The 72,089-nt window shown below is 45.1% G+C and overlaps 1 protein-coding gene, 1 long non-coding RNA gene and 1 pseudogene across 2 annotated transcripts; all 3 read right to left on the bottom strand.

Moving 5' to 3' along the window:
- Nucleotides 1-16,611: 16,611 nt before the first annotated feature.
- LOC135508620 (guanylyl cyclase-activating protein 1-like) lies at nucleotides 16,612-44,594 on the bottom strand. Its single transcript, XM_064928862.1, has 4 exons — nucleotides 44,400-44,594; nucleotides 19,077-19,226; nucleotides 16,933-17,020; nucleotides 16,612-16,754 (listed from the first exon to the last, which is right to left on the bottom strand). The coding sequence occupies exons 1-4, from the start codon at nucleotides 44,592-44,594 to the stop codon at nucleotides 16,612-16,614; spliced, it is 576 nt and encodes a 191-aa protein (XP_064784934.1).
- An 18,381-nt stretch (nucleotides 44,595-62,975) lies between these two features.
- Nucleotides 62,976-67,356, bottom strand: LOC135508873 (uncharacterized). The gene is made up of 3 exons (XR_010450859.1): nucleotides 67,237-67,356; nucleotides 66,122-66,189; nucleotides 62,976-64,261 (listed from the first exon to the last, which is right to left on the bottom strand). It is a non-coding gene; the product is annotated as an uncharacterized LOC135508873 (long non-coding RNA).
- Nucleotides 67,357-67,439: 83 nt separating this feature from the next.
- The window catches only part of LOC135509755 (uncharacterized), a 20,369-nt pseudogene continuing 15,719 nt past the window's right edge, over nucleotides 67,440-72,089 (bottom strand).

The raw sequence follows: 72,089 nt of genomic DNA on the forward strand, positions 1-72,089 counted from the left end.
GGCAGTTAACCCACTGTTCTAAGGCCGTCAGTGAAAATAAGAATTTGTTCTTAACTGGCTTGCCTAGTAAAATAAAAAAATAGTAATTGACTGAGCCGGTCTCAGATCTCCCTAACAGTACTATTTCTAGGGTCAATTTTAGATCAATGCTCTGCATTTACAGCCATTCCTGAACCTGGGCCAGAAACAGGCTCCCTGAGGGCAATACCATAATAAATGGTCTATTGTTTTTTTTTTCTCACTTTTATTTAACCAGGTAGGCTAGTTGAGAACAAGTTCTCATTTACAATTGCGACCTGGCTAAGATAAAGCAAAGCAGTTTGACACATACAACAACACAGAGGTACACATGAATGAACAAATATACAGTGAATAATACAGTAGAAACAAGTCTATATACGATGTGAGCAAATGAGGGGAGATAAGGAGGTAAAGATTAAAAAAAAGGCCATGGTGGCAAAGTAAATACAATATAGCAAGTAAAACACTGGAATGGTAGATTTGCAATGGAAGAATGTGCAAAGTAGAAATAAAAATAATGGGGGTGCAAAGGAGCTAAATAAATAAATAAATTAAATACAGTAGGGGAAAGAGGTAGTTGTTTGGGCTAAATTATAGGTGAGCTATGTACAGGTGCAGTAATCTGTGAGCTGCTCTGACAGTTGGTGCTTAAAGCTAGTGAGGGAGATAAGTGTTTCCAGTTTCAGAGATTTGTGTGGTTTGTTCCAGTCATTGGCAGCAGAGAACTGGAAGGGGGAGGTGGCCAAGGGAAGAATTGGTTTTGGGGGTGACCAGAGAGTTATACCTGCTGGAGCGCGTGCTACAGGTGGGTGATGCTAGATTTTTAATATGAGTCTGGATGGAGAGTTTACAGTCTAACCAGACACCTAGGTATTGTAGTTGTCCACATATTCTAGGTTGGAACCGTCAGAGTAGAGTAGTGATGCTAGTCGGGCGGGCGGGTGCGGATCGACAGCGAGAAACGGTTGAAGAGCATTTGGTTTTACTAGCGTTTAAGGAGTTCAGGAAGGAGGAAGGAGTTCAGACATAATATTTGTTATATCTTTCCAGGGGATGAAATTGAAATTGTAGCCAGCTCTGCAATGCTTGTTTGAAGAAGAGATACTTTGAAAAAAAAAATATTATTTTCAATTAATCGAAAATGAGACATGGCAATCTGCACAAAGGCAACAAAAAAAAGGTCACTTTTAAACAATGGATGAGCTTTTCTTATTAATCTACTTGAGAACCATTCAGGGTCCAAATAAAACTTTTGAATGGTGCGCTTTTTTAGAGAAGTTTTAGTGTTTTTATATTGATTCATCTTAACCCACCCAATTCACATTTATTATATAGACAGGCACGTTTTTATTTTGTCTGGTTTAGCGTCCCAGATAAATCACAGTATTTTTCCCTCCGATGATCGGAAAAGCAAATCATCAGGAGTAGGCAGCGCTATGCATTTCACTAGTATTTTTGCATCACAACATTGAAGTGTAAGGGACCTCCAGTTATTTAGATAGACTGGGTTTTTATATTCGCCATCTGGGTCTTGTTTTAATAGAGAAATCAGACCTTCTTGCTGAGTACCTGACAGACTACCATTTCTATAGGAGTAGTTAAAACAAGCTAACAATGGAGCTTTAAGTGTATGTAAAAAATGCTTGATATACCTCTACCGGTATCCCATCAAGCCCTGGGGTTTTTCAGACTGAAAGGATTTAATAGCCTCAAACGTTCTTCCTCTGTAACTTGGCCTTCGCACTGATCTTTCTGTACATTGGTTAATTTTCCATTTTTTATATTAATTGTAAAGAATTCCTTACCGTGATCTTCATTCAGTGGGAGAGGATGAGACGGAAAAGAGAACATCTTTTAAAATATAATTCGGAGAATCATAGATGACTCAGTAATGAGTTTCTACAAATTCCTTTTGTTAGTGTTCCTGTATCGGAGATTCAGTAAGACTCTTGTGCATTTTCTCCATGTTCCATCCAGTTGGCTTTATTTCGTTTTGTAATATATTACATTAGATCGTTCTTGAATAAGTTCCTCAACTTCTTTTTGTTTTTCCTCCAACTTCTTTTGTATCTCTGTAGTTTTTATGTTTTTATTGCTCTCTACCTGTACTATTAGTTCGGTTTCCCTTGTTAGCCTCGTCTCTTTAGCCAGAAACTGCTTTTTTTTATTGATGAATATTGAATTGAATTTGATTTTATTTGACCTTTATGACCCCTGAAGGTACATTTTAAAAAGTATCCCAAACAATAAGAGTTTGCTGATCCTATGTTATACTGGAAAAATGGCGTTGTAAATTATTTTGTCTTAGTTAAAAACAGTTGTCCTCCAGTAAACTTTGATTAAATTTCCAATATCCCCGTACAGTGGAAAATCTATAAGAGTTATGTGAAGGCCAATTAGATGATGATCCAATCGCATTCTGTCTCCTATTAAAACTTTTAAATCTTTAATGCAAGAGAGAAAGAGTCAAGAATGTAGTCAAGATGACTAGCTTGATTAAGTCTCCTCCAAGTATATCTCACTAGGTCAGGGTTTTGTAGTCTCCAAATATCACTATTTCTAATGTGTCCATAATATTTGTGATTTCCTGAAGGGCACGGTGATGATAGTTTGTAGAGCGATTACCTTTACGGTCCATTGAGGTACTTAACACTGTGTTACGGTCTCCATAATGATTTGATCATTTGTCGCCTGTAAGTTCAATAAATTGGTATATATATTTGAAGAAGTGTGGATCATCTAATGGGGACCATGTAGATTAATAAATCTCTTTTTCGTCCACTTTCATCTTCAAAAGGATCCACCTTCCTTGCGAATCATTTCTGACTATTTGCATTCAGATCGAAATTTTTTGTTAATCAATATCATCACACTTCATCACTACTTGTTCTTGTAAGAAGTGTTGACGAGCTGAATGCACCGAGCTGTCTGTCTAAACTACTGGCACACAGCTCAGACACCCATACGTACCTCACAAGACATGCCACCAGAGGTCACAATCCCACAAGTCCAGAACAGACTATGGGAGACTCACAGTACTACATAGAGCCATGACTACATGGAACTCTATTCCACAGTACTACATAGAGCCATGACTACATGGAACTCTATTCCACAGTACTACATATAGCCATGACTACATGGAACTCTATTCCACAGTACTACATAGAGCCATGACTACATGGAACTCTATTCTACAGTACTACATAGAGACATGACTACATGGAACTCTATTCCACAGTACTACATAGAGCCATGACTACATGGAACTCTATTCCACAGAACTACATAGAGCCATGACTACATGGAACTCTATTCCACAGTACTACATAGAGCCATGACTACATGGAACTCTATTCCACAGTACTACATAGAGCCATGACTACATGGAACTCTATTCCACAGTACCACATAGAGCCATGACTACATGGAACTCTATTCCACAGTACTACATAGAGCCATGACTACATGGAACTCTAATCCACAGTACTACATAGCCATGACTACATGGAACTCTATTCCACAGTACTACATAGAGCCATGACTACATGGAACTCTATTCCACAGTACTACATAGAGCCATGACTACATGGAACTCTATTCCACAGTAATACATAGAGCCATGACTACATGGAACTCTATTCCACAGTACTACATAGAGCCATGACTACATGGAACTCTATTCCACAGTACCACATAGAGCCATGACTACATGGAACTCTATTCCACAGTACCTCATAGAGCCATGACTACATGGAACTCTATTCCACAGTACTTCATAGAGCCATGACTACATGGAACTCTATTCCACCCAGTACTACATAGAGCCATGACTACATGGAACTCTATTCCACAGTACTACATAGAGACATGACTACATGGAACTCTATTCCACAGTACTACATAGAGCCATGACTACATGGAACTCTATTCCACATCAGGTAACTGATGCAGCAGTAGAATCAGATTTAAAAACAGGTAAAAATACACCTTATGGAACAACGAGGACTGTGAAGAGACACACACATAGACAGAGACAGAGACAGAGACACACACGCACGCACACGCGCACGCGCACGCGCGCAGCACACACACACACACACACACACACACACACACACACACACACACACACACACACACACTAGCACTCACACTCTACACACGCATACATCGTAATATTATTGTATGGTGGTATTATACATGTTGTATATTAGATATGTAGTGGTGTACTAATGTTATATGATGTACTGTTTTATCTTGTGTTTTATATGTCATGTAATTGCCTTAATGTGTTTGGACCCCAGGAAGAGTAGCTGCTGAGGATCCCTAATGAATTCTGCCGTGTGCACATCGCTGCACTGATAATGTGAAGAAATAGCCTAATAGTTTATCAACATTTTTCAGCTAAACATTCTGCTGATCAGCCACATTGTGTAGTTATTTATATATATTTTTATTTTTAATAGTTGTGTTAATTTGGGATCTATCTCATCCACAGGAGGTTGGTGGCACCTTAATTGGGAGGACGGGCTGGTAGTAATGGCAGGAGTGGAATAGGTGGAATGGTATCCAGTACACATGGTTTCTATGTTTGATGCCATTCCATTTGCTCCGTTCCAGCCGTTATGAGCCGTTCTCCAATCAGCAGCCTTCACTGATCGCATCCACATTTGTCCCAGACTATGTTTGGAATATCTTATTTATAGCACAGAATAGGTCAACTTTTGTACTATGGGGGATAGTAGATTTACATAGACTAGTGCTTTTGGTGTTCGCTAGGCCTACTCATCTTGTTGGCTGACGAAAAGTAAAATGTGGACAGTCCTTCCATTTATCTTCAATATGCACCTCTGAATTGGATAAGGACGTACGCAGTAGAGTCCCCGATGTGTCTGTCTACACTTGTAGCCTGTGAGAAAGACCAGATCATGTGAACCATGTGAGTGAGAGGTGCTTCGGAGCAGGCAGCACTCAGCGAGAAGGGCCCAACGCAGCGCTCAGGGAGAAGGGCCCAACGCAGGCGCTCAGGGAGAAGGGCCCAACGCAGCGCTCAGGGAGAAGGGCCCAACGCAGCGCTCGGTGAGAAGGGCCCAACGCAGCGCTCGGGGAGAAGGGCCCAACGCAGCGCTCGGGAAGAAGGGCCCCAGCGCTCGGGGAGAAGGGCCCAACGCAGCGCTCGGGGAGGGGCCCAACGCAGCGCTCGGTGAGAAGGGCCCAACGCAGCGCTCGGGGAGAAGAGCCCAACGCAGCGCTCGGGGAGAAAGGGCCCAACGCAGCGCTCGGGGAGAAGGGCCCAACGCAGCGCTCGGGGAGAAGGGCCCAACGCAGCGCTCGGGGAGAAGGGCCCAACGCAGCGCTCGGGAGAAGGGCCCCGCAGCGCTCGGGGAGAAGGGCCCAGCATGGCGCTCGGGAAGAAGGGCCCAACGCAGCGCTCCGGGAGGGGCCCAGCGCAGCGCTCGGCGAGAAGGGCCCAACGCAGCGCTCGGGGAGAAGGGCCCAACGCAGCGCCCGGGGATGGGCCCAATGCAGCGCTCGGGAGAAGGGCCCCATGGCGCTCGGGGAGAAGGGCCCAGCGCAGCGCTCGGGGAGAAGGGCCCAAGCGCGCTCGGGGAGAAGGGCCCAACGCAGCGCTCGGGGAGAAGGGCCCAACGCAGCGCCCGGGGATAAGGGCCCAACGCAGCGCTCGGGGAGAAGGGACGCAGCGCTCGGGGAGAAGGGCCCAGCGCAGCGCTCGAGGAGAAGGGCCCAGCGCAGCGCTCGAGGAGAAGGGCCCAACGCAGCGCTCGAGGAGAAGGGCCCAATGCAGGCGCTCGGAAGAAGGGCCCAACGCAGCGCTCAGGGAGAAGGGGCCCAACGCAGCGCTCCGGGAGAAGGGCCCAACGCAGTGCTCGGCGAAAGGGCCCAACGCAGCGCTCGGGGAGAAGGGCCCAACGCAGCGCCCGGGAGAAGGGCCCAACGCAGCGCTCGGGGAGAAGGGCCCAACGCAGCGCCCGGGGAGAAGGGCCCAACGCAGCGCTCGGGGAGAAGGGCCCAACGCAGCGCCCGGCGAGAAGGGCCCAACCCAGGCCTCGGGCATTACGGCTGCAGAAAGGTGATGCAGCTGAGAAATTGGAGGCATTAGCAAGTGCTTGTCAAATTGTGAATGAGAGACTGATGAAGTGTGTACAGCCTGCGCAAAAAAACAAAAAAACAAAGCAGAGTTCACACCTTTTCAAGCAACTTTTTTAAATCGTCCTAAGAGTCACGTCATGCAGCCTTACAATGTATTAAATCAACACATATATATATATATATATATATATATATGTAGTCCAACGTTTGTAGAACTACATTCACATTAATAACTACATTAAATATATAGGAATACCTGTTTCTTTGTTGTCCGCTCAACACAGAATATCCACACTCTGTCAAATCGTTTGGAGAAAAATATACCCTTTCTATTTTATTCAGCTTTGTTCAAATGTATTCTTCATGCTGTAATAATATAGAACAATGCCACGGAATTCTAAGCAAATCTTGCCTGCTGAATGAACTAGTGTAGCCCACAGCCATGTGGCATAGCCAGATCAGGACCTAACATAAGGACAACTCAGAGTATGCTGTTCTGTTCTTCTGAAATAGAATACATTTCCTTTTTATTGTGTTTCTTTAGACCTGTCTAAAACAATAATGGATTTATTGTGAAGGTGTAGACCAGGGGTGTCAAACTCAAATACCCAGTGGGCCAAAATGTAAAACCTGAGCAAAGTCACGGGCCAACATTGAACAAATTAACCTTTTAATATGGACCCAAACAAGTTTTGCTTTAACATTGAATATGGAACAAGCATCGCTTATTACCATACAATATATAATTTAATAGTGGAGACATGCAAAATCGAATTTCAAATGAAAAAACACATCAATGGCATTCATTTATTAAATAAATAAAATTTAAATAAAAATTGTATGCCTCTTTTCTATTTGCAGCCTTCTGATTTAAATACCAAAATAAACTTTTTCCACTGGCTAATAATTTTACAAATAAAATGATAATAAATCAATCAACCATTCAAGCCCATGCCTTGTAGCAAGAAAAAGTGCATAAAGAAAACGTTAATAATTGCACACTGGTCTAATCTGATGTGCCCAAGCCAGATACCTGGCATCTCTTCTTGGATGCTAGTTCATCAATGTCTGGGCTCAAGCTCTGAGCTGAAGAAATCCTCAGTATCGAGCGAAGATGTTCATCAGTCAGACGTCTCCTGTGAGTTGTTTTGGTCATCTTCATCGAGGAGAAAAGTTGCTCGCATAGATAAGTGCTGCCGAACATGGAGAGCATCTGAGCAGCTTGGGTGCGGAGCTGAGGCATTGTGTCAGGGATGAACCGTGGAAACTGTGCGGAGCCCACAGCATCATACTTTGACTTCAGAGTGTCGTTGCACTGGAGTTCAATCAGCTCCATTTGGATGTTGGTTGGTGCATTTTCCACATCAACTGCGAAGGGATTACTAAGCAGTTCAAACTTGCATTTCTGGGCATCGAAGTCGGCAAATCGCCGGCAAAACTCAGCGGCGAGAACACTGAGTTTTTCAGCAAACTATGTGCATGGGAACACGGCGGTAGAGATCTGCGCTTTTATGGATTGGCAGCAGGGAAAATGGCAAGGGTTTCCTTGCAGCATCTGATTCTCCCACAGGCACAGTTTAGTTTTGAAGGCCCTCACTGCAGCGTACATGTCTGTGATGATGCGCCCCCGCCCCCTGAAGCTGCAGGTTCAGCGCATCGAGATGGCTCGAGATGTCACAGAGAAAGGCCAGCTCACACAGGAACTTTTGCTCCCGGAGCTCTGCTGTATCCTTCCCTTTGGTTTCCAGGAATTGGCATATTTCCTCACGCAGCTCGAAACATCTGTTCAGTACTTTTCCTCTGCTTAGCCATCTCACCTCTGTGTGATACGGTACGTCTGCGTATTCCGAACCACACTCCTCCAGAAAAGATTTAAACTGGCGGTGATTTAGACCTTTGGCTCTTATAAAGTTAACTACCTGTGTTACTGTGGTCATAACATGTTCCATCTTTAGGGCTTTGGCACACAGTGCTTCCTGATGTATGATGCAGTGGTAAACAGTTAGCTCACCTGCACAGTTCTCTTCCCGCATCTTCTCCCGAACCATGCCCACCAGTCCACTCTTTTACCGCACATCGCTGGCGCACCATCTGTCGTTAATCCAACCAGTTTATCCCACGGCAGCTTTATTTCAGTTACACATTTGGAAACCTCCTCAAAGATTTCCTTTCCTGTGGTTGTGCCATGCATTGATTTGAATCCTAATAGCTCCTCCGTAACACACAGATTTGAGTCCACTCCACGGATGAAGACTGACAGCTGAGCAGTATCAGATGCGTCGCAGCTCTCATCCACAGCGAGGAGAACGCAACAAAATCTTTTCCCTTTCCATCAGCTGGTCATACAGATTGGTGGCAAGATCACATGTGCGATCAGCTACTGTGTTCCTGCTCAGGCTCACGTTTGAAAATGCTTGTTTTTTCTCTGGGCATACGAGGTCACAAACCTTCATCATGCACTTTTTCATGAACTCTCCCTCATTAAAGGGCCGAGCTGATTTTGCGATCTCTGCTGCCACTATATAACTAGCCTTTACAGCAGCCTCGCTTTGTGATGTGGCTTTTTTAAACATATTCTGTTGTGAAACCAAGCTTCTTTTCATCTCCTCTACTTTCTGGCTCCTTTGAGTCATGTCCAGGTCCTTGTATTTGTCATGGTGTTTCGTTTCATAGTGTCGTCTAATGTTGTACTCCTTACTTACAGCCACGTTGACTCCACAAACAAGACAAACAGGTTTGTCTTTACATATGTAAACAGATATTCTGCCTCCCACTTGTCCAGAAAGCTCCTGTTTTCTGCCTTTCTTTTCGCCATTTTTGGAAAGGTTAGCTCGCTGACAGTTGTAGCGTCTATGTTGCTATGACTACTGTCACAGAGGAGAGAGCGTTTCTGGGTCCTGTCCTGCGTTCATCCACCTCTGGCCTGCTCGCCTCCCTACCACTGAGGAAGTACAGTTCCCGCTCAGCCCAGTCAAAACTGTTCGCTGCTCTGGCCCCCCAATGGTGGAACAAACTCCCTCACGACGCCAGGACAGCGGAGTCAATCACCACCTTCCGGAGACACCTGAAACCCCACCTCTTCAAGGAATACCTAGGATAGGATAAGTAATCCTTCTCACCCCCCTTAAATGATTTAGATGCACTATTGTAAAGTGGCTGTTCCACTGGATGTCAGAAGGTGAATTCACCAATTTGTAAGTCGCTCTGGATAAGAGCGTCTGCTAAATGACTTAAATGTAAATGTAATGTAATGATTGCGCGAAAACAGCAGAGCATTATGGGATTCGTAGTATTAGTAGTGAATGCGCTGTATAATACCGGCGGGCCAGCTCTAGTAGTAATTTGGTATTGTCTCGCGGGCCAAATATAATTACCCGCAAGGCCAAATTTGGCCCACGGGCCAGAGTTTGACACCCATGGTGTAGACTATATTACATGGATTTATTGTGAAGGTGTAGACTATATTACATGGATTTATTGTGAAGGTGTAGACTATATTACATGGATTTATTGTGAAGGTGTAGACTATATTACATGGATTTATTGTGAAGGTGTAGACTATATTACATGGATTTATTGTGAAGGTGTAGGATATATTACATGGATTTATTGGACTTTTTAAAAATGTAGATGTTCCAAAGGTCTGCATCAGTGGCTTGTGTGGAAGCCAGGAGATGCTAAATGTGTTTATGTTAATTAACGGTCAATTACCGTGAGACTGACAGTTATTTGCTTGACAATCACCAGCTGGCAAATGTTCGTGACCGCCCAAGCCCTACCCCTTCCCTAACTCTAGTGTTGGGACAAACATATATATATTTTTACAATCTGTAGATGAATGCCAGTTAGTTGTTCGTCTGCAGTGTTACTTCTCTAACCTGAAAAGCTCAAACCCCGAAGCAACACCCTACATACAATCCAACAGTACCACAGTTGTGTGTCATTTTGTAGGAGTGCAAAAGTTCTTCACAGCAGCAAATGTAAAACTGTTGAATAAATGGTATTTCTGTTGGAAGTTGGCACCAATATGGTTCCGTAGGTCCTCCACTGTTGAATAAATGGTATTTCTGTTGGAAGTTGGCACCAATATGGTTCCGTAGGTCCTCCACTGTTGAATAAATGGTATTTCTGTTGGAAGTTGGCACCATGGTTCCGTAGGTCCTCTACTGTTGAATAAATGGTATTTCTGTTGGAAGTTGGCACCATGGTTCGTAGGTCCTCCACTGTTGAATAAATGGTATTTCTGTTGGAAGTTGGCACCAATATGGTTCCGTAGGTCCTCTACTGTTGAATAAATGGTATTTCTGTTGGAAGTTGGCACCAATATGGTTCCGTAGCTCCTCTACTGTTGAATAAATGGTATTTCTGTTGGAAGTTGGCACCATGGTTCCGTAGGTCCTCTACTGTTGAATAAATGGTATTTCTGTTGGAAGTTGGCACCATGGTTCCGTAGGTCCTCTACTGTTGAATAAATGGTATTTCTGTTGGAAGTTGGCACCAATATGGCTCCGTAGGTCCTCTACTGTTGAATAAATGGTATTTCTGTTGGAAGTTGGCACCAATATGGTTCCGTAGGTCCTCTATGAGGCCTTATTTAGTCGTGCTGATAAATGAAATACCTGGATTTAAGCTTGTTATAAATTGAGTACTGTAGGATTAAATATATGTCAACCAAGTACTCAGTAGGTAAGGATTGTAGCAAGTGCAGGGGATATCTTTCAGTATAAGCAAGCATCCAAATGTATGATTCTGGAAGTTTGTTAGCAATAGAAATCATTAAAGTCAGGGGCGTTTTAAGACGATATCAAAACGATATATGGCTAGACGTTTGGATGCCTGCAGTATCATGTTGAAGAAATTAGTTAAAACTGTTGAACCACTTCCTTTATTTATTCAACAGGAAATCGGTATGTATATTCAGAATGACTGTATTGATCAAATTGTTAAGGCAACCCCAAAAAAACTAAATTCAACAAAAACAAAATTTCAAAATGTATTCGGGATCAGTGTCCCCTTCCACGGGACAGTTGAGCTAACGTAGGCTAATGCGAGGTTGTAAGTCTCAAAAAATCCCAGGACATAGACATATCTGATATTGTCAGAAAGCTTAAATTCTTGTTAATCTAACTGCACTGTCCAATTTACAGTAGCTATTACAGTGAAAGGAGAGGAGAGTGCATCATTTTGAACATAAAAAGTTATTAACAAACAAATTAGGCATATTTGGGCAGTCTCGATACAACATTTTGAACAGAAATATAATGGCTCATTGAATCAGTTTAAAACTTTGCACATACATTGCTGTCATCTAGTGGCCAAAATGCATATTGCACCTGTGCTGAAATATACATTATAGAATTTCTCTTGCATTACAATGATGATGGTACAAAAACAACACAAAGGAAGGGTTGGGTTTTCAAAACCCCAAAAGTAATCTAATGTTGAGATCAGTCCCAACCCAAGGGACACGTGTGCATTTCGAATGTAGGGTCACTTTCAACATCCAGTCTAAAACACACTATGAAACATCTTCAGTGACTCAGAAACCTGGACGTTTTTACTTTGTGAAAATATATTTTTGCTCAAACATTTGCTTATGATTATAAATATCTATAACGCTCCATAATTGTTTTGAAAAACAACAAATCCATTCCATTTATTTAGAATAAGAGGATATACAATACATCTATTCAGTTTCTTTAAATATTTTAGCCTGAAAACAAATAGGAATGCATAGAATCCTAGTCACCAGCCAGAGAACGCCCCTAAAGTTCAATACCCGTCTGTTTATGGTATAAGGGCTTGCTTCTGACAACAGCACGTATACATCCTCTCTTAAAAGACCTCTAAGAACTATATATCAGTTGGTGACAAAGTGTGTTTTAAGACCGTTACATAGGAGGATTAGAGAGAGCTGTGGTGACTGTGAGAGCAAGACGAAGACTAGCGAGAGGTGTGGTGACTGTGAGCAGGAGGTAGACTAGAGAGAGCTGTGGTGACTGTTGGAGGAGGATTAGAGAGAGCTGTGTTGACTGAGAGAGCAGGAGGAGGAGGACTAGAGAGCTGTGGTGACTGTGAGAGCAGGAGGAAGACTAGAGAGAGCTGTGGTGACTGTGAGAGCAGGAGGAAGACTAGAGAGAGCTGTGGTGACTGTGAGAGCAGGAGGAAGACTAGAGAGCTGTGGTGACTGTGAGAGCAGGAGGAAGACTAGAGAGAGCTGTGGTGACTGTGAGAGCAGGAGGTAGACTAGAGAGAGCTGTGGTGACTGTTGGAGGAGGATTAGAGAGCTGTGTTGACTGAGATAAGGAGGACTGGAGAGAGCTGTTGTGACAGAGCAGGAGGAGGACTAGAGAGAGCTGTGGTGACTGTGAGAGCAGGAGGAGGACTAGAGAGAGCTGTGGTGACTGTGAGAGCAGGAGGAAGACTAGAGAGAGCTGTGGTGACTGTGAGAGCAGGAGGTAGACTAGAGAGAGCTGTGGTGACTGTTGGAGGAGGATTAGAGAGAGCTGTGTTGACTGAGATAAGGAGGACTGGAGAGAGCTGTTGTGACAGAGCAGGAGGAGGACTAGAGAGAGCTGTGGTGACTGTGGGAGCAGGAGGAGGACTAGAGAGCTGTGGTGACTGTGAGAGCAGGAGGAGGACTAGAGAGCTGTGGTGACTGCGAGAGCAGGAGGAGGACTAGAGAGAGCTGTGGTGACAGAGCAGGAGGAGGACTAGAGAGAGCTGTGGTGACTGTGAGAGCAGGAGGAGGACTAGAGAGAGCTGTGGTGACTGTGAGAGCAGGAGGAGGGGACTAGAGAGAGCTGTGGTGACAGAGCAGGAGGAGGACTAGAGAGAGCTGTGGTAACTGTGAGAGGAGGAGTACTAGAGAGCTGTGGTGACTGTGAGAGGAGGAGGACTAGAGAGAGCTGTGGTGACTGAGATGAGGAGGACTAGAGAGCTGTGGTGACAGTGCAGGAGAAGGACTAGAGAGAGCTGTGGTGACTATGAGAGCAGGAGGAGGACTAGAGAGAGCTGTGGTGACTGAGATGAGGAGGACTAGAGAGAGCTGTGGTGACTGTGAGAGCAGGAGGAGGACTAGAGAGAGAGAGCTGTGGTGACTGAGAGATGAGGAGGACTAGAGAGAGCTGTGGTGACTGTGCAGGAGGAGGACTAGAGAGAGCTGTGGTGACTATGAGAGCAGGAGGAGGACTAGAGAGCTGTGGTGACTGAGATGAGGAGGACTAGAGAGAGCTGTGGTGACTGTGAGAGCAGGAGGAGGACTAGAGAGAGCTGTGGTGACTGTGAGAGCAGCAGGAGGACTAGAGAGAGCTGTGGTGACTGTGAGAGCAGGAGGAGGACTAGAGAGAGCTGTTGTGACTGTGAGAGCAGGGGAGGACTAGAGAGCTGTGGTGACAGAGCAGGAGGAGGACTAGAGAGAGCTGTGGTGACTGTGAGAGCAGGAGGAGGACTAGAGAGAGCTGTGGTGACTGTGAGAGCAGGAGGAGGACTAGAGAGCTGTGGTGACTGCGAGAGCAGGAGGAGGACTAGAGAGAGCTGTGGTGACAGAGCAGGAGGAGGACTAGAGAGAGCTGTGGTGACTGTGAGAGCAGGAGGAGGACTAGAGAGAGCTGTGGTGACAGAGCAGGAGGAGGACTAGAGAGCTGTGGTGACGTGAGAGGAGGAGTACTAGAGAGAGCTGTGGTGACTGTGAGAGGAGGAGGACTAGAGAGAGCTGTGGTGACTGAGATGAGGAGGACTAGAGAGAGCTGTGGTGACAGTGCAGGAGGAGGACTAGAGAGAGCTGTGGTGACTATGAGAGCAGGAGGAGGACTAGAGAGAGCTGTGGTGACTGAGATGAGGAGGACTAGAGAGCTGTGGTGACTGTGAGAGCAGGAGGAGGACTAGAGAGAGAGCTGTGGTGACTGAGAGATGAGGAGGACTAGAGAGAGCTGTGGTAACTGTGAGAGCAGGAGGAGGACTAGAGAGAGCTGTGGTGACTGAGATGAGGAGGACTAGAGAGAGCTGTGGTGACTGTGCAGGAGGAGGACTAGAGAGCTGTGGTGACTATGAGAGCAGGAGGAGGACTAGAGAGAGCTGTGGTGACTGAGATGAGGAGGACTAGAGAGAGCTGTGGTGACTGAGATGAGGAGGACTAGAGAGAGCTGTGGTGACTGTGCAGGAGGAGGACTAGAGAGAGCTGTGGTGACTATGAGAGCAGGAGGAGGACTAGAGAGAGCTGTGGTGACTGAGATGAGGAGGACTAGAGAGAGCTGTGGTGCCTGAGATGAGGAGGACTAGAGAGAGCTGTGGTGACTGTGAGAGCAGGAGGAGGACTAGAGAGAGCTGTGGTGACAGTGCAGGAGGAGGACTAGAGAGAGCTGTGGTGACTATGAGAGCAGGAGGAGGACTAGAGAGCTGTGGTGACTGAGATGAGGAGGACTAGAGAGAGCTGTGGTGACAGTGCAGGAGGAGGACTAGAGAGAGCTGTGGTGACTGTGAGAGCAGGAGGAGGACTAGAGAGCTGTGGTGACTGTGAGAGCAGGAGGACTAGAGAGCCGTGGTGACTGAGATGAGGAGGACTAGAGAGAGCTGTTGTGACTGAGATGAGGAGGAGGACTAGAGAGCTGTGGTGACAGTGCAGGAGGAGGACTAGAGAGAGCTGTGGTGACTGTGAGAGCAGGAGGAGGACTAGAGAGAGCTGTGGTGACTATGAGAGCAGGAGGAGTAATAGATAGAGTTGTTGTGACTGAGATGAGGAGGAGGACTAGAGAGAGCTGTGGTGACTGTGAGAGCAGGAGGAGGACTAGAGAGCTGTGGTGACTGTGAGAGCAGGAGGAGGGACTAGAGAGAGCCGTGGTGACTGAGATGAGGAGGACTAGAGAGAGCTGTGGTGACTGTGAGAGCAGGAGGAGGACTAGAGAGAGCAGTGGTGACAGTGCAGGAGGAGGACTAGAGAGAGCTGTGGTGACTATGAGAGCAGGAGGAGGACTAGAGAGAGCTGTGGTGACTGAGATGAGGAGGACTAGAGAGCTGTGGTGACTGTGAGAGCAGGAGGAGGACTAGAGAGAGCTGTGGTGACAGTGCAGGAGGAGGACTAGAGAGAGCTGTGGTGACTATGAGAGCAGGAGGAGGACTAGAGAGAGCTGTGGAGACTGAGATGAGGAGGACTAGAGAGAGCTGTGGTGACTGTGAGAGCAGGAGGAGGACTAGAGAGAGCTGTGGTGACAGTGCAGGAGGAGGACTAGAGAGCTGTGGTGACTGTGAAAGCAGGAGGAGGACTAGAGAGAGCTGTGGTGACTGTGAGAGCAGGAGGAGGACTAGAGAGAGCTGTGGTGACTATGAGAGCAGGAGGAGGACTAGAGAGAGCTGTGGTGACTGAGATGAGGAGGACTAGAGAGAGCTGTGGTGACAGTGCAGGAGGAGGACTAGAGAGAGCTGTGGTGACTATGAGAGCAGGAGGAGGACTAGAGAGCTGTGGTGACTGTGAGAGCAAAAGGAGGACTAGAGAGAGCAGTGGTGACTGAGATGAGGAGGACTAGAGAGCTGTGGTGACAGTGCAGGAGGAGGACTAGAGAGAGCTGTGGTGACAGTGCAGGAGGAGGACTAGAGAGAGCTGTGGTGACTGTGAGGAGGAGGACTAGGGAGAGAGCTGTGGTGACTGTGAGGCAGGAGGAGGACTAGAGAGAGCTGTGGCGACTGAGATGAGGAGGACTAGAGAGAGCTGTGGTGACAGTGCAGGAGGAGGACTAGAGAGAGCTGTGGTGACTGTGGGAGCAGGAGGAGGACTAGAGAGAGCTGTGGTGACTGTGAGAGCAGGAGGAGGACTAGAGAGCTGTGGTGACTGTGAGAGCAGGAGGAGGACTAGAGAGAGCTGTGGTGACTGTGAGAGGAGGAGGACTAGAGAGAGCTGTGGTGACTGTGAGAGGAGGAGGGGAGGAGAAGGAGGACTAGAGAGAGCTGTGGTGAATGTGAGAGGAGGTGGAGGATACTCAAGTGATACACACAGAGAGAACATATAGTCTGCATCCCAATTCTCTACACTTGCACTTCCACACTTCCTGTCATTGATCTCAAAGTATTTAATTGGTGGAATCATTGCCTAGAGGGTTTCCACCGTGGTTAAATCTATGATGGAACTTCGGAAAAAGGGTGAAAAGACAATCGGGATGTAGAAATAGAGAACATAGAGTAGGCAAGATGGGTCACATGACCTCCTGGCATGGTTCCATTGTCCTTACATCAACTCAGTCTTCTTGGTCGATGGAGATTTGGGACATGGCTCCCTCCCATTCATGTATATTCACCTTCTCATCAAGATGCTCAAGTTGTCGTTTGTTCTTTTATACATTTCCTCCATATATTATATATTAAACATTCCACTACAATTGCTTTCCGTCCCAAACAATCCTATTCTTTCTCAACAACCTCTCTGCGTTGCATTCTGTAAATTCTGAGTCCATCAAACAGGAAGTGCAACAGGAAGTGACGTCATCCTCATTCGGGTGATTTGACCTGCTTTTTCTGTCCGTTGACAATGATCTTTAGAACGTTGGTGAGGTCCATCATCTTTCCCAACATCTCCATGATGTCTTGGTGGTCCCTGGCTCCTTCGATAAACTCCTCCAGAGTCAACTCACCTGGAGGTGTGAACAATTCAAAAATAAACAGAACAAGATACACATTGGCTTCCTAGAGGATGGCAATTAAAAGCATTAAAAGCTAACTTAAACTCCACCCCTAGAATACCTATCTGTACTATGGGCAAGCTCACCCCGTTTCAATAAATGTACATCTCTAAATGTTGATCGTTCTTACCTTCGTTATTTATGTCAACCTTCTCATAGATGAGGGTCACAATCTCCTCCGTAGGAGAGTCATAACATCTGGTGATGTCCTGGATAGCCTGAAGTAATCAAAACAGAACAAAGAGCTGAAGTCACAGAGAATATCATTAGAAATAAGCGTTTTTATACCTTCATGTCTTCCTCTGGGGCTCTGTCTTCCTCTGGGGTTCTGTCATCCTCTGGGGTTCTGTCATCCTCTGGGATTCTGTCATTCTCTGGGATTCTGTCATCCACTGGGGTTCTGTCATCCTCTGGGATTCTGTCATCCTCTGGGATTCTGTCATTCTCTGGGGTTCTGTAATCCTCTGGGTATCTGTCATTCTGTCATCCTCTGGGGTGCTGTCATCCCCTGGAATTTTGTCATCCTCTGGGATCCGTCATCCTCTGGAGTTCTGTTATCCTCTGGGGTTCTGTCATCCTCTGGCTATTCTGTCATCCTCTGGCTATTCTGTCATCCTCTGGCTATTCTGTCATCCTCTGGGATTCTGTCATCCTGTCATCCTCTGGGGGTTCTGTCATCCTCTGGGGTTCTGTCATCCTGTCATCCTCTGGGGTTCAGTCATCCTCTGGGGTTCTTTCATCCTCTGGGGTTCTGTCATCCTGTCATCCTCTGGGGTTCTGTCATCCTCTGGGGTTCTGTCATCCTGTCATCCTCTGGGGTTCTGTCATCCTCTGGGATTCAGTCATCCTCTGGGAGCCTGTCATCCTCTGGGAGCCTGTCATCCCCTGGGGTTCTGTCATCCTCTGGGGTTCAGTCATCCTCTGGGAGCCTGTCATCCTCTGGGAGCCTGTCATCCCCTGGGGTTCTGTCATCCTCTGGGGTTCTGTAATCCTCTGGGTTCTGTCATCCTGTCATCCTGTCATCCCCTGGGGTTCTGTCATCCTCTGGGTATTCTGTCATCCTCTTGGTATTCTGTCATCCTCTGGGGTTCTGTCGTCCCTGGGGTTCTGTCATCCTCTAGGATTGTGTCATCCTCTGGGGTTCTGTCATTCTGTCATCCTCTGGGGTTCTGTCATCCTGTCATCCTCTGGGGTTCAGTCATCCTCTGAGATTCTTTCATACTGTCATCCTCTGGGGTTCTGTCATCCTCTGGGAGCCTGTCATCCTCTGGGGTTCTGTCATCCTCTGGGGTTCTGTCATCCCCATGGGTTCTCTCATCCTCTGGGGTTCTGTAATCCTCTGGGTTCTGTCATCCCCTGGGGTTCTGTCATCCTGTCATCCTCTGGGGTTCTGTCATCCCCTGGGGTTCTGTCATCCCCTGGGGTTCTGTCATGCTCTGGGTATTCCGTCATCCTCTGGGTATTCCGTCATCCTCTGGGGTTCTGTCATCCCCTGGGGTTCTGTCATCCTCTGGGAGCCTGTCATCCTCTGTGATTCTGTCATCCTCTGGGGTTCTGTCATCCTCTGGGGTTCTGTCATCCTCTGGGGTTCTGTCATCCTGTCATCCTCTGGGGTTCTGTCATCCTCTGGGACTCTGTCATCCTCTGGGGTTCTGTCATCCTCTGGGATTCTGTCATCCTCTGGGGTTCTACTCTAGGCCCCAGAATATATCCTCAGATAGAGTCCGTTAACCGTTTGGACTGTTTGAAGCCAATCCACAACAGTCAGTTACAGTTACGTTTTTTTTATAGCACTCTACTTTCTTAGTTCACCGATAAGCCTTAAAAAAATATATACTCTTATTGGAAATGTTTCCTCTAAACAGGATAAGACATTTTTTTGAATGACTGCGTCTTTATGGTGACTTCAATAGGACCTCTAACAGGATAAATGTAAAAAATTAATCCAACTCAGAATTCTACAGTATCTTTTTCTGCTACATAATTTCCAATGTAGCTAGCTAGCAAAGCAGCAGATTGATCGACAACATACAGTAGTGAGGGATATATTTAGGTTAGGATTAGATTAGCAACCTTTTGTTGATGTGTACCGTCTAGTTGTCGGCTAATTAAACCTTTCTGATCCCCTTCACAGTTAATCTCTCTGAAGTCTATATTTCAGTGGCGATATAGAGAGTTTGTAATGTTCCTCAAGGCTCTGAGCCTGATAAAGATGGCTGTATAAAAATCACAGCAACTAAATGACATAAATAATAAATAAATATAGCAGCCCACCTTGAATATTGTCCCCATTTCATCTTGGTCAATCTTGCCGTTTCCGTCCTGATCGAAAAGTTTGAAGTACCATTTCAGTTTCTGGTTGATTTCTCCTTTCAGCATCAGACTGACTGCTGCTATGTACTCTACAAAGTCTATATATCCATCCTGGAAGGAGAAATATGAATGTTAGACAACAACAAAAAAAGAGAATAGATACTTACTATAACTTTCTGGTTAACACCAACACCTAATGTAATTATAATTTCCCAGTACAGTTGCCTCTCAAGGTTGCCTCTCACGGATGCCTCTCAAAGTTGCCTCTCACGGATGCCTCTCAAAGTTGCCTCTCACGGATGCCTCTCAAAGTTGCCTCTCACGGATGCCTCTCAAAGTTGCCTCTCACGGATGCCTCTCAAAGTTGCCTCTCACGGATGCCTCTCAAAGTTGCCTCTCAAGATGCCTCTCAAGTTGCCTCTCACGGATGCCTCTCAAGGATGCCTCTCACGATGGTCTATGTCAGGTATACCCAGAGTGCTGAGGGTACGCCAAATTTCCAACGGGGCAATACATATGAGTGAGTTTTTTTCTCACTGCCAAAAAATAAAATTAAACCATCTAGTGTTCAGCGAAATAACAACACAATGTCAAATACAGGAAGCCTAGTCAAATAATTAACATCCAATCACATTAACCGAGAGGCTCTTGGGTACACGGCAGCATCCACCGAGAGGCTCTTGCTGCCAAGGGAATGCCTGACAGCTTGAAAGATGTTTTAGGCACTCCAGTATAGTGAAAATGGTTAACTTTGTTAACCTCTTACACTTATGGTGGTGCTATTTCATTTTGGAAGAAAAACGTTCCGTTTTAAACAAGATATTTTGTCACAAAAAGATGCTCGACTATGCATATAATTGCTACTGTTCGAAAGAAAACACTCTGACGTGTCCAGAAATACAAATATCTTCTCTGTGCGTGCCCTTTAACGTGAGCTTCAGGCAAAACCAAGATGACTTGGCATCCAGGAAATGACAAGGATTTTTGAGGCTCTGTCTTTCATGATCTCCTTATATGGCTGTGAACGCAAGAGGAATGAGTCTGCCCTTTCTGTCGTTTCCCCAAGGTGTCTGCAGCATTGTGACGTATTTGTTGGCAGATCGTTGGAAGATTGACCATAAGAGACCACATTTACCACGTGTCCGCCCGGTGTCCTGCGCGAAATTGGTGCGCAAAAGTCACCTGCCAGTATTTTTCCATGGGGCACAGAGAGAAGCAAGCTTCCAAGAACTGCATGTCAATGAAGAGATATGTGAAAAAACACCTTGAGGATTGATTCCAAACAACGTTTGCCATGTTTCGGTCGATATTATGTAGTTAATCCGGAAAAGTTTCACGTTGTAGGTGACTGCATTTTCGGTTCGTTTCGGTAGCCAGGCGCAATGTAGAAAACGGAACGATTTCTCCTACACACAGACGCTTTCAGGAAACACTGCGCATTTGGTATGTGGCTGGGAGTCTCCTCATTGAAAACATCAGAAGCTCTTCAAAGGTAAATGATTTTATTTATTTGGTTATCTGGCTTTTGTGAAAATGTTGCGTGCTACATGCTACACAAAAATGCTATGCTAGCTTTGCATACTCTTACACAAATTAGTCAATTTCTATGGTTCAAAAGCATATTTTGAAAATCTGAGATGACAGTGTTGTTAAGAAAAGGCTAAGCTTGAGAGCAAACGCATTATTTTAATTTTATTTGCGATTTTCAGAAATCGTTAACGTTGCGTTATGCTAATGAGCCTGAGGCTTAGTCACAATCCCGGATCGGGATGGGGAGTTTCAAGAGGTTAAAGCAAGGCCCCTGAACTATCGTGTATTTTCTGCACTATGCAATGATATGGGCAGCAACCATGTAACGCTTTTACAACATACAGAAGTGCGCTGGTTATCAAGGGGCAAAGTATTGACATGTTTTTTCAAACTGAGAGAAGAGCTTAAAGTTTTCTTTACTGACCATAATTGTCACTTACATGATGAGTTTCTCACACAACTGACCTATCTGGGTGATGTTTTTCTCACCTGAATGATCTGAATCTAGGATTACAGGGACTCTCCGCAACTATATTCAACGTGCAGGACAAAATCGAGGCTATGATTAAGAAGTTGGAGCTCTTCTCTGTCTGCATTAACAAGGACGTCACACAGGTCTTTCCATCATTGTATGATTTTTGTGTGCAGATTACGGACAATGTCAAATATGATAAAGCGAATCACCTGAGTGAGTTGGGTTCGCAATTACGCAGGTACTTTCCCAAACGGACGACACAAACAACTGGATTCGTTATCCCTTTCATGCCCTGCCTCCAGTCCACTTACTGATATCTGAACAAGAGAGCCTCATTGAAATTGCAACAAGTGTTTCTGTGAAAATCAATTGAATCAGAAGCCAGATGTCTGGATTGGGTTGCGATCAGAGTATCCTGCCTTGGCAAAGCTCTCTGTTAAGACACAGATGCCCTTTGCAACCACAGTTGGAGTCAGATGTTTACATCCACTGTCACGCCTTGGTCTTAGTATTGTGTGTTTTAGTTTATTAGTTAGTCAGACCAGGGTGTGACATGGGGTTATTATGTATTGTAGTTTCATATTGGGGTTTGTAGTAGTTGGGATTGTAGTTGATTAGGGGGTGTGTGTGTGTGTTAATTAGGTTGGCTGCCTGAGGCGGTTCTCAATCGGAGTCAGGTGCTTCTCGTTGTCGCTGATTGGGAACCGTATTTAGGTAGCCTGATTTCGCTTTGCATTTCGTGGGTGATTGTTCCTGTCTCTGTGTAGGTAGCACCAGTCAGGCTGTATTAGGTTTCGTTCTGTTTGTTGTTTTTTTGTATTTATTCAAGTTATTCGTGTTAGTCCGTTCGTTTTGTCTTCTCTAATAAACATGAGTAACATACACGCTGCATTTCGGTCCGACTCTCCTTCAACAACAAAAGAAAGCCGTTACAGAATCACCCACCACTCTCGGACCGAGCAGCGTGTCAACAGGCAGGAGCAGCGTAAACAGGAGCAGCGTTTTAACAGGCAACGACAGCTGGAGAAGCAAAGGGAGGAGGAATTAGAAACGGCTGAAGCGGAGAGGCGCTGGTATGAGGAGGCAGCAAGGCGACGTGGATGGCAACAAGTGGAGGCACTAAGGAGAGAAGAGGCAGCCAGAGATTGGAGCCGACGATACGAGGAACACGGTTGGCAAGGAAGCCCGAAAAGCAGCCCCAAATTTTTTTTTTTTGGGGGGCTATCAGGGAGTATGGCTGCGTCAGGTAGGAGACCTGCGCAATCTCCCTGTGCTTACCGGGGGCTAGAGAGACCGGGCAGGCACCGTGTTATGCAGTGGTGCGCACGGTGTCCCCAGTGCGGGTGCATAGCCCGGTGCGGTATATTTCAGCTCCGCGTATCGGCCGGGCTAGATTGAGCGTCGAGCCAAATGCTATGAAGCCGGCTCTACGCATCCGTTCTCCAGTGCGTCTCCTTGGGCCGGTTTTCATGGCACCAGCCTTGCGCTCTGTTTCTCCGGTTAGCCTACATAGCCCAGTGCGGGCTATTTCTCCTCACAGCACTTGCAGGGCAACCGAGAGTATTCAACCAGGTAAGGTTGGGCAGGCTCGGTGCTCAAGAGCTCCAGTGCGCCTGCACGGTCCGGTCTATCCAGAACCACCTCCACACCCCAGCCCTCCAGTAGCAGCTCCCGCACTAGGCTTCCTGTGCGTGTCCTCGGCCAAATACCACCAGTGCCAGCACCACGCATCAGGCCTACAGTGCGCCTCGCCTGTTCAGCGCAGCCAGCGCTTTCTCCCTCTCCTGCGCTGTCGGAGTCTCCCGTCTGTTCAGCGGTTCTAGAGCCTTCCTCCTCTACAGCGCTGCCGGAGCCTCCTGTCTGTATACAGCAGCCTGAGCTGCTAGTCTGCATGGAGTTGCCAGTCTGCATGGAGCTGCCAATCTGCAAGAAGCCGCCAGAGCTGTCAATCTGCATGGAGCAGCCAGAGCCGTCAGTCAGCATGAAGCAGCCAGATCTGCCAGTCAGCCAGACTCTTCCAGATCTGCCAGTCAACCAGACTCTTCCAGATCTGCCTGTCAGCCAGACCCTTCAAGTCAACCAGACTCTTCCAGATCTGCCAGTCAGCCAGACTCTTCCAGATCTGCCAGTCAGCCAGACTCTTCCAGATCTGCCAGTCAACCAGACTCTTCCAGATCTGCCAGTCAGCCAGACTCTTCCAGATCTGCCAGTCAGCCAGACTCTTCCAGATCTGCCAGTCAACCAGACTCTTCCAGATCTGCCAGTCATCCAGACTCTTCCAGATCTGCCAGTCAGCCAGACTCTTCCAGATCTGCCAGTCAGCCAGACTCTTCCAGATCTGCCAGTCAGCCAGACTCTTCCAGATCTGCCAGTCAACCAGACTCTTCCAGATCTGCCAGTCAATCAGACTCTTCCAGATCTGCCAGTCAGCCAGACTCTTCCAGATCTGCCAGTCAACCAGACTCTTTCAGATCCGCCAGTCAACCAGACCCTTCCAGATCCGCCAGTCAGCCAGGATCTGCCAGATCTGCTAGTCAGCCAGGATCCTCCAGTCAGCCAGGATCTGCCAGATCTGCCTGTCAGCCAGGATCCGCCAGTCAGCCAGGATCTGCCAGATCTGCTAGTCAGCCAGGATCCGCCAGTCAGCCAGGATCCGCCAGTCAGCCAGGATCCGCCGGATTCTACTTCCTGGCTGGGCTTTTTCTCAGTACTGGGCTTTTTCTCAGTGCTGGGCTGCCTCTCAGTGCTGAGCTGCCCCTCTGTCCCGAGCTGCCCCTTTGTCCCGAGCTGTCACTCAGTCCCGAGCTGTCACTCAGTCCCGAGCTGTCCCTCAGTCCCGAGCTGTCCCTCAGTCCCGAGCTGTCCCTCAGTCCCGAGCTGCCTCAGTCCCGAGCTGTCCCTCAGTCACGAGCTGCTTTTCTATTATGTAGGGTTCTGGGTGAGGACTATTCGGCCATGGTCGGCGGTTAGGGTGGATTATCTATGGACGCGAAGGGGAGGAACATTGACATTTTGAAGTGGGGTCACGTCCGGAGCCGGAACCGCCACCATGGACAGACACCCACCCGGACCCTCCCTATGGTTTTGAGGTGCGTTCGGGAGTCCGCACCTTAGGGGGTTCTGTCACGCCTTGGTCTTAGTATTGTGTTTTAGTTTATTGGTTAGTCAGACCAGGGTGTGACATGGGGTTATTATGTATTGTAGTTTCATATTGGGGTTTGTAGTAGTTGGGATTGTAGTTGATTAGGGGTGTGTGTGTGTGTGTTAATTAGGTTGGCTGCCTGAGGCGGTTCTCAATCGGAGTCAGGGGCTTCTCGTTGTCGCTGATTGGGAACCGTATTTAGGTAGCCTGATTTCGCTTTGCATTTCGTGGGTGATTGTTCCTGTCTCTGTGTAGGTAGCACCAGTCAGGCTGTATTAGGTTTCGTTCCGTTTGTTGTTTTTTTGTATTATTCAAGTTATTCGTGTTAGTCCGTTCGTTTTGTCTTCTCTAATAAACATGAATAACATACACGCTGCATTTCGGTCCGACTCTCCTTCAACAACAAAAGAACGCCGTTACATCCACCTTAGCCAAATACATTTAAACTCAGTTTTTCACAATTCCTGACATTTAATCAGAGTAAAAATTCCCTGTCTTGTGTCAGTTCGGATCACCACTTTATTTTAAGAATGTGAAATGTCAGAATAATTTTTATTTTACCTTTATTTAACCAGGCAAGTCAGTTTTAAGAACAAATTGTTATTTTCAATGACGGCCTAGGAACAGTGGGTTAACTGCCTGTTCAGGGGCAGAGCGACAGATTTGTACCTTGTCAGCTCGGGGGTTTGAACTTGCAACCTTCCGGTCACTAGTCCAACGCTCTAACCACTAGGCTACCCTGCCGCCCCATTTATTTTCAGCTTTTATTTCATTTATTTATTTCATCACATTCCCAGTGGGTCAGAAGTTTACATACATACATACATACATTCAATTAGTATTTGGTAGCATTGCATTGAAATTGTTCAACTTGGGCCAATCGTTTCGGGTAGCCTTCCACAAGCTTCCCACAACAAGTTGGGTGAGTTTTGGCCCATACCTCCTGACCGAGCTGGTGTAACTAAGTCAGGTTTGTAGGCCTCCTTGCTCGCACACGCTTTTTCAGTTCTGCCCACAAATTGTCTATAGGATTGAGGTCAGAGCTTTTTGATGGCCACTCCATTACCTTGACTTTGTTGTCATTTTGCCACAAATTTGGAAGTATGCTTGGGGTTATTGTTAATTTTGAAGACCCATTTGTGACCAAGCTTTAACTTCCTGACTGATGTCTTGAGATGTTGCCTCAATATATCCACATAATTTCCCCCCTCATGATGCCATCTATTTTGTGAAGTGCACCAATCCCTCCTGCAGCAAAGCACCCCCACAACATGATGCTGTCACCCCGTGCTTCACGGTTGGGATGGTGTTCTTTGGCTTGCAAGCCTCCCCTTTTTCCTCCAAACATAACAATTGTCATTATGGCCAAACAGTTATATTTTTGTTTCATCAGCCATTTCTCCAAAAGTACAATCTTTGTCTCCATGTGCAGTTGCAAACTGTAGTCTGGCTTTTTTATGGAGGTTTTGGAGCAGTGGCTTCTTCTCGCTGAGCGGACTTTCAGGTTATGTCGATATAGCACTCATTTTACTGTGTATATACAGTGGGGATAACAAGTATTTTATACACTGAAGAGTTTGCAGGTTTTCCTACTTACAAAGCATGTAGAGGTCTGATTTTTTTTACATAGGTACACTTCAACTGTGAGAGACGGAATCTAAAACAAAAATCACATTGTATGATTTTTAACCCCAAACACCAATCAATTCAGGTATTGAAGCACGTTGGCTAGGAAAAACACCCTAGAAAGGCCAACACCTAGGAAGAAACCTAGAGAGGAACCAGGCTATGAGGGTGGCCAGTCCTCTTCTGGATCTGCCGGGTGGAGATTATAACAGAACATGGCCAAGATGTTCAAATGTTCATAAATGACCAGCATGGTCAAAAAATAGGTCTGGGACAAGTAGCACGTCCAGTGAACAGGTCAGGATTCCATAGCCGTAGGCAGAACAGTTGAAACTGGAGCAGCAGCATGGCCAGGTGGACTGGGGACAGCAAGGAGTCATCATGCCAGGTAGTCCTGAGGCATGGTCCTACGGTTCAGGTCCTCCGAGAGACAGAAAGAAAGACCTGCACAAGGCTGGGATGGGCTACAGGACAATAGGCAAGCAGCTTGGTGAGAAGGCAACAATTGTTGGCGCAATTATTAGAAAATGGAAGAAGTTCAAGATGACGGTCAATCACCCTCGGTCTGGGGCTCCATGCAAGATCTCACCTCGTGGAGCATCAATGATCATGAGGAAGGTGAGGGATCAGCCCAGAACTACACGGCAGGACCTGGTCAATGACCTGAAGAGAGCTGGGACCACAGTCTCAAAGAAAACCATTAGTAACACACTACGCCGTCATGGATTAAAATCCTGCATCGCACGCAAGGTCCCCCTGGTCTAAACTCCACTCGCCGTGTTTGGAGGAAGAAGGATGAGTACAACCCCAAGAACACCATCACAACCGTGAAGCATGGAGATGGAAAAATCATTCTTTGGGGATGCTTTTCTGCAAAGGGGACAGGACAACTGCACCGTATTGAGGGGGAGGATGGATGGGGCCATGTATCGCGAGATCTTGGCAAACAACCTCCTTCCCTCAGTAAGAGCATTGAAAATGGGTCGTGGCTGGGTCTTCCAGCATGACAACGACCCGAAACACACAGCCAGGGCAACTTAGGAGTGGCTCCGTAAGAAGCATCTCAAGGTCCTGGAGTGGCCTAGCCAGTCTCAGACCTGAACCAAATAGAAAATCTTTGGAGGGAGCTGAAAGTCCGTATTGCCCAGCAACAGCCCCGAAACCTGAAGGATCTGGAGAAGGTCTGTATGGAGGAGTGTGCCAAAATCCCTGCTGCAGTGTGTGCAAACCTGGTCAAGAACTACAGGAAGCGTGATCTCTGTAATTGCAAACAAAGGTTTCTGTACCAAATATTAAGTTATGCTTTTCTGATGTATCAAATACTTATGTCATGCAATAAAATGCAAATTAATTACTTAAAAATAATACAATGTGATTTTCTGTATTTTTGTTTTAGATTCCATCTCTCACAGTTGAAGTGTACCTATGATAAAGATTACAGACCTCTACATGCTTTGTAAGTAGGAAAACCTGCAAAATCGGCAGTGTATCAAATACTTGTTCTCCCACTATAGATACTTTTGTACCTGTTTCCTCCAGCATCTTCACAAGGTCCTTTGCTGTTGTTCTGGAATTGATTTGCACTTTTTGCACCAAAGTACGTTCATCTCTAGGAGACAGAACGCATTTTCTTTCCTGAGCGGTATGATGGCTGCATGGTCCCATGGTGTTTATACTTGTGTACTATTGTTTATACAGATGAACATGGTACCTTCAGGCGTTTGGAAATTTCTCCCAGGGATGAACCAGAGTTGTAGAGGTCTACATATTTTTCTTCTGAGGTTTGGGCTGATTTCTTTTGATTTTCCCATAATGTCAAGTAAAGAGGCACTGAGTTTGAAGGGAGGCCTTGAACTACAGGGGGCAAAAGTATTTAGTCAGCCACCAATTGTGCAAGTTCTCCCACTTAAAGATGAGAGAGACCTGTAATTTTCATCATAGGTACACTTCAACTATGACAGACAAAATTAGAAAATAAATCCAGAAAATCACATTGTAGGATTGTTAATGAATTTATTTGCAAATGATGGTGGAAAATAAGTATTTGGTGAATAACAAATGTTTATCTCAATACATTGTTATATACCCTTTGTTGGCAATGACAGAGGGTCAAACGTTTTCTGTAAGTCTTCACAAGGTTTTCACACACTTTTTGCTGGTATTTTGGCCCATTCCTCCATGCAGATCTCCTCATTTGGATCATCCAAATGCTCTCTAGCAAAACTTCAGATGGGCCTGGACATGTACTGGCTTAAGCAGGGGGACACGTCTGGCACTGCAGGATTTGAGTTCCCTGGCAGCGTAGTGTGTGTTACTGATGGTAGGCTTTGTTACTTTGGTCCCAACTCTCTCAACTCTCTGTCATTTCACTAGGTTCCCCCCGTGTGGTTCTGGGATTTTTGCTCACCGTTCTTGTGATTATTTTGACCCCACGGGGTGAGATCTTGCGTGGAGCCCCAGATCGAGGAGATTATCAGTGGTCTTGTATGTCTTCCATTTCCTAATAATTGCTCCCACAGTTGATTTCTTCAAACCAAGCTGCTTACCTATTGCAGATTCAGTCTTCCCAGCCTGGTGCAGGTCTACAATTTTGTTTGTGGTGTCCTTTGACAGCTTTTGGTCTTGGCCATAGTGGAGTTTGGAGTGTGACTGTTTGAGGTTGTGGACAGGTGTCTTTTATACTGATAACAAGTTCAAACAGGTGCCATTAATACAGGTAACGAGTGGAGGACAGAGGAGCCTCACAGGTCTGTGAGAGCCAGAAATCTTGCTTGTTTGTAGGTGACCAAATACTTATTTTCCACCATAATTTGCAAATAAATTCATTAAAAATCCTACAATGTGATTTTCTGGATTTTTTTTTTCTCATTTTGTCTGTCATAGTTGAAGTGTACTATGATGAAAATTACAGGCCTCTCTCATCTTTAAGTGGGAGAACTTGCACAATTGGTGGCTGACTAAATACTTTTTTGCCCCACTGTACATCCACAGGTACACCTCCAATTGACTAAAATGATGTCAATTACCCTATCAGAAGCTTCTAAAGCCATGACATCGTTTTCTGGAATTTTCCAAGCTGTTTAAAGGCACAGTCAACTTAATGTATGTAAACTTCTGACCCACTGGATTTTAGATTCAATTAATTATAAGTGAAATAATCTGTCTGTAAACAATTGTTGGAAAAATTACTTGTGTCATGCAAAAAGTAGATGTCCTAACCGACTTGCCAAAACTATAGTTTGTCAACAAGAAATTTGTGGAGTGGTTGAAAAATGAGTTTTAACTACTCCAACCTAAGTGTATGTAAAGTTCGACTTCAACTATTGGTGAGTGGATTCTTGGGCCCTCACGAGCGTGAATACTAAATACAGGCACAGACTGTGTGTGGAAAATGATTTAAGACTGAGACTCTCTCCAATACAACCCAACATTGCAGAGTTATGTGCATCCTTCCAGGCACACCCTTGTCATTAACCTGTGGTGAGTTATTCACAATTTTCAAATGTAAGATGGTTAAAAAAGAGCAAAATGATTGATTATTATTATATTACTATTTGTGCGCTGGTCCTATTAGAGCTCATTGTCACTTCCCATGAGCCGGGTGTGACAAAAACTCACACTCATTCTGATGTTTAATAAATGTATTGTATAGTGTGTGTGTGGCAGGCTTACAATGATGGCAAAAAACAACATTTGAGAGTGCGCTGACCCTTTAGAGGGGTACAGTTGAGAGGCTAGAGGGGTACAGCTGACCCTGGTGCTAGAGGGGGTACAGTTGACCCTGGGGCTAGAGGGGGTACAGCTGACCCTGGTGCTAGAGGGGGTACAGCTGACCCTGGTGCTAGAGGGGTACAGTTGACCCTGGGGCTAGAGGGGGTACAGCTGACCCTGGGGTTAGAGGGGGTACAGCTGACCCTGGGGTTAGAGGGGGTACAGCTGACCCAGGGGCTAGAGGGGATACAGTTGACCCTGGGGCTAGAGGGGGTACAGCTGACCCTGGTGCTAGAGGGGTACAGCTGACCCTGGGGCTAGAGGGGTACAGCTGACCCTGGGGTTAGAGGGGTACAGCTGACCCTGGGGTTAGAGGGGTACAGCTGACCCAGGGGCTAGAGGGGATACAGCTGACCCTAGGCCTAGAGGGGGTACAGTTGACCCTGGTGCTAGAGGGGATATAGCTGACCCTGGGCCTAGAGGGGGTACAGCTGACCCTGGACCTAGAGGGGGTACAGATGACCCTGGGGCTAGACGGGGTACAGATGACCCTGTGGTTAGAGGGGGTACAGAGACGGGGTACAGATGACCCTGGGGCTAGGCGGGGTACAGATGACCCTGTGGTTAGAGGGGGTACAGATGACCCTGTGGTTAGAGGGGTACAGTGACCCTGTGGCTAGAGGGGGTACAGATGACCCTGGGGCTAGAGGGGGCATGCAGCTGGAGGTTGAATTTTCGAAGGGTACGAGACTATGAGAAGTTTGGGAACCACTGCTCTATGTCAACAATAAGACAGGAAGGTCTGGGTCAACAGTAAGACAGGATGGTATGGGTCAACAGTAAGACAGGATGGTATGGGTCAACAGTAAGACAGGATGGTCTGGGTCAACAGTAAGACAGGATGGTCTGGGTCAACAGTAAGACAGGATGGTATGGGTCAACAGTAAGACAGGATGGTATGGGTCAACAATAAGACAGGATGGTATGGGTCAACAATAAGACAGGATGGTCTGGGTCAGCAGTAAGACAGGATGGTATGGGTCAACAGTAAGACAGGATGGTCTGGGTCAACAGTAAGACAGGATGGTCTGGGTCAACAGTAAGACAGGATGGTATGGGTCAACAGTAAGACAGGATGGTCTGGGTCAACAATAAGACAGGATGGTATGGGTCAACAATAAGACAGGATGGTCTGGGTCAACAGTAAGACAGGATGGTCTGGGTCAACAGTAAGACAGGATGGTCTGGGTCAACAGTAAGACAGGATGGTCTGGGTCAACAGTAAGACAGGATGGTCTGGGTCAACAATAAGACAGGATGGTCTGGGTCAACAGTAAGACAGGATGGTGGGTCAACAGTAAGACAGGATGGTCTGGGTCAACAGTAAGACAGGATGGTCTGGGTCAACAATAAGACAGGATGGTCTGGGTCAACAGTAAGACAGGATGGTCTGGGTCAACAATAAGACAGGATGGTCTGGGTCAACAGTAAGACAGGATGGTCTGGGTCAACAGTAAGACAAGATGGTCTGGGTCAACAATAAGACAGGATGGTCTGGGTCAACAGTAAGACAGGATGGTCTGGGTCAACAGTAAGACAAGATGGTCTGGGTCAACAATAAGACAGGATGGTCTGGGTCAACAGTAAGACAGGATGGTCTGGGTCAACAGTAAGACAGGATGGTCTGGGTCAACAATAAGACAGGATGGTCTGGGTCAACAGTAAGACAGGATGGTCTGGGTCAACAGTAAGACAGGATGGTCTGGGTCAACAGTAAGACAAGATGGTCTGGGTCAACAATAAGACAGGATGGTCTGGGTCAGCAGTAAGACAGGATGGTCTGGGTCAACAGTAAGACAGGATGGTCTGGGTCAACAATAAGACAGGATGGTCTGGGTCAACAGTAAGACAGGATGGTCTGGGTCAACAGTAAGACAGGATGGTCTGGGTCAACAGTAAGACAGGATGGTCTGGGTCAACAATAAGACAGGATGGTCTGGGTCAACAATAAGACAGGATGGTCTGGGTCAACAATAAGACAGGATGGTCTGGGTCAACAGTAAGACAGGATGGTCTGGGTCAACAGTAAGACAGGATGGTCTGGGTCAACAATAAGACAGGATGGTCTGGGTCAACAATAAGACAGGATGGTCTGGGTCAACAGTAAGACAGGATGGTCTGGGTCAACAGTAAGACAGGATGGTCTGGGTCAACAGTAAGACAGGATGGTCTGGGTCAACAGTAAGACAGGATGGTCTGGGTCAACAATAAGACAGGATGGTCTGGGTCAGCAATAAGACAGGATGGTCTGGGTCAACAATAAGACAGGATGGTCTGGGTCAACAATAAGACAGGATGGTCTGGGTCAACAATAAGACAGGATGGTCTGGGTCAACAATAAGACAGGATGGTCTGGGTCAACAGTAAGACAGGATGGTCTATGTCAACAATAAGACAGGATGGTCTGGGTCAAGCAATAAGACAGGATGGTCTGGGTCAACAGTAAGACAGGATGGTCTGGGTCAACAATAAGACAGGATGGTCTGGGTCAACAATAAGACAGGATGGTCTGGGTCAACAATAAGACAGGATGGTCTGGGTCAACAATAAGACAGGATGGTCTGGGTCAACAGTAAGACAGGATGGTCTGGGTCAACAATAAGACAGGATGGTCTGGGTCAACAGTAAGACAGGATGGTCTGGGTCAACAATAAGACAGGATGGTCTGGGTCAACAGTAAGACAGGATGGTCAAATCAAATCAAATTTTATTTGTCACATACACATGGTTAGCAGATGTTAATGCGAGTGTAGCGAAATGCTTGTGCTTCCAGTTCCGACAATGCAGTAATAACCAACAAGTAATCTAACTAACAATTCCAAAACTAATATCTTATACACAGTGTAAGGGGATAAAGAATATGTACATAAAGATATGAATGAGTGATGGTGCAGAGCAGCATAGGCAAGATACAGTAGATGGTATCGAGTACAGTATATACATATGAGATGAGTATGTAAACAAAGTGGCATAGTTAAAGTGGCTAGTGATACATGTATTACATAAGGATGCAGTAGATGATAGAGTACATAGAGTACAGTATATACGTATACATATGAGATGAATAATGTAGGGTATGTAAACATTATATTAGGTAGCATTGTTTAAAGTGGCTAGTGATATATTTTACATCCTTTCCTATAAATTCCCATTATTGAAGTGGCTGGAGTTGAGTCAGTGTGTTGGCAGCAGCCACTCAATGTTATTGGTTGCTGTGGTAGATCTACTGTCTCTATTATATTATAAAATACCAGCTTAAACTACTGTCTCTTTGTCTCTATTATATTATGACAGACCAGCTAGATCTACTGTCTCTATTATATTATAACAGACCAAGTAGATATACTGTCTCTATTATATTATGACAGACCAGGTAGATCTACTGTCTCTATTATAAAATGACAGACCAGGTAGATATACTGTCTCTATTATATTATGACAGACCAGCTAGATCTACTGTCTCTATTATATTATGACAGACCAGGTAGATATACTGTCTCTATTATATTATGACAGACCAGGTAGATATACTGTCTCTATTATATTATGACAGACCAGGTAGATATACTGTCTCTATTATATTATGACAGACCAGCTAGATCTACTGTGTCCATTATATTATGACAGACCAGCTAGATCTACTGTCTCTATTATATTATGACAGACCAGGTAAATATACTGTCTCTATTATATTATGACAGACCAGCTAGATCTACTGTCTCTATTATAAAATGACAGACCAGGTAGATATACTGTCTCTATTATATTATGACAGACCAGCTAGATCTATTGTCTCTATTATATTTTGACAGAGCAGGTAGATCTACTGTTTCTATTATATTATAAAATACCAGCTTAATCTACTGTCTCTATTATAGTATGATAGACCAGCTAGATCTACTGTCTCTATTATATATTATGACAGACCAGGTAGATCTACTGTCTCTATTATATTATGACAGACCAGCTAGATCTACTGTCTCTATTATATTATGACAGACCAGCTAGATCTACTGTCTCTATTATATTATGACAGACCAGTAGATATACTGTCTCTATTATATTATGACAGACCAGCTAGATCTACTGTCTCTATTATATTTTGACAGACCAGGTAGATCTACTGTCTCTATTATATTATGACAGACCAGGTAGATATACTGTCTCTATTATATTATGACAGACCAGCTAGATCTACTGTCTCTATTATATTATGACAGACCAGGTAGATATACTGTCTCTATTATATTATGACAGACCAGCTAGATCTACTGTCTCTATTATATTATGACAGACCAGGTAGATATACTGTCTCTATTATATTATGACAGACCAGCTAGATCTACTGTCTCTATTATATTATGACAGACCAGTAGATATACTGTCTCTATTATATTATGACAGACCAGCTAGATCTACTGTCTCTATTATAAAATGACAGACCAGGTAGATATACTGTCTCTATTATATTATGACAGACCAGCTAGATCTACTGTCTCTATTATATTTTGACAGAGCAGGTAGATCTACTGTCTCTATTATATTATAAAATACCAGCTTAATCTACTGTCTCTTTGTCTCTATTATATTATGATAGACCAGCTAGATCTACTGTCTCTATTATATTATGACAGACCAGCTAGATCTACTGTCTCTATTATATTATGACAGACCAGCTAGATCTACTGTCTCTATTATATTATGACAGACCAGCTAGATATACTGTCTCTATTATATTATGACAGACCAGCTAGATCTACTGTCTCTATTATATTTTGACAGACCAGGTAGATCTACTGTCTCTATTATATTATGACAGACCAGGTAGATATACTGTCTCTATTATATTATGACAGACCAGCTAGATCTACTGTCTCTATTATATTATGACAGACCAGCTAGATCTACTGTCTCTATTATATTATGACAGACCAGGTAGATCTACTGTCTCTATTATATTATGACAGACCAGGTAGATATACTGTCTCTATTATATTATGACAGACCAGCTAGATCTACTGTCTCTATTATATTATGACAGACAGGTAGATATACTGTCTCTATTATATTATGACAGAGCTAGATCTACTGTCTCTATTATATTATGACAGACCTAGATCTACTGTCTCTATTATATTATGACAGACCAGGTAGATATACTGTCTCTATTATATTATGACAGACCAGCTAGATCTACTGTCTCTATTATATTATGACAGACCAGGTAGATATACTGTCTCTATTATATTATGACAGACCAGCTAGATATACTGTCTCTATTATATTATGACAGACCAGCTAGATCTACTGTCTCTATTATATTATGACAGACCAGTAGATATACTGTCTCTATTATATTATGACAGACCAGCTAGATCTACTGTCTCTATTATATTATGACAGACCAGGTAGATATACTGTCTCTATTATATTATGACAGACCAGGTAGATCTACTGTCTCTATTATATTATGACAGACCAGGTAGATATACTGTCTCTATTATATTATGACAGACCAGCTAGATCTACTGTCTCTATTATATTATGACAGACCAGGTAGATATACTGTCTCTATTATATTATGACAGACCAGCTAGATCTACTGTCTCTATTATATTATGACAGACCAGCTAGATCTACTGTCTCTATTATATTATGACAGACCAGGTAGATATACTGTCTCTATTATATTATGACAGACCAGCTAGATCTACTGTCTCTATTATATTTTGACAGACCAGGTAGATCTACTGTCTCTATTATATTATAACAGACCAGCTTAGATCTACTGTCTCTTTGTCTCTATTATATTATGACAGACCAGCTAGATCTACTGTCTCTATTATATTATGACAGACCAGCTAGATCTACTGTCTCTATTATATTATGACAGACCAGCTAGATCTACTGTCTCTATTATATTATGACAGACCAGCTAGATCTACTGTCTCTATTATATTATGACAGACCAGGTAGATATACTGTCTCTATTATATTATGACAGACCAGCTAGATATACTGTCTCTATTATATTATGACAGACCAGCTAGATCTACTGTCTCTATTATATTATGACAGACCAAGTAGATATACTGTCTCTATTATATTATGACAGACCAGCTAGATCTACTGTCTCTATTATATTATGACAGACCAGGTAGATATACTGTCTCTATTATATTATGACAGACCAGCTAGATCTACTGTCTCTATTATATTATGACAGACCAGCTAGATATACTGTCTCTATTATATTATGACAGACCAGCTAGATCTACTGTCTCTATTATATTATGACAGACCAGCTAGATCTACTGTCTCTATTATATTATGACAGACCAGGTAGATATACTGTCTCTATTATATTATGACAGACCAGCTAGATCTACTGTCTCTATTATATTTTGACAGACCAGGTAGATCTACTGTCTCTATTATATTATAAAATACCAGCTTAATCTACTGTCTCTTTGTCTCTATTATATTATGACAGACCAGCTAGATCTACTGTCTCTATTATATTATGACAGACCAGCTAGATCTACTGTCTCTATTATATTATGACAGACCAGCTAGATCTACTGTGTCTATTACACTATGACAGACCAGGTAAATATACTGTATCTATTATATTATGACAGACCTGCTAGATGTACTGTCTCTATTATATTATGACAGACCAGCTAGATATACTGTCTCTATTATATTATGACAGACCAGCTAGATCTACTGTCTCTATTATATTTTGACAGAGCAGGTAGATCTACTGTTTCTATTATATTATAAAATACCAGCTTAATCTACTGTCTCTTTGTCTCTATTATAGTATGATAGACCAGCTAGATCTACTGTCTCTATTATATTATGACAGACCAGCTAGATCTACTGTCTCTATTATATTATGACAGACCAGGTAGATATACTGTCTCTATTATATTATGACAGACCAGCTAGATATACTGTCTCTATTATATTATGACAGACCAGCTAGATCTACTGTCTCTATTATATTATGACAGACCAGGTAGATATACTGTCTCTATTATATTATGACAGACCAGCTAGATCTACTGTCTCTATTATATTATGACAGACCAGGTAGATCTACTGTCTCTATTATATTATGACAGACCAGATATACTGTCTCTATTATATTATGACAGACCAGCTAGATCTACTGTCTCTATTATATTATGACAGACCAGGTAGATATACTGTCTCTATTATATTATGACAGACCAGCTAGATCTACTGTCTCTATTATATTATGACAGACCAGCTAGATCTACTGTCTCTATTATATTATGACAGACCAGGTAGATATACTGTCTCTATTATATTATGACAGACCAGCTAGATCTACTGTCTCTATTATATTATGACAGACCAGGTAGATTATACTGTCTGTGTCTATTATATTATGACAGACCAGCTAGATCTACTGTCTCTATTATATTATGACAGACCAGGCTAGATCTACTGTCTCTATTATATTATGACAGACCAGCTAGATCTACTGTCTCTATTATATTATGACAGACCAGCTAGATCTACTGTCTCTATTATATTATGACAGACCAGGTAGATATACTGTCTCTATTATATTATGACAGACAAGCTAGATATACTGTCTCTATTATATTATGACAGACCAGCTAGATCTACTGTCTCTATTATATTATGACAGACCAGGTAGATATACTGTCTCTATTATATTATGACAGACCAGGCTAGATCTACTGTCTCTATTATAAAATGACAGACCAGGTAGATATACTGTCTCTATTATATTATGACAGACCAGCTAGATCTACTGTCTCTATTATATTATGACAGACCAGCTAGATCTACTGTCTCTATTATATTATGACAGACCAGGTAGATATACTGTCTCTATTATATTATGACAGACCAGCTAGATCTACTGTCTCTATTATATTATGACAGACCAGGTAGATATACTATATCTATTATATTATGACAGACCAGGTAGATATACTGTCTCTATTATATTATGACAGACCAGCTAGATATACTGTCTCTATTATATTATGACAGACCAGCTAGATCTACTGTCTCTATTATATTATGACAGACCAGGTAGATATACTGTCTCTATTATATTATGACAGACCAGCTAGATCTACTGTCTCTATTATATTATGACAGACCAGGTAGATATACTGTCTCTATTATATTATGACAGACCAGCTAGATCTATTGTCTCTATTATATTTTGACAGAGCAGGTAGATCTACTGTTTCTATTATATTATAAAATACCAGCTTAATCTACTGTCTCTTTGTCTCTATTATAGTATGATAGACCAGCTAGATCTACTGTCTCTATTATATTATGACAGACCAGCTAGATCTACTGTCTCTATTATATTATGACAGACCAGGTAGATATACTGTCTCTATTATATTATGACAGACCAGCTAGATATACTGTCTCTATTATTTATGACAGACCAGGTAGATATACTGTCTCTATTATATTATGACAGACCAGGTAGATCTACTGTCTCTATTATATTATGACAGACCAGCTAGATCTACTGTCTCTATTATATTATGACAGACCAGCCAGATATACTGTCTCTATTATATTATGACAGACCAGGTAGATCTACTGTCTCTATTATATTATGACAGACCAGGTAGATATACTGTCTCTATTATATTATGACAGACCAGCTAGATCTACTGTCTCTATTATATTATGACAGACCAGGTAGATATACTGTCTCTATTATATTATGACAGACCAGCTAGATCTACTGTCTCTATTATATTATGACAGACCAGCTAGATCTACTGTCTCTATTATATTATGACAGACCAGGTAGATATACTGTCTCTATTATATTATGACAGACCATAGATTACTGTCTCTATTATATTATGACAGACCATATACTGTCTCTATTATATTATGACAGACCAGCTAGATCTACTGTCTCTATTATATTATGACAGACCAGGTAGATATACTGTCTCTATTATATTATGACAGACCAGCTAGATCTACTGTCTCTATTATATTATGACAGACCAGGTAGATATACTGTCTCTATTATATTATGACAGACCAGCTAGATGTACTGTCTCTATTATATTATGACAGTCCAGGTAGATATACTGTCTCTATTATATTTTGACAGACCAGCTAGATATACTGTCTCTATTATATTATGACAGACCAGCTAGATCTACTGTGTCTATTATATTATGACAGACCAGCTAGATCTACTGTCTCTATTATATTATGACAGACCAGGTAAATATACTGTCTCTATTATATTATGACAGACCAGCTAGATCTACTGTCTCTATTATATTATGACAGACCAGGTAGATATACTGTCTCTATTATATTATGACAGACCAGGCAGATCTACTGTCTCTATTATATTATGACAGACCAGCTAGATCTACTGTCTCTATTATATTATGACAGACCAGGTAGATATACTGTCTCTATTATATTATGACAGACCAGCTAGATCTACTGTCTCTATTATATTATGACAGACCAGCTAGATATACTGTCTCTATTATATTATGACAGACCAGCCAGATATACTGTCTCTATTATATTATGACAGACCAGCTAGATCTACTGTCTCTATTATATTATGACAGACCAGGTAGATATACTGTCTCTATTATATTATGACAGACCAGGTAGATCTACTATCTACTGTCTCTATTATATTATGACAGACCAGGTAGATATACTGTCTCTATTATATTATGACAGACCAGGTAGATCTACTGTCTCTATTATATTATGACAGACCAGGTAGATATACTGTCTCTATTATATTATGACAGACCAGCTAGATCTACTGTGTCTATTACATTATGACAGACCAGCTAGATCTACTGTCTCTATTATATTATGACATACCAGGTAAATATACTGTCTCTATTATATCATGACAGACCAGCTAGATCTACTGTCTCTATTATATTATGACAGACCAGCTAGATCTACTGTCTCTGTCTCTATTATATTATGACGACCCACATGGAGTTCCAGGTCTCCGGTAGCCTCTGGAACTGCCCGATCTGCGGCCAACAAGGCAGAGTTCATCTCAGCCTATGCCTCCCTCCAGTCCCTCGACTTCTTGGCACTGACGGAAACATGGATCACCACAGATAACACTGCTACTCCTACTGCTCTCTCTTCGTCCGCCCACGTGTTCTCGCACACCCGAGAGCTTCTGGTCAGCGGGGTGGTGGCACGGGATCCTCATCTCTCCCAAGTGGTCATTCTCTCTTTCTCCCCTTACCCATCTGTCTATCGCCTCCTTTGAATTCCATGCTGTCACAGTTACCAGCCCTTTCAAGCTTAACATCCTTATCATTTATCGCCCTCCAGGTTCCCTCGGAGAGTTCATCAATGAGCTTGATGCCTTGATAAGCTCCTTTCCTGAGGACGGCTCACCTCTCATAGTCCTGGGCGACTTTAACCTCCCCACGTCTACCTTTGACTCATTCCTCTCTGCCTCCTTCTTTCCACTCCTCTCCTCTTTTGACCTCACCCTCTCACCTTCCCCCCTACTCACGAGGCAGGCAATACGCTCGACCTCATCTTTACTAGATGCTGTTCTTCCACTAACCTCATTGCAACTCCCCTCCAAGTCTCCGACCACTACCTTGTATCCTTTTCCCTCTCGCTCTCATCCAACACTTCCCACACTGCCCCTACTCGGATGGTATCGCGCCGTCCCAACCTTCGCTCTCTCTCCCCCGCTATACTCTCTCTCTTCTCCTATCTCCTGATTCTGCCTCCTCAACCCTCCTCTCTTCCCTTTCTGCATCCTTTGACTCTCTATGTCCCTATCCTCCAGGCCGGCTCGGTCCTCCCCTCCCGCTCCGTGGCTCGACGACTCATTGCGAGCTCACAGAACAGGAGCTCCGGGCAGCCGAGCGGAAATGGAGGAAAACTTCGCCTCCCTGCGGACCTGGCATCCTTTCACTCCCTCCTCTCTACATTTTCCTCCTCTGTCTCTGCTGCTAAAGCCACTTTCTACCACTCTAAATTCCAAGCATCTGCCTCTAACCCTAGGAAGCTCTTTGCCACCTTCTCCTCCCTCCTGAATCCTCCTCCCCTCCCCCCTCCTCCCTCTCTGCAGATGACTTCGTCAACCATTTTGAAAAGAAGGTCGACGACATCCGATCCTCGTTTGCTAAGTCAAACGACACCGCTGGTTCTGCTCACACTGCCCTACCCTGTGCTCTGACCTCTTTCTCCCCTCTCTCTCCAGATGAAATCTCGCTTCTTGTGACGGCCGGCCGCCCAACAACCTGCCCGCTGACCCTATCCCCTCCTCTCTTCTCCAGACCATTTCCGGAGACCTTCTCCCTTACCTCACCTCGCTCATCAACTCATCCCTGACCGCTGGCTACGTCCCTTCCGTCTTCAAGAGAGCGAGAGTTGCACCCCTTCTGAAAAAACCTACACTCGATCCCTCCGATGTCAACAACTACAGACCAGTATCCCTTCTTTCTTTTCTCTCCAAAACTCTTGAACGTGCCGTCCTTGGCCAGCTCTCCCGCTATCTCTCTCAGAATGACCTTCTTGATCCAAATCAGTCAGGTTTCAAGACTAGTCATTCAACTGAGACTGCTCTTCTCTGTATCACGGAGGCGCTCCGCACTGCTAAAGCTAACTCTCTCTCCTCTGCTCTCATCCTTCTAGACCTATCGGCTGCCTTCGATACTGTGAACCATCAGATCCTCCTCTCCACCCTCTCCGAGTTGGGCATCTCCGGCGCGGCCCACGCTGGATTGCGTCCTACCTGACAGGTCGCTCCTACCAGGTGGCGTGGCGAGAATCTGTCTCCTCACCACGCGCTCTCACCACTGGTGTCCCCCAGGGCTCTGTTCTAGGCCCTCTCCTATTCTACCAAGTCACTTGGCTCTGTCATAACCTCACATGGTCTCTCCTATCATTGCTATGCAGACGACACACAATTAATCTTCTCCTTTCCCCTTCTGATGACCAGGTGGCGAATCGCATCTCTGCATGTCTGGCAGACATATCAGTGTGGATGACGGATCACCACCTCAAGCTGAACTTCGGCAAGACGGAGCTGCTCTTCCTCCCGGGGAAGGACTGCCCGTTCCATGATCTCGCCATCACGGTTGACAACTCCATTGTGTCCTCCTCCCAGAGCGCTAAGAACCTTGGCGTGATCCTGGACAACACCCTGTCGTTCTCAACTAACATCAAGGCGGTGGCCCGTTCCTGTAGGTTCATGCTCTACAACATCCGCAGAGTACGACCCTGCCTCACACAGGAAGCGGCGCAGGTCCTAATCCAGGCACTTGTCATCTCCCGTCTGGATTACTGCAACTCGCTGTTGGCTGGGCTCCCTGCCTGTGCCATTAAACCCCTACAACTCATCCAGAACGCGCAGCCCGTCTGGTGTTCAACCTTCCCAAGTTCTCTCACGTCACCCTGCTCCTCCGCTCTCTCCACTGGCTTCCAGTTGAAGCTCGCATCCGCTACAAGACCATGGTGCTTGCCTACGGAGCTGTGAGGGGAACGGCACCGCAGTACCTCCAGGCTCTGATCAGGCCCTACACCCAAACAAGGGCACTGCGTTCATCCACCTCTGGCCTGCTCGCCTCCCTACCACTGAGGAAGTACAGTTCCCGCTCAGCCCAGTCAAAACTGTTCGCTGCTCTGGCCCCCCAATGGTGGAACAAACTCCCTCACGACGCCAGGACAGCGGAGTCAATCACCACCTTCCGGAGACACCTGAAACCCCACCTCTTTAAGGAATACCTAGGATAGGATAAAGTAATCCTTCTCACCCCCTTAAATGATTTAGATGCACTATTGTAAAGTGGCTGTTCCACTGGATGTCATAAGGTGAATTCACCAATTTGTAAGTCGCTCTGGATAAGAGCGTCTGTCAAATGACTTAAATGTAATGTAATGTAAATGTATATACACATATATACATACACATACCTATATAGACATACATATACACATATATACATACACATACCTATATAGACATACATATACACATATATACATACACATCCTATATAGACATATATATACACATATATACATACACAACCTATATAGACATACATATACACATATATACATACATACCTATATAGACATACATATACACATATATACATACATATATACATATATACATACACATCCTATATAGACATACATATACACATATAAACATACACATCCTATATAGACATACATATACACATATATACATACACATCCTATATAGACATACATATACACATATATACATACACATCCTATATAGACATACATATATATACATATATACATACACATCCTATATAGACATACATATACACATATATACATACACATCCTATATAGACATACATATACACATATATACATACACATCCTATATAGACATACATATACCTATATAGACATACATATACACATATATACATACATATACCTATATAGACATACATATACACACATATACATACACATACCTATATAGACATATATATATACATATATACATACACATCCTATATAGACATACATATACACATATATACATACACATCCTATATATACATACATATACACATATATACATACACATCCTATATAGACATATATATACACATATATACATACACATACCTATATAGACATACATATACACACATATACATACACACATACCTATATAGACATATATATATATATACATATATATACACACATCCTATATAGACATACATATACACATATATACATACACATCCTATATAGACATACATATACACATATATACATACACATCCTATATAGACATATATATACACATATATACATACACATCCTATATAGACATACATATACACATATATACATACACATCCTATATAGACATATATATATACACATATATACATACACATACCTATATAGACATACATATACACATATATACATACACATCCTATATAGACATACTTTTTAAAAGAATATCCCTTTATTATTATTCCACACAAACCCTACCACCGATCCCCCAGTTGGAGAAAACTAATAAACACTCCTACCTTAAATATAAAATAAAAATATATCGCATTTAGCAGACGCTTTTGTCCAAAGCGACTTACAAGTCAGCTGGGGCCGCTACTTTTACATATGGGTGGCCCCAGCGGAATCGAACCCACGACGCTTGGCGTTGCAAGCGCCATGCTCTACCGACTGAGCCACACAGGACCTTCAGTTTATACACATTTTACAGACACAATCTATTTTACAATTAGTTATATTTTGTTTGTTTTTAGTCCTTCCTCTATTTCTGATGTCCATCCAGTTTGATTTCTATTTGTAACTGTGCTATTTCACAACATTTCTGAGCCTATATACATATTACAGACCCCCGTATGTTTTACATTGGTTATCTTGTTGTTATTAGCCCACCCTTCAGCTCCATTCAACCTCTCCCATCTGTCTCTCAACACAATCCATTTTTGGATTTCTATTTGCCATATATTTTTCAACTTAATTAATTCATCTTTCCATCCCTGGTGGAACCGTGTCTTCGAACAGACAGGAGAGAGAGAGAGACAGAGAGGGAGAGAGAGAGAGAGAGAGAGAGAGAGAAGGAGAGAGAGAGAGGGAGAGAGAGACAGAGAGGGAGAGAGAGAGAGAACGAGGGTCTTCTTACCCCGTCCATGTCAAAGGTAAAGAAGACCTGGTCCACGTAGCTGCTAGCTTCTTCTGTCATCCCCTGCATCTCCAGCATCGTCTTCAGCTCAAACAACGTGATGAGTCCCGAAGGAGACTCTTTCATAAACTTGTTGTACCAGTGGTGCATGTCCTCTGCCAGGATATCGTCCAGGTTGGACTCGTAGGCGCCCATGCTTTCTTATTCCTACAGACACGTTCTGCTTCTGCCTAGGAGAGAGGTGTGGTGTGGGCCTTGGGGTCTGGGGCCTGCCTGCAGAGAGCGGAGCTGGAGGGAGGTGAGGCGTAGTGGAGAACAACACTGCAACTGACTCTTGCTGCATTGACTCTGTCTTAATCTGCTTGAGTTAAGTCCATCCCCCCTCCACCCTCTCTCCCGTCCCTCACTCCCCCACCCTCCCCCCGGCTACTAAAAAAGAGGTAACCCTATAATGGGATAACTGGACAGCTCTACCAAGAACCTGGGGACATCTAGGCTTCGCCGGTGTAAAGTGAGGGGCCCCATGATTGGCTCGTTGGACAGAGACGTCCCACCCAGAGAACCGTGAGGGGGAAGAACATGCAGGTATTGGCTGAAGACCCAGGTGCTACAGCTCTGGATTAGCATTTCTAAGGAATCTCTGAGCCCACAAGCTCAAGTGTAGTCACGGAGCCCAAGTCACTGTGGCCAGACCTAATTCAGCTGCCACTGGACACATGAACCTCCCCGCCCATCTTGGTTTGTGTCGTAACGGATCACATTTTATTTTATTTATTTATTTCACCTGTATTTAACCAGGTAGGCAAGTTGAGAACAAGTTCTCATTTACAATTGCGACCTGGCCAAGATAAAGCAAAGCAGTTCGACACATACAACGACACAGAGTCGTGAACCCCCCATGAACCCCCCCCCACAGACATCTTTGCACAATGAAACACAATAATTTGGGATCAAAATCATGTAAGACCCTCTGCTCAAAATGAAACTCTGCATACTAATGAGATACACACACACACACACACACACAGAGACACACATGCACGCACACACACACATACAAACGTCAAATGAATCTAACTCGGTGACAACCGAGATCACACGAATGTGACATATTCTAAACACCACTATCAGAACCTATTTCAGTGTAAAGACTAAGACGTTGTTGTTATACTGTTTACTATTTGTGTTTTACTCAAACAAGAAAGGAACACAAATGCAAAAAAAATATATTAGTTTAACATTTTAATATGACTCAATACACGTCAAACACCATAAGCACATACAGTATATAGTAAAAATGCAATTATAAAGTAAATAGATTTTGCATATGCAAAGGAAGAAAAATATTCCTATTTGTACTACTGTACGTTAGATCAATTACACGGAATAGATTAAAAAAAATACAGTCAAATCATAACTTTAAGTCAAGAAACAAATTCTCGATTGAAAACAATGGATCAGTCACACGTGTTGTTTTGGTCCGGCCTCAGATTGTCATCCAACATCACAGGCGATATTCTCCTTGGCCAGACAGCAAGGGGAAATAACTTCTGTCATGACACATCCTCCCCCTGACAGGAACGACACCACAGACCTCCTACACCAAGGCGAAGGGTCATACGTTCATTGGGGTTTGTGATCGTACGCCGTCGTCCACCGCCAATGCTGAAAACAACCCCTCAATAGGGGTTGAGAAATGGAGAATATGGTGGGAGATAGAGAATTGTAAAAACACGGGATGGTCGTGGAAACAGTTGCGGACCTGAGCAGCCTGGTGTCTCTCTGCTCAGGGTCACCTGGTGTCTCTCTTTCTCAGGGTCACCTGGTGTCTCTCTGCTCAGGGTCACCTGGTGTCTCTCTGCTCAGGGTCACCTGGTGTCTCTCTGCTCAGGGTCACCTGGATTCTCTCTCCTCAGGGTCACCTGGTGTCTCTCTGCTCAGGGTCACCTGGTGTCTCTCTCCTCATGGTCACCTGGTGTCTCTCTGCATTGTCGGAACTAGAAGCACAAGCATTTCGCTACACTCGCATTAATATCTGCTAACCATGTGATTGTGACAAATAAGTTTGATTTGATTTGCTCAGGGTCACCTGGTGTCTCTCTGCTCAGGGTCACCTGGTGTCTCTCTGCTCAGGGTCACCTGGTGTCTCTCTGCTCAGGGTCACCTGGTGTCTCTCTCCTCAGGGTCACCGGGTGTCTCTCTGCTCAGGGTCACCTGGTGTCTCTCTGCTCAGGGTCACCTGGTGTCTCTCTGCTCAGGGTCACCTGGTGTCTCTCTCCTCAGGGTCACCTGGTGTCTCTCTCCTCAGGGTCACCTGGTGTCTCTCTCCTCAGGGTCACCTGGTGTCTCTCTGCTCAGGGTCACCTGGTGTCTCTCTGCTCAGGGTCACCTGGTGTCTCTCTGCTCAGGGTCACCTGGTGTCTCTCTGCTCAGGGTCACCTGGTGTCTCTCTGCTCAGGGTCACCTGGTGTCTCTCTCCTCAGGGTCACCTGGTGTCTCTGCTCAGGGTCACCTGGTGTCTCTCTGCTCAGGGTCACCTGGTGTCTCTCTGCTCAGGGTCACCTGGTGTCTCTCTCCTCAGGGTCACCTGGTGTCTCTCTCCTCAGGGTCACCTGGTGTCTCTCTCCTCAGGGTCACCTGGTGTCTCTCTCCTCAGGGTCACCTGGTGTCTCTCTGCTCAGGGTCACCTGGTGTCTCTCTGCTCAGGGTCACCTGGTGTCTCTCTCCTCAGGGTCACCTGGTGTCTCTCTGCTCAGGGTCACCTGGTGTCTCTCTGCTCAGGGTCACCTGGTGTCTCTCTCCTCAGGGTCACCTGGTGTCTCTCTCCTCAGGGTCACCTGGTGTCTCTCTCCTCAGGGTCACCTGGTGTCTCTCTCCTCAGGGTCACCTGGTGTCTCTCTGCTCAGGGTCACCTGGTGTCTCTCTGCTCAGGGTCACCTGGTGTCTCTCTCCTCAGGGTCACCTGGTGTCTCTCTCCTCAGGGTCACCTGGTGTCTCTCTGCTCAGGGTCACCTGGTGTCTCTCTGCTCAGGGTCACCTGGTGTCTCTCTGCTCAGGGTCACCTGGTGTCTCTCTGCTCAGGGTCACCTGGTGTCTCTCTGCTCAGGGTCACCTGGTCTCTCTGCTCAGGGTCACCTGGTGTCTCTCTGCTCAGGGTCACCTGGTGTCTCTCTGCTCAGGGTCACCTGGTGTCTCTCTGCTCAGGGTCACCTGGTGTCTCTCTGCTCAGGGTCACCTGGTGTCTCTCTCCTCAGGGTCACCTGGTGTCTCTCTCCTCAGGGTCACCTGGTGTCTCTCTGCTCAGGGTCACCTGGTGTCTCTCTGCTCAGGGTCACCTGGTGTCTCTCTCCTCAGGGTCACCTGGTGTCTCTCTTGCTCAGGGTCACCTGGTGTCTCTCTGCTCAGGGTCACCTGGTGTCTCTCTCCTCAGGGTCATCTGGTGTCTCTCTGCATTGTCGGAACTAGAAGCACAAGCATTTCGCTACACTCGCATTAATATCTGCTAACCATGTGTATGTGACAAATAAGTTTGATTTGATTTGCTCAGGGTCACCTGGTGTCTCTCTGCTCAAGGTCACCTGGTGTCTCTCTTCTCAAGGTCACCTGGCGTCTCTCTGCTCAGGGTCACCTGGTGTCTCTCTGCTCAAGGTCACCTGGCGTCTCTCTGCTCAGGGTCACCTGGTGTCTCTCTGCTCAGGGTCACCTGGTGTCTCTCTGCTCTGGCTGAAAACGATTGTCATGTAAAGGTATTCAGGAAATTAAGGAGATGGGCAGTGTTGTATGGTCCAACAGTAGTATGACGGTGGAGAACCACATTGTGGCTCATAGCTGCTCATATGGTGACATTTCTCCCCGCGTTTGTCAGGTACCTCAGCGATGGCGCGTTGACCAATGATGTTCCTTCCTCTCCTCCTCGTCTTCGCTAAATTGAATCCAGCCTTATCTAGGAATATGAGTTCCTGGGAGAATGGGACTTGTATTTAGCTCAATGATTCTCTGAAATGACAGTTAGTACTGTAATTGCTGTGTGGTGAAGTTCACTGTCAACATCAATGAGTTTCTAATGTTTCAAGAGAGCAATACTAATACATTACCTACGTGCACATATTCCGTACCGTTTATCCTTCACTCTTTGGGAATAACTTTGAACGGGACTCTGAAGATTTGCTTCATCCGGAGATGGTGTTTCTTAAGGATGTGGGTGACGGTTGATAAGCTCACTCTGATGTTATGGAAGATGGTGTTTCTTAAGGATGTGGGTTACGATTGATAAGCTCACTCTGATGTTATGGAAGATGACAGCTTTTTACATTTTTTATTTTTAAAAAATCATCTGTTGTTGGATTTCCCTGTAGTCTTATGGCATTGTTTTCAACTACCGTTGGCACAATGGCAGCTTCCTGTTAGTCTGTAAACAGACGCGTTCTACCGCCATGTGGTCTTCGTTTGGTCATCGTCTTTCAGTTCAACCAACCAACCTACCAACTGTCACGAACCGGCTCAAAGCCCGTAACAAAGGGAGACAACGTGGAGATAAGGAGTAACAAAATATATATTTATTAACTAAAGCAACTAAGGAAAATACACAATGGTGTGTGTAATCAGTAATCAGTAGTGTAAGTGAGTGTTTTGCATGCATGAATGTGATAATGCAGGGTATTGAAAGGTGCCAATGCAAACAAACAAAAGGCCACCAAGAACCACAACACAATCTACAATGGTGTCTGCATGGAGAGAGTCTCCTCCATGAATGTAGAGGAGGTCTATTTATCCTGGGACACACCTGGCCCAGGTGTTTCCCATGTAGCTGACGACCCTCCCCAACTCCGCCCACCGGCATCCTAATAAGGAAACAAGAACAAACAGAATACAGCAGACGGAGTGGGAGGGTCGTCACACAACCCTCCAACCTACCAACCCCCCAACCTACCAACCATCCAATCTACCAACCCTCCAACCCACCAACCTACCAACCCACCAACCCTCCAACCTACCAACCCACCAACCTACCAACCCACCAACCCACCAACCCACCAACCTACCAACCCTCCAACCCACCAACCCTCCAACCCACCAACCCACCAACCCACCAACCCACCAACCCTCCAACCCACCAACCTACCAACCCTCCAACCTACCAACCCTCCAGCCTACCAACCCTCCAGCCTACCAACCTTCCAACCTACCAACCCTCCAACCTTCCAACCCTCCAACCTACCAACCCACCAACCCTCCAACCCACCAACCCTCCAACCCACCAACCCACCAACCCACCAACCCACCAACCCTCCAACCCTCCAACCTACCAACCCACCAACCCTCCAACCCACCAACCCTCCAGCCTACCAACCCACCAACCTACCAACCCTCCATCCTACCAACCCTCCAACCTACCAACCCTCCATCCTACCAACCCTCCAACCTACCAACCCTCCATCCTACCAACCCTCCATCCTACCAACCCTCCAACCTACCAACCCTCCAACCCAACCCTCCAACCCACCAACCCTCCAACCTACCAACCCTCCAACCTACCAACCTCCAACCCACCAACCCTCCAACCTACCAACCCTCCAGCCTACCAACCCTCCAACCTACCAACCCTCCAGCCTACCAACCCTCCAACCTACCAACCCTCCAACCTACCAACCCTCCAACCCACCAACCCTCCAACCCTCCAACCTTCCAACCTACCAACCCTCCAACCCTCCAACCTTCCAACCCTCCAACCCTCCAACCTACCAACCCTCCAACCCTCCAACCCTCCAACCCTCCAACCTACCAACCCTCCAACCTACCAACCCACCAACCCTCCAACCTACCAACCCACCAACCCTCCAACCTACCAACCTACCAACCCTCCAACCTACCAACCTACCAACCCTCCAACCCACCAACCCTCCAACCCTCCAACCTACCAACCCACCAACCCTCCAACCTACCAACCCTCCAACCTACCAACCCTCCAACCCTCCAACCCTCCAACCTACCAACCCTCCAACCTACCAACCCTCCAACCCTCCAACCCTCCAACCTACCAACCTTCCTCTCTGTCAGGTTTGCTTCCATTGTCCAGACACAGGAGTACTCACCTGCAACCGTTTTATCCAAAGGTCTGATTGCAAAGTGTAATCTGGTTCAGGTTATTAATCAGCCCACTCAACAGGAAGCTTCTCACTGTAACCAGTGCCTGTAATCTGGTTCAGATTATTAATCAGCCCACTCAACAGGAAGCTTCTCACTGTAACCAGTGCCTGTAATCTGGTTCAGATTATTAATCAGCCCACTCAACAGGAAGCTTCTCACTGTAACCAGTGTCTGTAATCTGGTTCAGATTATTAATCAGCCCACTCAACAGGAAGCTTCTCACTGTAACCAGTGTCTGTAATCTGGTTCAGATTATTAATCAGCCCACTCAACAGGAAGCTTCTCACTGTAACCAGTGTCTGTAATCTGGTTCAGATTATTAATCAACCCACTCAACAGGAAGCTTCTCACTGTAACCAGTGCCTGTAATCTGGTTCAGATTATTAATCAACCCACTCAACAGGAAGCTTCTCACTGTAACCAGTGCCTGTAATCTGGTTCAGATTATTAATCAACCCACTCAAGAGGAAGCTTCTCACTGTAACCAGTGCCTGTAATCTGGTTCAGATTATTAATCAACCCACTCAACAGGAAGCTTCTCACTGTAACCAGTGCCTGTAATCTGGTTCAGATTATTAATCAACCCACTCAACAGGAAGCTTCTCACTGTAACCAGTGTCTGTAATCTGGTTCAGATTATTAATCAACCCACTCAACAGGAAGCTTCTCACTGTAACCAGTGCCTGTAATCTGGTTCAGATTATTAATCAACCCACTCAACAGGAAGCTTCTCACTGTAACCAGTGTCTGTAATCTGGTTCAGATTATTAATCAACCCACTCAACAGGAAGCTTCTCACTGTAACCAGTGCCTGTAATCTGGTTCAGGTTATTAATCAACCCACTCAAGAGGAAGCTTCTCACTGTAACCAGTGCCTGTAATCTGGTTGAGGTTATTAATCAACCTACTCAAGAGGAAGCTTCTCACTGTAACCAGTGTCTAATCTGGTTCAGGTTATTAATCAACCCACTCAACAGGAAGCTTCTCACTGTAACCAGTGCCTGTAATCTGGTTCAGATTATTAATCAACCCACTCAACAGGAAGCTTCTCACTGTAACCAGTGCCTGTAATCTGGTTCAGGTTATTAATCAACCCACTCAACAGGAAGCTTCTCACTGTAACCAGTGTCTGTAATCTGGTTCAGGTTATTAATCAACCCACTCAACAGTAAGCTTCTCACTGTAACCAGTGCCTGTAATCTGGTTCAGATTATTAATCAACCCACTCAACAGGAAGCTTCTCACTGTAACCAGTGCCTGTAATCTGGTTCAGATTATTAATCAACCCACTCAACAGTTAGCTTCTCACTGTAACCAGTGTCTGTAATCTGGTTCAGATTATTAATCAACCCACTCAACAGGAAGCTTCTCACTGTAACCAGTGCCTGTAATCTGGTTCAGGTTATTAATCAGCCCACTCAACAGGAAGCTTCTCACTGTAACCAGTGCCTGTAATCTGGTTCAGATTATTAATCAACCCACTCAAGAGGAAGCTTCATACTGTAACCAGTGCCTGTAATCTGGTTCAGATTATTAATCAACCCACTCAAGAGGAAGCTTCTCACTGTAACCAGTGTCTGTAATCTGGTTCAGATTATTAATCAACCCACTCAACAGGAAGCTTCTCACTGTAACCAGTGCCTGTAATCTGGTTCAGATTATTAATCAACCCACTCAACAGGAAGCTTCTCACTGTAACCAGTGCCTGTAATCTGGTTCAGATTATTAATCAACCCACTCAACAGGAAGCTTCTCACTGTAACCAGTGCCTGTAATCTGGTTCAGATTATTAATCAACCCACTCAACAGGAAGCTTCTCACTGTAACCAGTGCCTGTAATCTGGTTCAGATTATTAATCAACCCACTCAACAGGAAGCTTCTCACTGTAACCAGTGCCTGTAATCTGGTTCAGATTATTAATCAACCTACTCAACAGGAAGCTTCTCACTGTAACCAGTGCCTGTAATCTGGTTATTAATCAACCTACTCAACAGGAAGATTCTCACTGTAACCAGTGCCTGTAATCTGGTTATTAATCAACCTACTCAAGAGGAAGCTTCTCACTGTAACCAGTGCCTGTAATCTGGTTCAGATTATTAATCAACCCACTCAACAGGAAGCTTCTCACTGTAACCAGTGCCTGTAATCTGGTTCAGATTATTAATCAACCCCTCAACAGGAAGCTTCTCACTGTAACCAGTGCCTGTAATCTGGTTCAGATTATTAATCAACCCACTCAACAGGAAGCTTCTCACTGTAACCAGTGCCTGTAATCTGGTTCAGGTTATTAATCAACCTACTCAGCAGGAAGCTTCTCACTGTAACCAGTGTCTGTAATCTGGTTCAGATTATTAATCAACCCACTCAACAGGAAGCTTCTCACTGTAACCAGTGCCTGTAATCTGGTTCAGGTTATTAATCAACCTACCAGGGTGTTTACAAACACTACAGGAACAGGATCATCTACATGTATCGATCACATTTTTTTAGATGTAGACCTGTATCCGTACACATTGGATGCAGTGATCACAACATAGTTCAAAGCCAAAGTTCCAACAGACCTGTTAATAGTGTATTTTTGTTGTGACTCTTATGTGGATAATGTTTAAAAAAATATTTGTTGGTCTGTTGTGATTAATGAGGAGCATCCAGACGCTGCACTTGATGAATTTATGACATTGCTTCTTCCAATGATAAACATTCACCTGTTAAGAAATGGACTGTTAGAACTGTTCAGGCTCCATGGATCGATGAGGAATTGAAAAAACTGGATGGTTGAAAGAGATGGGGGCAAAAGGAAGTGGCTAATAAGTCTGGCTGCACATCTGATTGGCTGACTTACGGCACATCTGATTGGCTGACTTACTGCAAACTGAGAAATGATGTGACTAAACTCAACAAAAAGAAGAAGAAACTGTATTATGAAGCCAAGATCAACGATATAAAGAATGATGGAAAAAAAACAACTGTGGAGTATTTTAAATGAAATAATGGGCAGAAAGACAAATTCAACTCCATCTTTCATCCAATCAGATGGCTTATTCATCTCAAAACCATTTGATGTTGCCAATTATTTTAATGATTTACTTCATTGGCAAAGTGGGCAAACTTAGGCAGGAAGTGTCAACAACATCATATTCATGGGCAGGAAGTGTCAACAACATCATATTCATGGGCAGGAAGTGTCAACAACATCATATTCATGGGCAGGAAGTGTCAACAACATCATATTCATGGGCAGGAAGTGTCAACAACATCATATTCATGGGCAGGAAATGTCAACATCATAATATTCTTTGGGCAGGAAGTGTCAACAACATTATATTCATGGGCAGGAAGTGTCAACAACATCATATTCATGGGCAGGAAGTGTCAACAACATCATATTCATGGGCAGGAAATGTCAACAACATCACATTCTTTGTGCAGGAAGTGTCAACAACATTATATTCATGCATAAAAAAACAAATAATGAAAGAAAAGCTTTGCAAGCTTGAATTATGTAACGATATTGTGGGAGAGGCGGAAACATATTGATATCAATCCATAATGACGAACCTCTTGGCATCAACAACTCTGATGGAAAGCTACTGAGGATGGTATCTGGCTCTATAGCCACTCCTACTGACTCTATAGCCACTCCTACTGAGGATGGTATCTGACTCTATAGCCACTCCTACTGACTCTATAGCCACTCCTACTGAGGATGGTATCTGACTCTATAGCCAGTCCTACTGAGGATGGTATCTGGCTCTATAGCCACTCCTACTGAGGATGGTATCTGGCTCTATAGCCACTCCTACTGAGGATGGTAGCTGACTCTATAGCCACTCCTACTGAGGATGGTAGCTGACTCTATAGCCACTCCTACTGAGGATGGTAGCTGACTCTATAGCCACTCCTACTGACTCTATAGCCACTCCTACTGAGGATGGTAGCTGACTCTATAGCCCCTCCTACTGAGGATGGTATCTGGCTCTATAGCCACTCCTATCTGTCATATCTTTAATCTGAGTCTAGAGGAAAGTCTTTGTTCTCAGGCCTGGAGGGAAACCAAAGTCATTCTGCTACCCAAGAGTGGTAAAGCAGCCTTTACTGGTTCTAACAGCAGACCAATCAGCTTGCTGCCAGCTCTTGGCAAACTTTTGTTAAAAAAATAGTGTATGACCAAATACAATGCTGTTTCTCTGTGAACAAATTAACAACAGACTTTCGGCATGCTTATAGAGAAGGGCACTCAACATGTACTGCACTGACACAAATGACTGATGATTGGTTGAAATAAATTGAAAATAAGAAGATTATGAGAGCTGCACTATAGATTTCTGTGCTACCTTTGGTATCATTGACCATAACCTGTTCGTGCCTTGGGGGAGATCTTCGTGGGCTATACTCGGCCTTGTCTCGGGATAGGCAAAGTGGGTCTCCTGTCTTATCCGGATTCCTGTGTGAATTTAAGTACTAGGTTTCTTTCTAGGTTCCTGCCTTTCTAGGGAGGTTTTCCTATAGCCACCATGCTTCTCCACCTGCATGTTAGGCTGGGTTTCTGTATAGCACTTTGTGATATCAGCTGATGTAAAAGAGCTTTATACATACATTTGATTGATTGATTGATTGAAAATACATACACTACAGTTAAAAAGTTTGGGGTCACTTAGAAATGTCCTTGTTTTTGAAAGAAAAGCATATTTTTTTGTCCATTACAATCATGTCAAATTGATCATAAATACAGTGTTGACATTGTTAATAATGTTGTAAATTACTATTGTAGCTGGAAACGGCTGATTTTTAATGGAATATCTATATAGACGGACCCAGGCCCATTATCAGCAACCATCACTCCTGTGTTCCATCGGCACGTTGTGTTAGATAATCCAAGTTTATCATTTTAAAAGGCTAATTGAACATTAGAAAACCCTTTTGCAATTATGTTAGCACAGCTGAAAACCGTTGTTCTGATTAAAGAAGCAATACAACTGGCCTTCTTTAGGCTAGTTGAGTATCTGGAGCATCAGCATTTGTGGGTTCGATTACAGGCTCAAAATGGCCAGAAACAAATAACTTTCTTCTGAAACTCGTCAGTCTATTCTTGTTCTGAGAAATGAAGGCTATTCCATGAGAGACCTTACCAAGAAACTGAAGATCTCGTACAACGCTGTGTACTACTCCCTTCACAGAACAGAGCAAACTGGCTCTAACCAGAATAGGAAGAGGAGTGGGAGGCCCCGGTGCACAACTGAGCAAGAGGACAAGTACATTATAGTGTCTAGTTTGAGAAACAGAAACCTCACAAGTCCTCAACTGGCAGCTTCATTAATTAGTACCCGCAAAACACCAGTCTCAACATCAATGGGATGCTGGCCTTCGAGGCAGAGTTCCTCTGTCCAGTGTCTGTGTTATTTTGCCCATCTTATCTTTTATTTTTATTGGCCAGTCTGAGATATGGCTTTTTCTTTGCAACTCTGCCTAGAAGGTCAGCATCCCGGAGTCGCCTCTTCACTGTTGACGTTGAGTCTGGTGTTTTGTGGGTACAATTATTTTTTTTAAAGGTGCCAGTTGAAGTTTTTCCCGCCTAAACGAGTCTGACCACTAATCAGAGACCACTATGATGACACACCAAATGCGTTTGATGGATCGCAGGAAAAGAGCAGGAATAGGCTTTTTAAGCTACAATCCAAGCTACAATCCAAGCTATGTCTTCCAATGGCGCGACTGCAGTTGGTATCAAAACATCATTCAATTTCAATAAATGCTTAAATGCTTCAATAAATGAGGTAAGGATGACAGCAGCAGTGTAGCTTACGGGTGATACGGATACAATCCTACAGTTTTTTGTGTCACCTCTATTGGAATCCTATTAAAATCCTATGAGAATCCTATCGGAATCCTAGTTGAATCCTATTGGAATCCCATTAGAATCCTATTGGACTCCCATTAGAATCCTATTGGACTCCGATCAAAATCCTATTAGAATCCTTTCGGAATCCTATTAGAATCCTATCGGAATCCTATTAGAATCCTATCGGAATCCTATTGGCCTCCTATTGTACTCCTATTAGAATCAAATCAAATCAAATTTATTTATATCGCCCTTCGTACATCAGCTGATATCTCAAAGTGCTGTACAGAAACCCAGCCTAAAACCCCAAACAGCAAGCAATGCAGGTGTAGAAGCACGGTGGCTAGGAAAAACTCCCTAGAAAGGCCAAAACCTAGGAAGAAACCTAGAGAGGAACCAGGCTATGTGGGGTGGCCAGTCCTCTTCTGGCTGTGCCGGGTGGAGATTATAACAGAACATGGCCAAGATGTTCAAATGTTCATAAATGACCAGCATGGTCGAATAATAATAAGGCAGAACAGTTGAAACTGGAGCAGCAGCACGGTCAGGTGGACTGGGGGCAGCAAGGAGTCATCATGTCAGGTAGTCCTGGGGCATGGTCCTAGGGCTCATGTCCTCCGAGAGAGAGAAAGAAAGAGAGAAGGAGAGAATTAGAGAACGCACACTTAGATTCACACAGGACCCCGAATAGGACAGGAGAAGTACTCCAGATATAACAAACTGACCCCAGCCCCCGACACATAAACTACTGCAGCATAAATACTGGAATCCTAGTTGAATCCCATTAGAATCCTAGTACAATCCTATTGACTCCGATCAAAATCCTATTAGAATCCTATCGGACCCCTATTAGAATCCTATCGGAATCCTATCAGACTACTATTAGAATCCTATTGGACTCCTATTAGAATCCCATTAGAATCCTATTGGACTCCGATCAGAATCCTTTCGGAATCCCATTAGAATCCTATTGGACTCCTATCAGAATCCTATTAGAATCATATTGTACTCCTATTAGAATCCCATTAGAATCCTATTGGTCTCCTATCAGAATCCTATTGTACTCCTATTAGAATCCCATTAGAATCCTATTGGACTCCGATTTGAATCCTATTGGACTCCTATTAGAATCCTATTGGACTCATATCAGAATCCCAGTAGAATCCTATTGGACTCCGATCAAAATCCTATTAGAATCCTACTGGACTGCTATTGGACTCCTATTAGGTCAGGTGTATATTAGTACTGGTCTCAGGTCAGCTGTGTATTAGTACTGGTCTCAGGTCAGGTGTGTATTAGTACTGGTCTCAGGTCAGGTGTGTATTAGTACTGGTCTCAGGTCAGGTGTGTATTAGTACTGGTCTCAGGTCAGGTGTGTATTAGTACTGGTCTCAGGTCAGGTGTGTATTAGTACTGGTCTCAGGTCAGGTGTGTATTAGTACTGGTCTCAGGTCAGGTGTGTATTAGTACTGGTCTCAGGTCATTAATACAAAAATATGTGCCTAACAAGTCACATAACAAGTTGCATGGACTCAATAATAGTGTTTAACTCCATCAATCTCTCCTGTTATAGTAAATCAGGCATCCAGCACCCCTGTTGTAGTAAATCAGGCATCTATCTCTCCTGTTATAGTAAATCAGGCATCCAGCACCCCTGTTATAGTAAATCAGGCATCTATCTCTCCTGTTATAGTAAATCAGGCATCCAGCACCCCTGTTATAGTAAATCAGGCATCCAGCACCCCTGTTATAGTAAATCTTCCTTTAGAAGATCAGATCATCTATCTCTCCTGTTATAGTAAATCAGGCATCTATCTCTCCTGTTATAGTAAATCAGGCATCCATCTCCCCTGTTGTAGTAAATCAGGCATCCATCTCTCCTGTTATAGTAAATCAGGCATCTATCTCTCCTGTTGTAGTAAATCAGGCATCTATCTCTCCTGTTGTAGTAAATCAGGCATCCATCTCTCCTGTTATAGTAAATCAGGCATCCATCTCTCCTGTTATAGTACATCAGGCATCCATCTCTCCTGTTATAGTAAATCTTCCTTTAGAAGATCAGTCCTGTTGAAAACAGGATTAAGAGGAAGGCAGGCAGGAAGGCACACCAGGCCAGCCAACACACCAGGCCAGCCGACACACCAGGCCAGCCGACACGCCAGGCCAGCCGACACGCCAGGCCAGCCGACACGCCAGGCCAGCCAACACGCCAGGCCAGCCGACACACCAGGCCAGCCAACACGCCAGGCCAGCCGACACGCCAGGCCAGCCAACATGCCAGGCCAGCCAACACAGACAAACGGTTCTGACAGCCAATGTCTCTGAGCTCTTGGCATGGAGTAATACTAGGCATTAGGCTTACTACCAGGGGATCCTTCGCTCTCACAGCATGGGATAATTATTTAAAATATGTTTTATTTAACTAGGCTAGTCAGTTAAGAACAAATTCTTATTCACAATGACGGCCCAACCGTGGAACAGTGGGTGAACCGCCTTGTTCAGGGGCGGAATGACAGATTGTTACCTTGTCAGCTCGGGGATTCGATCCAGCAAACCTGTCGGTTACTGGTCCAACGCTCTAACTGCTAGGCTGCCTGTCTCCTCTAACCACTAGAATACCTGGCTCCTCTAACCACTAGGCTGCCTGGCTCCTCTAACCACTAGGCTACCTGCCTCCCTCTAACCACTAGGCTACCTGCCTCCTCTAAACACTAGGCTACCTGCCTCCTCTAAACACTAGGCTACCTGCCTCCTCTAAACACTAGGCTACCTGCCTCCTCTAACCACTAGGCTACCTGCCTCCTCTAACCACTAGGCTACCTGCCTCCTCTAACCACTAGGCTACCTGCCTCCTCTAACCACTAGGCTACCTGCCTCCTCTAACCACTAGGCTACCTGCCTCCTCTAACCACTAGGCTACCTGCCTCCTCTAACCACTAGGCTACCTGCCTCCTCTAACCACTAGGCTACCTGCCTCCTCTAACCACTAGGCTACCTGCCTCCTCTAACCACTAGGCTACCTCCCTCCTCTAACCACTAGGCTACCTGCCTCCTCTAACCACTAGGCTACCTGCCTCTAACCACTAGACTACGTGTCTCCTCTAACCACTAGGCTACCTGCCTCCTATAACCACAAGGCTACCTGCCTCCTCTAACCACTAGGCTACCTGCCTCCCCTCTAACCACTAGACTACCTGCCTCCTCTAACCACTAGACTACCTGCCTCCTCTAACCACTAGGCTACCTGCCTCCTCTAACCACTAGGCTACCTGCCTCCTCTAACCACTAGACTACCTGCCTCCTCTAACCACTAGACTACCTGCCTCCTCTAACCACTAGACTACCTGCCTCCTCTAACCACTAGACTACCTGCCTCCTCTAACCACTAGACTACCTGCCTCCTCTAACCACTAGACTACCTGCCTCCTCTAACCACTAGACTACCTGCCTCCTCTAACCACTAGGCTGCCTGCCTCCTCTAACCACTAGGCTACCTGCCTCCTCTAACCACTAGACTACCTGCCTCCTCTAACCACTAGGCTACCTGCCTCCTCTAACCACTAGGCTGCCTGCCTCCTCTAACCACTAGGCTACCTGCCTCCTCTAACCACTAGACTACCTGCCTCCTCTAACCACTAGACTACCTGCCTCCTCTACACTTTAACCACTAGACTACCTGCCTCCTCTAACCACTAGACTACCTGCCTATGAATTAACAGTCGATTCTACAATATCTTGGTCTTTCTTCCTCTTTGACCTGAAACCAGTTTCTACAGTATTCCATCTGTATGATCAGTATTCTCAATCTCCTCCAATCCAGTCGGAGCATTCAGCATCAGCTTGACCTGGAAACATCCGGATGTAGCCTCAAATATAATATAAAGACCCAGTGGATGAAAAACTGGGATTGTCCTGTGTTTTATATATAGATTTACACACTATGAGGTTGTAATAATACTGTGAAATTGTGAAAATTATGATAATGCCCTTTTAGTGTAAGAGCTGTTTGAAAAAGCCTGTTTCGGTGGGACGGAGTTTTGGCCTGCCTCGTGACATAACCAGGCGGTAAAATTAGTTAATAAATATATAATAATATAATAATATAATATATCCCATTTAGCAGACGCTTTTGTCCAAAGCGACTTACAAGTCGGCTGGGGCCACAACTTTTTTTTTTTACATATGGGTGGTCCCAGCGGGAATCGGGAATCGAACCCACGACGCTTGGCGTTGCAAGCGCCATGCTCTACCGACTGAGCCACACAGGACCCTCAATAGACCAATAAGAAAGAGAGTTCTAAACCTCTCAGCCAATAACAGCTAGTTTCCAGTTTTCCCCGCCCCTCTCAGACCACTCCCAGACAGTCCGAGCAAAATTCCTTCTTGAGAAATTGCTCTTTGCTAAGAAGCTATTTTTGTTTATTTTCAACCATTTTTTTCTGTTGAAAACAATCACAGTAGGTACTTTTTAACTACAAATGATTTGATATTGACATAAAAAAAATAAAAACCTACACTGGACCTTTAATAAAATCTTCTAGAAGAATCTACATCCATTTATAGTCTGCTGAGACATATAAACCTATTATACTCATCTAATCCCAGGATCCAGTCCTCTGGTGGCAGACTGGGAACACAGCCAGGTGAGCTCCAAATAGCACTTTATTTTAAGGTACTGTTTCCAGTATTTACCTGGTATTTATAAATTGTAGTAAAAAAAACAAGGGGTACCTTTCTGGTATTTAGGCTATACTTAAAATAGTTGAACACAATTGAACAAGCAATACACAAGTTACTATTGTGTAATAACCATTTGGATTTTCAAAGGAGATACCTGCTCATCTCTGAACCCGGTGTTTAATACCCATTACAGATAAAGAACATGCGACAATCCTCATTTTTTCACAAGTTTACTATTCCGTTAGGCAACACGTTTCCAACTCTTTCTGCTTGTGCGTCAAACTCAGATTTTACTAGACAATTTTTGCGACTTCAAAAAAATACAAAATAAAAATTCTTACTAAGAAATCAATTCCTTTTCCATGATCTGCCGTCCATCCTTAACGGTCTTAAACACTTGTTGTTGAATCCACATTAACCTTTAAACTCTGGTGACATGTAATTGTCCGTAACTGTGGCAACAAATGTCAATCAATTACAAAGTCAGATGTCAACTGGCTCAGGCTTAAACAGAGTATCTGGACGTTTCCTGGAGCTACGAACACACCACTGCTTAATGACCGGGAGGAGGAGGAGGAGGAAGAAGAGGAGGAAGAGGAGGAGGAGGAAGAAGAAGAGGAGGAGGAAGAGGAGGAGGAAGAAGAGGAGGAAGAGGAGGAGGAAGAGGAGGAAGAGGAGGAGGAAGAAGAGGAGGAAGAGGAGGAGGAGGAAGAGGAGGAAATTAACCATTAGCCTCTTCAGGGCACACTGATGACATCATTGATATTGCAAGTACTATATCCCAAAAAACACAATCATACTGGAGTTAAGTAGCGCAGTACTTTTGAGTATTAGTGCAGTTATTTGGAAAGTACTGTGTCGGAAATTACAGTACACCCTCCCTATTGGTTCAGGGAGCAGAGTAAAAACAGTAGTGGTACAGAGACACATAGAACAACAGGAGACAGTAGAGACAGTAGGGACAGTAGAGACAGTAGAAACCGTAGGGACAGTAGGGACAGTAGGGACAGTAGAGACAGTAGAGACAGTAGAGACAGTAGGGACAGTAGAGACAGTAGAGATAGTAGAGACAGTAGGGACAGTAGAGACAGTAGAGACAGTAGGGACAGTAGAGACAGTAGTGGTACAGAGACACATGGGACATCAGGAGACAGTAGGGACAGTAGAGATAGTAGGGACAGTAGAGACAGTGGAGACAGTAGAGACAGTAGAGACAGTAGGGACAGTAGAGACAGTAGGGACAGTAGAGACTGTAGGGACAGTAGAGACAGTGGGGACAGTAGAGACAGTAGTGGTACAGAGACACACGGGACATCAGGAGACAGTAGAGAAGGTAGGGACAGTAGAGACAGTAGGGACAGTAGTGGTACAGAGACACATGGGACATCAGGAGACAGTAGAGACAGTAGGGACAGTAGAGACAGTAGGGACAGTAGAGACAGTGGGGACAGTGGGGACAGTAGTGGTACAGAGACACATGGGACATCAGGAGACAGTAGAGAAGGTAGGGACAGTAGAGACAGTAGGGACAGTAGTGGTACAGAGACACATGGGACATCAGGAGACAGTAGAGACAGTAGGGACAGTAGAGACAGTAGAGAAGGTAGGGACAGTAGTGGTACAGAGACACATGGGATATCAGGAGACAGTAGAGAAGGTAGGGACAGTAGTGGTACAGAGACACATGGGATATCAGGAGACAGTAGAGACAGTAGAGAAGGTAGGGACAGTAGAGACACTAGAGACAGAGACTGTCTGGTGCCTCCCCCTTGGGTTGTGCCGTGGCGGAGATCTTTGTGGGCTATACTCAGCCTTGTCTCAGGATGGTAAGTTGGTGGTTGAAGATATCCCTCTAGTGGTGTGGGGACTGTGCTTTGGCAAAGTGGGTGGGGTTATATCCTGCCTGTTTGGCCCTGTCCGGGAGTATCATTGGATGGGGCCACAGTGTCTCCTGACCCCTCCTGTCTCAGCCTCCAGTATTTATGCTGCAGTAGATTGTGTCGGGGCTAGGGTCAGTTTGTTATATCTGGAGTACTTCTCCTGTCTTATCCGGTGTCCTGTGTGAACTTAAGTCTGCTCTCTAATTCTCTCTTTCTTTCTCTCTCTCAGAGGACCTGAGCCCTAGGATCATGACTCAGGACTACCGGGCATGATGACTCCTTGCTGTCCCCAGTCCACCTGGCCGTGCTGCTGCTCCAGTTTCAACTGACCTGAGCCCTAGGACCATGCCTCAGGACTACCTGACATGATGACTCCTTGCTGTCCCCAGTCCACCTGGCCGTGCTGCTGCTCCAGTTTCAACTGTTCTGCCTGTGATTATTATTTGACCCTGCTGGTCATTTATGAACATTTGAACATCTTGGCCATGTTCTGTTATAATCTCCACCCAGCACAGCCAGAAGAGGACTGGCCACCCCACATAAATACATTTGATTTGATTTGAGACAGTAGGGACATTAGAGACAGTAGGGACATTAGAGACAGTAGTTGCTAACTAGGACAACCCCGTTGCTAACTAGGACAACCCCGTTGCTAACTAGGACAACTCCTTGCAGAGTACAATAAAAAAACAACAACATTTATTTCACAAAATTACAAAATACAGTTTCCAATCAATTCATGTAAAATGTAAAAGAATATAGAGATTGAAGCAATGCCTCAAATTGGAATAGTTAGTCCTCTCAGACATGATATATAGACTATAGAGTAGGTATCAGGAAGTCATATTACAACCGATAAAAACATCTTGGATAAAAACATCTTGGATAAAAACATCTTGGATAAAAACATCTTGGATAAGGACATCTTGGATAAAAACATCTTGGATAAAAACATCTTGGATAAAAAGATGACATTGTTAATCCACTTTGACACTGACACAAAAAAACAATTCACCGCGTACAAACACTTAATGTCAACACCCCATTATCCTCATTCCAAAAGTACACTTAGGCCTTTCCATTCTCTTGACTACTTGAGATAGATGGAATGATTGGAATAAGCAGAAAAGTGTCATCAGTGTCTATTTGTCATACAGTCTGTCAGGTTGTACACGCCACTGGCACAGCAGTAGTGATCCAGTTTCACAGGATTTCATTGTGTGTCTGGGTTGGTCCATGGGGTCTACGTATCCGTCAGATATTCCATCAATCAGACAGGTCCCTTGTTCTGCTCAAATCTCTTTGCTGGGAAACTCTTAAAATATAGAACACACATGTTTGCATTTACAACACTAGAACGTAAACATATTTCCCCTCTTTCTGGCTGTGGCCTCATCCTCATGTCACTTCCTCATCCTCGTGTCACTTCCTCATCCTCGTGTCACTTCCTCATCCTCATGTCACTTCCTCATCCCACTTCCACTTCCTCATCCCACTTCCTCATCCTCATGCCACTTCCTCATCCTCATGCCACTTCCTCATCCCACTTCCTCATCCTCATGCCACTTCCTCATCCTCATGTCACTTCCTCATGCAACATCCTCATTTATCTTCCTCATCCTCATGCCACTTTCTCATCCTCATGCCACTTCCTCATCCTCATGCCACTTCCTCATCCTCATGCCACTTCCTCATGCCACTTCCTCATCCTCATGCCACTTCCTCATCCTCATGCCACTTCCTCATCCTCATTTATCTTCCTCATCCTCATGACAGTTTCTCATCCTCATGCCACTTCCTCATCCTCATGCCACTTTCTCATCCTCATGCCACTTTCTCATCCTCATGCCACTTTCTCATCCTCATGTCACTTCCTCATCCTCATGTCACTTCCTCATCCTCATGCCACTTCCTCATCCTCATGTCACTTCCTCATCCTCATGTCACTTCCTCATCCTCATGCCACTTCCTCATCCTCATGCCACTTCCTCATCCTCATGCCACTTCGTCATCCTCATGCCACTTTGTCATCCTCATGCCACTTCCTCATCCTCATGCCACTTTCTCATCCTCATTTATCTTCCTCATCCTCATGCCACTTCCTCATCCTCATGCCATTTCCTCATCCTCATTTATCTTCCTCATCCTCATGCCACTTCCTCATCCTCATGCCACTTCCTCATCCTCATGCCACTTCCTCATCCACATGCCACTTTGTCATCCTCATGCCACTTCCTCATCCTCATGCCACTTCCTCATCCTCATGCCATTTCCTCATCCTCATTTATCTTCCTCATCCTCATGCCACTTCCTCATCCTCATGCCATTTCCTCATCCTCATTTATCTTCCTCATCCTCATGCCACTTCCTCATCCACATGCCACTTTGTCATCCTCATGCCACTTCCTCATCCTCATGCCACTTCCTCATCCTCATGCCACTTTCTCATCCTCATGCCACTTCCTCATCCTCATGCCATTTCCTCATCCTCATTTATCTTCCTCATCCTCATGCCACTTCCTCATCCTCATGCCACTTCCTCATCCTCATGATACTTCCTCATGTCACTTCCTCATCCTCATGTCACATCCTCATCCTCATGTCACATCCTCATTCTCATGCCACTTCCTCACCCTCATGCCACTTCCTCATCCTCATGCCACTTCCTCATGCCACTTCCTCACCCTCATGTCACTTCCTCATGCCACTTCCTCACCCTCATGTCACTTCCTCATGCCACTTCCTCACCCTCATGTCACTTCCTCATGCCACTTCCTCATCCTCATGTCACTTCCTCATGCCACTTCCTCACCCTCATGCCACTTCCTCATGCCACTTCCTCATCCTCATGTCACTTCCTCATGCCACTTCCTCACCCTCATGTCACTTCCTCATGCCACTTCCTCATCCTCATGTCACTTCCTCATGCCACTTCCTCACCCTCATGTCACTTCCTCATGCCACTTCCTCACCCTCATGTCACTTCCTCATGCCACTTCCTCACCCTCATGTCACTTCCTCATTCTCATGCCACTTCCTCATGCCACTTCCTCATCCTCATGCCACTTCCTCATTCTCGTGTGACTGCCTCTGAGATATGGCTTGATGCATCATCATGACAGCAAAAACATCACAACACTACAGACAGTCAGACTGTTTCATAATAATGACATACCCCCAGAGTATTGCGTAGTCGTCACCAATAGAGCACGCCACTTCTGCTCTCACTAGTCACTGAGCCAACTGCAAAGGACAAGGAATAAAGAGATGGCGTTAAGAATAACATCACAGGGACATTTCAGAATTTAAATTCATTTGTTTATATTTACGCAACAGATAATATTGTTATATTGTGAGGGTATGTGCTCGCATGTGTGCCACTCTCACCCTGCATGTCCAGTGTGTGTGTCTCACCCTGCATGTCCAGTGTGTGTGTCTCACCCTGCATGTCCAGTGTGTGTGTCTCACCCTGCATGCACAGTGTGTGTGTCTCACCCTGCATGTACAGTGTGTGTGTCTCACCCTGCATGTCCAGTGTGTGTGTCTCACCCTGCATGTCCAGTGTGTGTGTGTGTATCTCACCCTGAATGTACAGTGTGTGTGTCTCACTCTGCATGTCCAGTGTGTGTGTCTCACCCTGCATGTCCAGTGTGTGTGTCTCACCCTGCATGTCCAGTGTGTGTGTCTCACCCTGCATGGACAGTGTGTGTGTCTCACCCTGCATGGACAGTGTGTATCTCACCCTGCATGTCCAGTGTGTGTATCTCACCCTGCATGTCCAGTGTGTGTGTCTCACCCTGCATGGACAGTGTGTATCTCACCCTGCATGTCCAGTGTGTGTGTGTCTCACCCTGCATGTCCAGTGTGTGTGTCTCACCCTGCATGTCCAGTGTGTGTGTCTCACCCTGCATGTCCAGTGTGTGTGTCTCACCCTGCATGTCCAGTGTGTGTATCTCACCCTGCATGTCCAGTGTGTGTGTGTGTGTGTCTCACCCTGCATGTCCAGTGTGTGTGTCTCACCCTGCATGTCCAGTGTGTGTCTCACCCTGCATGTCCAGTGTGTGTATCTCACCCTGCATGTCCAGTGTGTGTATCTCACCCTGCATGTCCAGTGTGTGTATCTCACCCTGCATGTCCAGTGTGTGTATCTCACCCTGCATGTCCAGTGTGTGTGTGTGTGTCTCACCCTGCATGTCCAGTGTGTGTGTCTCACCCTGCATGTCCAGTGTGTGTGTCTCACCCTGCATGTCCAGTGTGTCTCACCCTGCATGTCCAGTGTGTGTGTCTCACCCTGCATGTCCAGTGAAGCTGGGTGTATATACAGTGGGTTGTTGAGCTCAGGGTCTTGGTCATAGAGAGACTGTCTGAAGACATTATACACCATCTCTCTGCTCAGAGTGAACCGATCCAGTATCTCACCCTGCATGTCCAGTGTGTGTGTCTCACCCTGCATGTCCAGTGAAGCTGGGTGTATATACAGTGGGTTGTTGAGCTCAGGGTCTTGGTCATAGAGAGACTGTCTGAAGACATTATACACCATCTCTCTGCTCAGCGTGAACCGCTCCAGTATCTCACCCTGCATGTCCAGTGTGTGTGTCTCACCCTGCATGTCCAGTGTGTGTATCTCACCCTGCATGTCCAGTGTGTGTGTCTCACCCTGCATGTCCAGTGTGTGTGTCTCACCCTGCATGTCCAGTGTGTATCTCACCCTGCATGTCCAGTGTGTGTATCTCACCCTGCATGTCCAGTGTGTGTGTGTGTGTATCTCACCCTGCATGTCCAGTGTGTGTCTCACCCTGCATGTCCAGTGTGTGTATCTCACCCTGCATGTCCAGTGTGTGTGTCTCACCCTGCATGTCCAGTGTGTATCTCACCCTGCATGTCCAGTGTGTGTATCTCACCCTGCATGTCCAGTGTGTGTATCTCACCCTGCATGTCCAGTGTGTGTATCTCACCCTGCATGTCCAGTGTGTGTGTCTCACCCTGCATGTCCAGTGTGTGTGTCTCACCCTGCATGTCCAGTGTGTGTGTCTCACCCTGCATGTCCAGTGTGTGTATCTCACCCTGCATGTCCAGTGTGTGTATCTCACCCTGCATGTCCAGTGTGTGTATCTCACCCTGCATGTCCAGTGAAGCTGGGTGTATATACAGTGGGTTGTTGAGCTCAGGGTCTTGGTCATAGAGAGACTGTCTGAAGACATTATACACCATCTCTCTGCTCAGCGTGAACCGCTCCAGTATCTCACCCTGCATGTCCAGTGTGTGTATCTCACCCTGCATGTCCAGTGTGTGTATCTCACCCTGCATGTCCAGTGAAGCTGGGTGTATATACAGTGGGTTGTTGAGCTCAGGGTCTTGGTCATAGAGAGACTGTCTGAAGACATTATACACCATCTCTCTGCTCAGAGTGAACCGCTCCAGTATCTCACCCTGCATGTCCAGTGTGTGTGTCTCACCCTGCATGTCCAGTGAAGCTGGGTGTATATACAGTGGGTTGTTGAGCTCAGGGTCTTGGTCATAGAGAGACTGTCTGAAGACATTATACACCATCTCTCTGCTCAGCGTGAACCGCTCCAGTATCTCACCCTGCATGTCCAGTGTGTGTGTCTCACCCTGCATGTCCAGTGAAGCTGGGTGTATATACAGTGGGTTGTTGAGCTCAGGGTCTTGGTCATAGAGAGACTGTCTGAAGACATTATACACCATCTCTCTGCTCAGCGTGAACCGCTCCAGTATCTCACCCTGCATGTCCAGTGTGTGTGTCTCACCCTGCATGTCCAGTGAAGCTGGGTGTATATACAGTGGGTTGTTGAGCTCAGGGTCTTGGTCATAGAGAGACTGTCTGAAGACATTATACACCATCTCTCTGCTCAGCGTGAACCGCTCCAGTATCTCACCCTGCATGTCCAGTGTGTGTGTCTCACCCTGCATGTCCAGTGAAGCTGGGTGTATATACAGTGGGTTGTTGAGCTCAGGGTCTTGGTCATAGAGAGACTGTCTGAAGACATTATACACCATCTCTCTGCTCAGCGTGAACCGCTCCAACTCAGTGTCATTCAGGGGCATCAGGAACCTCAGCCGGTAGTCAGCTTGCACAGAGCCGTTTCTGAGAGGAAGATCAGACCAGACAGTCAATCATACAGTCGTCTCAAATAAAACTGTGAAGGACCTCGGCGTCACTCTGGACCCTGATCTCTCTTTTGACGAACATATCAAGACTGTTTCAAGGACAGCTTTTTTTCCATCTACGTAACATTTGCAACACTGTCCAAAGAATTATGCATGAAAAATTAATCCATTCTTTTGTCACTTCTAGGTTAGACTACTGCAATGATTTACTCTCAGTGCGCTACCCGGATAAATCATTAAATAAACTTCAGTTAGTGCTGAATACGGCTGCTAGAATCCTGACTAGAACCAAAAAATTTCATCATATTACTCCAGTGCCTCCCTACACTGTTAGGACAAGGGCTGATTTCAAGGTTTTACTGCTAACCTACAAAGCATTACATAGGCTTGCTCCTACATATCTCTCTGATTTGGTCCTGCCGTACTGTCACGTTCTGACCTTTATTTCCTTTGTTTTGTATTTATTTAGTATGGTATCAGGGCGTGAGCTGGGGTGGGCAGTCTCTTTGTTTGTTCTATATTTTGGGTATTTCTATGTTCGGCCGAGTATGGTTCTCAATCAGAGGCAGGTGTCATTAGTTGTCTCTGATTGAGAATCATACTTAGGTAGCCTGGGTTGCACTGTTTGTTTGTGGGTGATTGTCTATGTTGATTGCTTGTGTCATCACAGTTCTCATTTAGCTTCACGGTCGTTATTTGTTTATTGTTTTGTATAGTGTGTTTCAGTGTTCAGTGTTTTCTTTATTAAATTTCATCATGAACACATACCACGCCGCATTTTGGTCCTTCTCGCCTCTCCTCTTCAGATGAAGAGGAGGACGCCCGTTACATGTACATACCTACACGTACACTACGGTCACAAGACGCAGGCCTCCTTATTGTCCCTAGAATTTCTAAGCAAACAGCTGGAGGCAGGGCTTTCTATAGAGCTCCATGTTTATGTAATGGTCTACCTATCCATGTGAGAGACGTAAATACGGTCTCAACCTTTAAGTCTTTACTGAAGACTCATCTCTTCAGTGGGTCATATGATTGAGTGTAGTCTGGCCCAGGAGTGTGAAGGTGAACGGACAGGCTCTGGAGCAACGAACCGCCCTTGCTGTCTCTGCCTGGCCGGTTCCCTCTCTCTCCACTGGGATTCTCTGTCTCTAACCCTATTACAGGGGCTGAGTCACTGGCATACTGGTGCTCTTCCATGCCGTCCCTAGGAGGGGTGCGTCACTTGAGTGGGTTGAGTCACTGGCGTGATCTTCCTGTCTGGGTTAACGCCCCCCCTTGGGTTGTGCCGTGGAGGAGATCTTTGTGGGCTATACTCGGCCTTGTCTCAGGATGGTAAGTTGGTGGTTGAAGAGATCCCTCTAGTGGTTTGGGGGCTGTGCTTTGGCAAAGTGGGTGGGGTTATATCCTGCTTGTTTGGCCCTGTCCGGGGGTATCATCGGATGGGGTCACAGTGTCTCCTGACCCCTCCTGTCTCAGCCTCCAGTATTTATGCTGCAGTAGTTTATGCGTCAGGGGGCTAGGGTCAGTTTGTTATATCTGGAGTATTTCTCCTGTCTTAACCGGTGTCCTGTGTGAATTTAAGTATGCTCTCTCCAATTCTCTAATTCTTTCTTTCTCTCTGTCGGAGGACATGAGCACTAGGACCATGCCTCAGGACTACCAGGATGAGGACTCCTTGCTGTCCCCAGTCCACCTGGCCGTGCTGCTGATCCAATTTCAACTGTTCTGCCTGCAGCTATGGAACCCTGACCTGTTCACCGGACGGGCTACCTGTCCCAGACCTGCTGTTTTTAACTCTCTAGAGACAGCAGGAGCGGTAGAGATACTCTCAATGATCGGAAAAGCCAACTGACATTTACTCCTGAGGTGCTGACCTGTTGCACCCTCGACAACCACTGTGATTATTATTATTTGACCATGCTGGTCATCTTTGAACATTTGAACATCTTGGCCATGTTCTGTTATAATCTCCACCCGGCACAGCCAGAAGAGGACTGGCTACCCCTCATAGCCTGGTTCCTCTCTAGGTTTCTTCCTGGGAAAAACAGGTTTTACTGTAATTATATATGATTGCAATGAACCATGGGAAATATAATATTTCCATCTGGTTCTCATTAAATGCAGAGTATAGTGGAAAGTACTGCACTGCACTGGGAATAGACAGCCTTTCAATGAACACAGAAAAATATGTGTTCATTGATTTACTATGTGTTACCTGAAGTCAGAGATTTCAACACTGGAGAAGTAGCGACTCAGGGCCGGAGATGAACTGTAGAGGTCAGACAACTGAGTGGAGGGAGGGATACAGAGAGAGAGAGAGGGAGAGAGAGAGAGAGAGAGAGAGAGTGACGGTGGGGGAAGAGAGAGGGGGAGCGAGAGAGAGGGGGAGGGAGAGAGAAAGAGAGACGGGGAGAGAGAGACAGAGAAAGAAAGAGTAAGAATGAGAGTGTGAATGTCTTTCCTTGGAACTCAACTACCTCTCACTACCATGGAAGTTCCCCTGTTCCAGTTAAACCCTCCTCCCTCAGATTCCTTCCACATTCTAACTTAAACACCAGAATACGCTAGGCAAGTTTGACAGAACAATAAATAAACAGCAACAGATGGTGGCACTTGAATTATTATGTTTTGCATGATAGTACTGTTCAACAAAAATAGTGGTAATATTTTGAGAATAAAGTCAACATTTTTGAGAATAAAGTCACAGTTATACTTCAAGATTAATGTAAGAGATTTGGTTATTAAGTGCGTGACTCCCTGGCAACACCGTTGAAATGCCTGAGGTAAATGACCTGTGGAGACCTTGCTCTGTGTGTGTGTGTGTGTGTGTGTCTGTGTGTGCGTGTGTGTGTGTGTGTGTGTGTGTGTGTGTGTGTGTGTGTGTGTGTGTGTGTGTGTGTGTGTGTGTGTGTGCGTGCGTGCGTGCGTGCGTGAGTGAGTGAGTGCGTGTGTGTGCGCGTGTGTGTGTGTGTGTGCGTGCGTGCGTGCGTGCGTGCGTGCGTGCGAGTGCGTGC

This window comes from Oncorhynchus masou, chromosome 22, assembly GCF_036934945.1.
Source record: "Oncorhynchus masou masou isolate Uvic2021 chromosome 22, UVic_Omas_1.1, whole genome shotgun sequence".
In the NCBI taxonomy this organism is placed as follows: Eukaryota; Metazoa; Chordata; class Actinopteri; order Salmoniformes; family Salmonidae; genus Oncorhynchus; species Oncorhynchus masou.

Coding starts and splice junctions, on each gene's coding strand:
- LOC135508620 (XM_064928862.1), bottom strand. CDS start 44,594: ATGGGCGCCTACGAGTCCAACCTGGACGATATCCTGGCAGAGGACATG. Junction 19,227..44,399: donor TTACCTTTGACATGGACGGG/GTAAGAAGACCC, acceptor TTCTCCTTCCAG/GATGGATATATAGACTTTGT. Junction 17,021..19,076: donor AAATGGGGACAATATTCAAG/GTGGGCTGCTAT, acceptor TGATTACTTCAG/GCTATCCAGGACATCACCAG.